This window comes from Chenopodium album, chromosome 6 (genome assembly GCF_948465745.1).
Source record: "Chenopodium album chromosome 6, dcCheAlbu1.1, whole genome shotgun sequence".
NCBI classification, from domain to species: Eukaryota; Viridiplantae; Streptophyta; class Magnoliopsida; order Caryophyllales; family Amaranthaceae; genus Chenopodium; species Chenopodium album.
Window position 1 is genome coordinate 24,338,251 of NC_137839.1, and position 72,089 is coordinate 24,410,339.

The 72,089-nt window shown below is 35.9% G+C and overlaps 2 protein-coding genes and 2 pseudogenes across 4 annotated transcripts in view; 2 read left to right on the plus strand and 2 right to left on the minus strand.

Moving 5' to 3' along the window:
* Positions 1-1,205, minus strand: part of LOC145636821 (uncharacterized) — a 1,414-nt gene extending 209 nt beyond the window's left edge. The window contains exons 1-4 of the mRNA XM_081688364.1: positions 1,036-1,205; positions 741-855; positions 513-664; positions 1-428 (exon numbers count right to left, since the gene is read on the minus strand). The exon at positions 1-428 is cut by the window's left edge and continues 209 nt beyond it. Of these exons, the coding sequence (XP_081544490.1) occupies positions 1-428; positions 513-664; positions 741-855; positions 1,036-1,205 (865 nt within the window). The remainder of the gene's footprint in view (positions 429-512; positions 665-740; positions 856-1,035) is intronic.
* Positions 1,206-20,545: 19,340 nt separating this feature from the next.
* On the plus strand, positions 20,546-27,332 carry LOC145636822 (uncharacterized; annotated as a pseudogene). The gene is made up of 10 exons (XR_014114148.1): positions 20,546-20,647; positions 21,554-21,602; positions 22,789-22,902; positions 23,902-23,975; positions 24,420-24,522; positions 25,049-25,099; positions 25,213-25,354; positions 25,518-25,656; positions 26,756-26,861; positions 26,979-27,332. The product of XR_014114148.1 is annotated as an uncharacterized LOC145636822 (transcript).
* Positions 27,333-28,474: 1,142 nt separating this feature from the next.
* Positions 28,475-30,298, plus strand: LOC145635967 (uncharacterized). Its single transcript, XM_081687391.1, has 4 exons — positions 28,475-28,911; positions 29,141-29,593; positions 29,719-29,876; positions 30,047-30,298. Exons 2-3 carry the CDS (start codon positions 29,290-29,292, stop codon positions 29,724-29,726), a joined length of 312 nt encoding a protein of 103 aa, XP_081543517.1. The 5' UTR covers positions 28,475-28,911; positions 29,141-29,289; the 3' UTR covers positions 29,727-29,876; positions 30,047-30,298.
* A 2,546-nt stretch (positions 30,299-32,844) lies between these two features.
* Positions 32,845-34,310, minus strand: LOC145635968 (protein BUD31 homolog 2-like; annotated as a pseudogene). The gene is made up of 3 exons (XR_014113973.1): positions 34,213-34,310; positions 33,962-34,111; positions 32,845-32,988 (listed from the first exon to the last, which is right to left on the minus strand). The product of XR_014113973.1 is annotated as a protein BUD31 homolog 2-like (transcript).
* Positions 34,311-72,089: the final 37,779 nt, after the last annotated feature.

Below are 72,089 nucleotides of genomic sequence, written 5' to 3' on the forward strand. Positions count from 1 at the left end.
CTTTATAGAACCCCACAATCTCATTTTCAATAAGTACAGGATCTTTCAAAAGGACATCATCTTCAGTGAAGATAGAATCAATTCTATTTCTACCTTGCCTGTGCTTCATAACAGAAAAGAAGTAGTGGGAACTGGAATCCCCCAGCTTAATCCAATCAACCCTAGATTTCTGCTTATAAATGGACTCCTGGATATACATCCAATGCTTCACCATAGTTACCGCTTCAGCCTCTTTAACATGAAGGTCGGAATTAGAATAATCCACAGCAAGCTGGTCCTGAATGGCTTTCAAAGAGGTAAGAGCCACATCAACTTTCTCATGAACATTAGCAAAGTACTTAGTGTTCAGATCTTTCAGGTTCTTTTTGACAGATTTCAAATTCTTCCAAATAGTAACCATAGCATAAGAATCTGTAACACTATGCCAGCTGTTTTCCACAATAGAAAAAAAGTCAACATGATCAGCCAGGCAATTAAGAAACCTAAAAGGTCTCCCCTTAGCAGCAACAAACCTACTCACTTCAATCAAAAGAGGGTTGTGATCAGAGAGGAGAAGAGGAAGATAGATAGATTCAACATGAGAATACTTGTTCAACCAAGCCTGATTCACAAGCCCCCTATCAATCCTTGTAGCAATTCTAGTATCACCATGACCCTTATTAGACTAAGAGTAAAAAAAAACCTTTACTCTTGAGCTCACAAAAAACAAGATTGTCAACAAAACTTCTAAAATGGTTGACCTCATAATCAGTGACAGCATTACCATTAACTCTATCAACAGAATTAAAGTCACCAATAACAAGCCAAGGCCCAGAAACAGCTCCAAGAGTAGAAATACCATCCCAAAGAGGTAACCTATCATGAATAGAATGTAAGCCATACACAAAGGTACAGAAAATCTAATGTTGAAGATCCTTGGAGCTAATTTGGACATGAATGAACTGCTCATGAGAGGAGAGGACTAAAAGATTAACCTTGTCATGTGACCAGCCAACCTAGAGTCTACCCCTATGTGAAGATGAGTAGTTACAAAACCAAGACCAAGCAGATCCAAATTTCTTCTGAAGCTTAACACTCTTATCACATTTCACCTTAGTTTCCATAATACCAACAACATCCACACACTGTTCAGCTAGTAGTTTCTTAATAGAAACTACTTTGCAGGGATCATTAAGACCCCTGATATTCCATGATAGGATAATCATGACCCCAGAGGGGGATTACCATCACCCCCGATAGGAACAAGTTCTCCGGCACCATCCCCATCCTTAAGCAGAGCAGCATAGGTATTAGAATTAGGAACACTAGTAAAGACAGGAGGATTACTATGACTTCTATGCTTCCTTCCCACCACTCTCCAATCATCATCAGAATTAGCTTGCAAAGTAGTTAGAGCAGGAGTGAAAACACCAGCACTATGAACAGAGCCATTATCCCCAGATTCAGGCACACTAGGCCCAGGTGCAGGAACAGTAGCAGGTTGGGGCTTAGCAACCCACACCTTTTGCTTAGGTTGCTCCTTAGAAGCCACCTGCTTCTTTTGAGGCTGAACCTTCCTAGGAATAGCACAGTCATGGCCCACTTTGTTACATTTGCTACAAAAGGGGGGTGTCCATTCAAAAACAACTTTTTGTTCAATCAAAACACCATCTGGACTTTCAAACCAGATAGTCTTGGGTAAAGCCTTTGTTACATCAACTTCAATGAGCAATCTAGCAAAAGAGACCCTCAACTGCTTTGAAGTACATTCATCAGCACATAAAGGAACTCCTAAGACACTTCCCAGTCTGCTCAAGGTGTCCACACCCCAGCAATTCAAAGGTAAGTTAGGTAACTTAACCCATATAGGGACAGTTCTCAAAACCTCAGCATGAAAGTCAAATTTCTCAGACCAAGGCTTAACAATAGCCGCCTTATCAAAGAACATGTGTGGACTAGCACTAAGGAAAACATTCATATCATCAGAGTTTTGCATTTTAATCAGAAAGTAGCCATCATCATGCCAAAAAACATCAGGTTTAGCTATAACACTCCAATTTTCAGCAATATATCTATGAACAACAGCTATAGTAGGATAATAGCCTATGACATAGAAAATTACAGAATTTTTCCACTTAAGATTACCTTCAGTAATTTCGGCTTGTTGTAACATGGCAACAGACTTGCCATCTTTGACCATAAGAGCTACGAAGGAGAGGGCAGAACCCTTAGCAGTGAGCTTAGCAATGCCTGGCTTAGTATCAGAAATAGAATTAGGCTGAGGAGGTACGACATCACCCTCCAAAGAAACCGGGTCAGCAATTGGAGCAGAACCGACCCCAGAAATCAATGGAACAGTAACAGGAACCCTAGGAACTACTATCTCTGGAATTCGAGGAACTGACCCAAAATTGAGGACAGGATTACCTTCAGCCACCATAGCATCATCTGTCGAAGCACTACCTGCATTAAGATCAGACGAGGAAGCTCTGAGATCCAATGGAACAGTAGAACGGGGTACTGTTTTATTGGCTTTGATAAATCGCACATGAAAATCCTCAAAGGCTTTCAGCTCAGCTCTAGTAATCTTCTCAGTTGAGAATCGACTCAAATGAGAAGGAGGAGTGATAAGTTCATCAGGGTCCTCATCAACTTCTGGAATCGAAGCAAAACCAGAAATTTTAAACACATTCAGCCGATTAACACCATCATTCAATAGAGATAAAGAAGATTTGGAAGGATGATTCAAGTTGTTTGAGGGTTGAGAAGTAGATTGCTTCTTCTTTCGAGCCATTAAAACCGATTAAGCTAAAGAAAAACCAGCAAAATCAAATCACCATGGAAGGAGAGAGAAGAGAGAAAAGTCAACGCAAGTCAACGCCCCCTTGATTCAATTAGCTTCTTTCAATAACCTAATGATTGCATGTTAGTCAGAAAGCGCACATGAATACGAGAAGAATAAAGTAGAGGCCTATTATTAGGGCAGGTTCTTTCTCTTTTAGATTGGATTTGTACCTTCATCCCCGAACTTCCAGTCATGGTTCCAGACCTATTGGAGCTAACGAGGAGTTAACGATCTCTTGGATCGTTAAGGGGTGTAACCTTCACCCTGTGAACGGTTTACAAGTTCCTAAAACTTGTTGGCGACTCTTTTGCTCTAGTTTCCTTCCCTTTGGACGCCACCATGCTTGAGTGTATATTCAGTGGGGTTTAAGTTTGGGATAATGTTTGAAATATTCCCTACAGTTTTTGGCGACTCCACTGGGGAGGATTTCTATTTTAATCCCTGAAATTTATTTCAGCAATGATTTAGAATGAGTGGATGAGACTCGAAAAGTTCTAAGTATTTCATGTGCGTAATTTTGATTAACATTATTGTCATATGCATAAAAAAGGTTCTCATTGGAAAGACCATCCATAATGAGTCAAAAACATCGGATTTTTACACGTAGGAAATTTGAGGAATATCTTTCACAACTGGAATCGAAATAATGCTGCGAAAAACTTGAAAATTTTAAGAACACAGATAGTTGCTGAGGCATGTAGGAACTGGCGTCTAGAAAACAGAGCCTGTTGCCAAAGATATGGCTCTGTCGCGTCGCCGAGCGACAATTCTGTCGCCAGGCGACAGGGCTATATCCCGGCGACAGTCCCTGTTGGCTGGCGTTGCGTTCTTCCAATACCGAGTCAGAAATATGCGTTCTTGTTTCGACCAGTTCTAGCACTATTGACTCGATTCTACTTCCTGATTGAATTTTTCTCTTTATTCTGAAACCCATATGTGTTCTACATATGTACATAACCCTCTGGGAATTCATGCTCCATCTACCCGATTGAACGCTCTGAGCAACAAAGGGTACATCCGAGAATGTTGAATTCACCAAACCATGGAAGCGAGTTTAATTCGCGGGGTCCCATCCACTCGCGCCAACCCTTCCAAAGGTAAGGCTTCTGCGTGGTGCATCCAGACTCATAACCGTGGACCCTCTTTGACTAACCCATATCCCGAAATTTAGAGAACTAGAGCCATGGTTAGGTTTCAAACTCATTGCATCATGTTGTGACTTTTTGACTTCTTGTGCATTATTTGCTTGTGCATACTTACATGTGATTAAACTAACCGTTTGATTTGACTTGTAATTATGAATATGCTTAAATAAACTAACCAAGGACTAAAGGAATTTTCTTAATTAATTGATTAATTAATTTGAGCTAATAAATATGTCTAAATCGAGTCATAATTCCTTTGAGTCAACCCGGATTTTTATTCCCGTATACTGCACAAACGTCAACTTGTTTTGGTCATAACCGGAGTTATAGGAAGAGTTACGAGTCGTACAGCCTATGGATCTGTAGCCCCGAGTTTTATCTTTAATTTGGCGTTAGTTTCATCGCAATAAGAGTCACAAATCAAAAGTTATGACTAAAATACTACAACCTGTCCAGTTTAATGCACATACATGAGGTCTTAACTTAGTCTTTGTTCAAGTCTAGTCACATGGCCATGACACAAGTCTTAACATGTCACCTAAACTCACTATTCTTAGCACACACTTTGTACATAATCTTTTCACACCATGACCATGTCTTAGGTTCATGCATTAGTCGGTTTTTTCCGTCATTTGAGTTAAGGGTACATTCTATTCCTAATTTTTTCCATCTACATCATCTTTCCATTCTCTACATTCTTTCTCCATATCAAAACCTTCATTCTTCTTAACTTCTTCCATTCATGCATGTTGAATCGAGTTTGAGTAATGTGATTGACAAACAAAAAAAATGAGGGTAATGATGAAATAAATGTACAAGGCAAGCTTCTCACCAAGATTTCATGCTTTCTTCTTCTTTTTTTCAAACCCTTTTCCCAATAAGTCTAGCATAGGCACCCTTCATCCTCCTTGAATTTATTTCTTAGATTTTGATTTTTACCCTTCACTTTTTAAATAAAATGAGCATTTATTTCCTTACAGATGATCATTGCACTTAAAAAAAAAAAAAAAAAAAAAAATCCATGTCAAACTAAGCACAAGGTATACCAATTATTTGAGGCACCCCTTGTAGCCATATCATATCACCTTTCACCCTTCAAATATGCAATCCTTTTTTGATAAACCACTTTGAGCCTCGTCTAACGATAGACCTTTCATTTTTCAACCCATATCTACCTAACCTTGGGATGGGATGGTGTGCAACTTATGCAATTTTCAATTTCATAAAAAGCTTGAGTGACTTCAAAAGATCAACATAAATAAAAAAGCAATAAGAAAAATAAATGAAAGTGTAACAAAGGGCAAGTGTTCCTTTGTCTTTGATATGAAAATATCTTTGATAAGAACACATCTCAAATTGCGTCTCTTATCGAGTGTTCGGTACTGTGCTTGAGAAACATGAATGTCAAGTGAGTGATAGACCGCATGATCGGGATTGCCCACACTTATAAAAAAGTTCAAAATAAAAATTGCAAAAGCAAAAAAAAAAAGAGCAATAATAATAAAAAAAAGAAAGAGCTCAAAAGTGAGAAAACTCAAGCATAAAAATATAAAGATTTCAAAAGTAAGGTTGCACGCCTTGGGGGCTTATCTAGGGTCTTGAGCCTTTATCCCTTTCTTCTATAACCTTTAGCCTAACCACGTTACAACCCTCAAAAGACCTCTTTGAGGTATACACACACTTGTGCGAGGTTCGGCTAGAGCTACGTTCGGCCTGATTCCTGACGTATACGTAGACAACCTCACATTAGGGTGCGACCGTAATAAAATGTATTCATATATACTTTCATAATTAATCATATCAAGAGATCTCCAATGCTCATCCCTTTTCATTTAGAGCTAGACTTGGGGGCTTGATCCCTACATGGTTAGCCTACCTAGCCTAAGAGTCACCATCTTTTGGATCTCCTAAAAATAATATCTTTCCATACACTTAGCCTTTGCGGCCTAACCTTAGTGTCACTTTCACACACTGCACACATACATGACCAAATATACTTCCCTTAGGAACCTTTTGTCATTAAATCTTAACACAACGCTGAAGCATGCCTTGTCATATCAAGATCAATCATCATTACATCACAAAGTATGAAATACTTAGCCACAGCGCCTTAGTTACCTTAATACTTTCATTATCGAGTCAACTAGGATAGTCTAAGATGTTACAATACTTGTACTGTGAGAGACAACGTTAACGGATTAAGCTCACTCAACATGCACCTTCAAAAACTTCGTTTCTTTCTTTTTTCGCGTCTTTCTTTTTCGGGAGAAAGTCGGTACCCTCCACAAAAATGACGGAAATTTTTTGCTTTTTTGCATTTTCGAGTCGCACGATCACATTACAATGTACACACGAGTCATGTACACATTGAGTCATGTCGTGTTATCACATTGAGTCAACACTATGCACACATGAGTCACACGAAGTGAGTCATCATTAAGTCAAGTTTATACCTTGAGTCGTGTCAAGTTAATGAGTTAAGCAACACTAAGTCTTAGGTCAACCCTAATTACATGAGCAAAGTCCTATAGTCCAAAATATAAATGCAAGTACATTCCAGTGAGCAAGAACGTTCTCGGATTTTTTTTTGAAAAGTCGCGAATGAAAACCTGACTCCAGCGTCAGACGACAAGGCTGTCGCCTGGCGACAGAGTGAGAATGAGGCGACGATATGTTCTGGCGAGTGCCAGTGCAGCGACAAGACGTGTGGTCCCATATTAGATTATGCGGACCTCATACAGCAATTTCGGGTTCCTTGGTACGCCAGTTAGCCCCTATAAGCAAATTGACGTGATTAGTACTCTACTCGATCGATTACAATCGCAGTAAGTGATTGACCTGACGACGATCGTCTCACTTAGCTTAAGCGCCTAAGCATTGGCTCATTACAACCACCAAAGCATCGGTTCAAAAGCAAGCACTTATATGACAATTTTTCCAAGATTGGATTGTCATCCCCAACTGACAATATTTCCAAATGTGGATTGTCGTTCATCTTCTTTAACGATAATTTTTCCAAGATTGGATTGTCATCTCTGGCAAAGTTTCCAAGCGTGGATTATCGTGCTCCTTCTCTGTTTGGCAATTTTTTCCGAGTTCGGATTGTCATCTTTGGCAAGTTTTTTGAGATTGGATTGTCATACACATAGCTCCCTATGGTAAAATTTCCCAAACGATTGTCATAGGTCTCTACTCATCATAAATTTCGGCAAAGGTTCCTCAACGTGGATTGTCATTTATTTCAGTAAGTGGCAAATTTTCCCAAAGTGGATTGTCGATCGACTCTTTTTGCAAATGTTCCAAGACGCGGATTGTCAATTGTGGCAATATTTTCCTAAAAGGATTGTTGCATAGAATTGGAAAAATTCCAATGTGGATTGCTTTCAAGAGTTATATTCCAAGATGTGGATTGTCGATTGTAGCAAAGTTATTATGACAGATTGTGACGAAGCATTGGCAACTTTTCCCAAAATTGGATTTTGGCAAATTTTTCGGGATACGGATTGTCGCTTCATCGTGGAAACATTTCCAAGGATGGATTGTTACGTGACATTGACAAATTTCCATAAATCGGATTGTCATACATCATACAAGAGTTGTGTTGGCAACTATTCCCAAAGAAAAGAGGATTGTCATCACCCAAAGCATCAATAGAAAAATTCAAGAAGCATTAAGGATCAACAAGCGTTGATCTTTGGTAGTTTTCTTTGGAATATTATCGCAACAACTGAGGGTGGCTTCAAGCGGGGTAATCTTCCATCATATCCCCTGGCTTGCGGAAGATGGTCACAAGGCGGTAGAAGGTCGTTTCAAGCGAAGCAATCTTCGATAGTATTCTCTGGCTTGCAGAACACTATCACAGCGAAAATTGGAGGCAGTTACAAGCGTAGCAATCTTCAGGCGGTATCCCCTAGCTTGAGGAAGATCGTAAAAAGTCTCCATTGTTCGGAGATGAGTGAACATCAAAACAGCAAGATGGCGTTCCCTAGCTTGTGGATGGTTGTGACAACAGCAAATGCAACAAATCGGTTACCTTCAGAGACGTGTGCTCGACGGTGCAAGATACGCGTTTCTTAACTCTCTTATCTGTTTTAACTTACGCTAGTTTGCAGGTATCGGCGTTACAAGAATGATTAAGGATCGCGGAACGTACTGAATCATTCTCCGTCCCTATCACTACTTTGACTTTTGTTTTCGAAACTTGCGTTTCTCCAAACTCAGTCAAAGTCGCGGCTTTTGTAGACACCCATTTGTGTCTCCCTAAAACCAAACCCAGTGATGAATACCTTTCGCGTCAAATCATAATAGAATGAAGTGAAAGTGTGAAAAGTCTAGTGATGTGGTAGTTTTTATTAAAATTCTCTTCTTTCTGTTTTTGAAAATATTTCTTTTCTTACCCTATTTTTGAAGAACGTGCATTCCATTTTAGCTTGGTCCTTGATATGGGTCCAATAATAGTGTAGTTGGATAGGTCTTGAAAAGACCTTTCCAACGATATATTATAAGCCCAATTCCGATGAATAATGAGGAAGTTATTGCCAAAATACTAAACTGGGCCCAAACTGGATTTTACCTACGACCCAATGATCATGTGGAGGATCCAAAGGTTTAATCATATTCCTAAACTAATTAGGATTAATTAGAATCTTCTATAAGTTTCTAAAAGATCTTAATTATCCTTATTGAAAAGATAAGATTAAAGAATTTGAGTTAAATAAAAACTTTCCTTTTATAAAAACTAATTCTATTCGAGTTTAGTTTAGGATTCTTGCTTAGTATAAATACTTTTCCATTAAATACTTTTCCATTAAGCGAGTTTAGCATCTTCTTTTACTCTTTCTTAATTCTTTCTTAGATTTTCTCTCTCTACTCAGCCTTAGATTAGTTTCTCTCTCTCTTATACTTTGTTCTTAACTCTATTCTTAATTCCAGATTTCTTTGGTAACGATTTCTCTTCTCTTAATCTTAGTTATTTATTTTATTTCTTTGATCATGTCTTGTTTATTTCCTTTGCATAGTATAGTTTTAATTATGCTTGAGTAGTTTTCTTTCTAGGGTTTGTGGGGATCCATAAATAATGTGTAGGGGTAATTTATGATTGTTTATTGTCAATCCTAGATTAATTTCCTATTGATTGATTTAATGCCCTGTGACTAGATTAGGCATGATCTTTTATGCATGAGTTTGACAATATTGATTCAAGATTTGAGAGATGAGAATTGATGTTTAGGTCTAGTTTCAATAGGCAGGTTAATTTATAAATGGTTAAGTCGAGATTCGAGAGATGAGATTAAATATCGGTAGATTAAATATCGAGAGCGAAAGCCCTTTATGATCTGATTAATTTATGCATTGATGTTTGATTATTATATTTTACCCTGGAATATTGTTTATTGGTGAACCTATGCCCTAGGTATTTTATTCATTGATTTCCTCTTATTCTTAATCCCCGTATTTAGTCTTATATCCATATTATTAAATTGTTACTTAATAATTTAGATTGCTTTAATTAATAGGAATAAAAAGACTTGTTTTCCTGTGGATTTGACCCTACTTCCCTATCTATTTAAGTTAGTGGTTTTAGGAATTACTTTTGATTAGATGATACGACTTTAGCCTGTCAGTCACTTTATGCTGTTAAAAGGGTTACTTTATGCATTTAAATGGGCCACTTTATGTATTTCAAAGGGTCATTATGCATATATTCTGAATTTTTCCATTAGTACTTTCTGAATTTGTAATTTATGGTTATTTTCCTGTATTAATTAGCTATAGGTGGTTCAATAGGTGGATATCGTTATAAATTGTCTTCAAAGGGAAAAGCAATGCCTAAAGAGTCTGCTAAGGGCAAAGCAGTACCTAAAAAGACCAAGACAGTTGCTAAGAAGGCTAAACCAGAGTCTGAGAAGGCTAAAACAGTTCCTAAAAAGACTAAGACAGTTTCTGAGAAGGCCAAACCAGAGTCTGAGAAGGCTAAAGTAGCTCCTAAGAAGGACAAGACAGTTCCTAAGCAGGCTAAACCAATTCCTAAGAAGACCAAAATTGTACCTAAGAAGGCTAAAACAATGCCTGATTCTGATTCTGAATTCGAAATGGTTTCCGATTCTGATTCTGAGACTGTTGTGTGAGTATACATGTTATTTGATCTGCATTTTTTTTAATTATATGTTGTTTTTAGTTTATATTGTTTAAGTTATTTTTTTTTTATTATTTTTTAGGGAACAAAGACGCTTGATTGCAAGGTGTAAACCACATACATTGGAATTTATGATGCAGACCTTTTGTTCTAACCAAAATCAAGCTGTTGAAGAAATTGGTTTTGGTGGTTTATTACATTTGAAATTGAAAACACTTAATCGTCAAATGCTACCTTGGCTTGTTAAACACTTTAATGGTGGTAGCTGCATGTTTACCATTGCTACTGGTAAAGAATTCGTAGTTACTGGAAACGATATATGCGATTTGTTTTGATTTCCCATGAGTGATATTCCTGTTCCTGAACTAAAGAAAAATGTTGAAGATGGAAGTGTAGATAAATGTATCATTCAGGATGGAGATCTGATTATGGTCTTTCTGAAAAGAAAGCTCTTCATTTGTCAAAGTTGGAGTCTCGAATGGTTGATTTGGTTGATGGAGGGGAAGAGTTTAAGAGGTGTTTTGTTCTTCATGCTATGTCTAATTTTTTAGCTCCTAATACTAATAGGACTGTTTCATTGAAGTTGCTGAAGGCTATTGAAGAAGTTGATGAAATCAAAAATTTTGATTGGTGTTCATATGTTTTGAAAAAGTTAAAGAAGGTTGTTGAGAAGTATAAGAATGATGAAAAAGCTCAAAATGTTAGTGGTTGTTTGCTAGCTTTGCAAATTATGTATTTTCATCGTTTAAATTTTCAAGGAGAAAAGGAAAGTAGTATTGTTCCTTTGATTCAGCATTGGACGGATGCTAAGATTAAGAAGCAGATTAATTTAGAGATCAAAGCCGGAGGTTTTGGGCAGGGACCATTAGATACCCTTACATATCCTGTGTCACAGCCTGTGATTAAGCAAACTGTTGTTGAGCAACCTTTCACTTTGGGATATGATCATGGTGCTTCTACAAGTGGTAGAACTGGCCACATTCTTGCATTTGATCTTCCGGAAGGAATGATGACTGATGATTGTAGACACCCATTTGTGTCTCCCCAAAACCAAACCCAGTGATGAGTACCTTTCACGTCGAATCATAATCGAATGAAACGAAAGTGTGGAAAGGTCTAGTGTTGCGGAAAGTTTTTATTTCTTTTCTCTTCTCTCTGTTTTTGAAAACTTTATTTTAAGAAAACAGCCAATCCAGTTTGGTTGGTCCATGACATGGGTTCAATAGTAGTGTAGTTGGATGGGGTTTGCAAAGACCTTTCCAACGATATATTATAAGCCCAATTCCGATGAATATTGAGGAAATTATGGCCAATTTACTAAACTGGGCCCGGTTTGAGCTTTATGTACGGCCCAATGATCTAGGGGAGGGCCTAATGTGATTTATCATTCCTAATGCAATTAGGAATGGTTTTGGTCTTCTAGAATCTTCTAGAAGGTTCTTTTCATTCCTAATTCAATTAGCATTGATAAATTGACTTTGTTGACTTTTCAGAGTTTTAATCAAAATCAAATAGCATTTTCGAAGAAATTATATTATTTTATCCTCCAGTACGGGAAGTTTATCAGATTTTCGAAAACGCGTTGAAATCCAGTTTGGCGTCCAACCCCAGGCATTGACGCCTGGAACCAGGCTTGGCGCCAGGCGCTAGCCATTGGTGGTTGGCGCCAGCTAGCCAGGGTTGGCGCCAACCTTGTTTTCCGTACGTCAGACTCTGTTTTGTTAAATTATCTTTTTTAGCTAATTTTCTCTATAAATATCGTATCAAAAACTCCGTTTTCATTCACCAATTCATCATCTACATTCACCTACAACCAATTCTCTTCATTCTCAAGCTTTCATCAACAATCATTAATTCTTTAGCATTCTTTCGTTCATTCATTCTTTCTTACTTTTTCATACAAAATTCCGCATTCACAAGATCTAGAAACACCTAGCCATATTCGAAGTTGCCTTCGCCCAAGACGTGAAAGGTTTTAATTTCTGAGGGTTTGATCCCAAATCTCTATTTCAATTATTTGATTTAATTGCTTTGATTATTCCTTGAAGTTACTAACGTGTGTATTTTGTTATTAGAAAGAGGTACGAAGCATCAAAGTAAGTGATTTAATTGATTTATTGATATTATGATGTAGAAATCATGTTTAAATTGTTATTATGATTCCTAGTATCATGTTTAGGGAAAAGGTTATAATATCAAATATATTAAATATGATTGTTACGATGCTTACTATATTCTTCCTAGTATTTATGGTTGTTAGTATCATGTTAGGGCTAAAGATTTGATTTTTATTGCTTAGTGACATGCTAGGGTTTGTTATTAATCTTGTTAGTATCATGCCTAGGATCTTGCTATTATTATGCTTTAATATTAACATGATTATGATTATTATTGTTATAATTTATGATTATATATAATATTATTTTTATTATTATTATTATTTTGATAACGATTATAATTATTGATGATTATTATTGTGTTGCTTGATTATTTATTCTTTATTGCTTGATCACGCCTTTTATTGCATGCTTAAAGGGAATTTTATACTTGTAATCACGCTTAATAAGATAATTAATAATCTTGTTAGGTTAATTGTGATTATAATTCAAGTGATCGCCAATAATAGTTTGTTTGTGCATTAATATTCAACCAACATAGATTAAACAGGTTTAGGGTTAATCCTATTGATTGTATGTTAGTCAGAAAGCGCACATGAATACGAGCAGAATAAAGTAGAGGCCTATTATTAGGGCAGATTCAATCTCTTTTAGGTTGGATTTGTACCATCATCCCCAAACCCTTATTTGGTTCTAGACCTTATGGAGTTGACGATCTCTTGGATCGTTAAGGGGTGTAACCTTCATCCTATGAACGGTTTACAAGTTCCTTAAAAACTTGTTGGCGACTCTTTTGCTCTATCTTCTTCCCTTTTGGACGCCACCGTACTTTAGTGTATGATCACAGTGGGGTTCAAGCTAGGGGTTTAATGCTTGAAAATATTCCCTACAATGATGAAATTAAAGAAATTTCAACTGATGTAAGTGTTCTATTTTATTATTTTTTTTTTTTTTTATATTTAGTTATTATCTCTTTATGTGCACTACTAAAGTTACCGTTTATGTGCACTAAAGTTACCCTAAATATTCAGTTGCAAGGGTTACTTTGTGCATTTAAAAGGGTGACTATATGCATATAAAAGGGTGACTTTATGCATTTAAAAGGATCACTTTATGCATATATCCTGAATTTTCACTTTTTTTATTTTTTTTTATTTGTCTCATTTGTTTATTTTCTTCTTTGTTCATATGTTTGTAGGATGTAGGGTTTTGAAACCTTGAATGAGATGATTGCTTCTCGCAGTACTGTTTCATTATCTTCTGATAATGCTGTTGCAGTTTCTCAAACTCAACAACTACTCTATGATCCTCATTATCTGAAGCTTTTAGATGGTTTAATTGATGAGTGTAATAAGATGAAGTCTGTACATGAGATATCTCGTGGTTTTTATGAACTTGAACAAGGTCGTACAGTGGATGTTCCTGAAGATGAACCTGCAAAAGGTCATAAAAAAGATGTTCCCGAAGATGAACATGCACAAGGTTTAAATTATGACAAAGAAGTTGTTCCTACTAGGCCTGCTAAAGAAGTTGTTAATGAAGGTGGTAATAGTGGTACTGGTGTTGGACCTTCTACAGAAGTTGTTCCTGGACATATCATCAGATCCAATAAATCTCAATGCTCTCTGGATTGTGGGCCAGTAGGTGTGGATGTGTTTTTTGTGACTCTGTTTTTGAAGGCTAATGCTCGGATTTTCAAGAGTATGCCTCAGTTACATTTGGAAATTCTCGATTATTGTTTGTTGAAGGATGATTCATTGCAGAGGAAGTTAAGTGTCATTTGTTTGATAATATTTTTTATCTTTTTTTTCCTCTATTTTTTTTTAATGCTGATCTTATTTTTTATTGTTCCAGTGAGAACCTTGTTACTTTTGGTATGAATTTTTTAATTCCAAGAGAAGACATGGTGTCCCTTGCTGCTCCACTTAGGATTCGATGGTGCATTATTGATTGCTACTGCCTGTATCTGAATGAGAAAGCATGTTTTGAGGCTTCTGGTCCTCGAAAATTCTTCTTTGGTGTGAGGAAAAGTGTAAGTAGTTTGATTTATATATATATATATATATATATATATATATATATATATATATATATATATATATATATATATATATATATATATATATATATATATATATATATATATATATATAAACACATTTACTTTAGGAAAATTTTTAAATTACCACCCAAAAATGTAACCATTTTCAAAATAACCATCCGTTTAATTTTTTATTTTAAATTACCACCCCTTAAATTAAATAAATGCTTGGATTACCACCCAATTTAAAAAACTGGTGGATTTTGCGTCTATGGACCCCACCTAACGCTTATTTTGACTAATTTTTTTCCCCGATTTTTCTCTTTAAAAACGCTCTCCTAACTTCAATTCACATTTTTCTCTTTGAAATTTGGTAGAATTTGGTGAAGGGAATGTGAATTAAAGTATAGAGAGCGTTTTTAAAGAGGAAAATCGGGAGAAAAATCAGTCAAAAAGATCAAAATAAGTGTGAGGTGGGGCCTACAGACAGAAAATGCACCGGATTTTTGAAATGGGTGGTAATCTGAGTATTTATTTAATTTAAGGGGTGGTAATTTAAAATAAAAAATTAAACGGGTGGTTAGTTCGAAAATGGTTACATTTTTGGGTGGTTATTTAAAAATTACCCTTTACTTTATATATATATATATATATATATATATATATATATATATATATATATATATATATATATATATATATATATATATATATATATATATATATATATACATATTAATGAGTTCTTATACTTTAATAGTTTGCATTCTTGCATGTTTGTGATCACATTGGCCAAGGTGATATTTCTAGTGCTGTGAAGGATTTGCACGATCTAAGGGAAGGTTGGTTGTGCTATGAGAATCCTGAATGTGATATAATGGATGCTGAACTGGTATTTTTCATGTTAAATCACTATCATAACTTTAAAAGAGTTCTGTTTGTGATATGCTCTGTCTAAATCACTTTTAATTTTGTCGTTTCAGATCTATTATCATGTTCTTTATGATAATCACTACATTTTGTTTGTTATTGATCATACAAAAGAGGTTGTATATTATCTTGACAACATTATCTCGCGTAAATCTAGTGTGAATTATTTTAAAGATTTGTCTAAACAATTATAATGTTTATGTTGATTTATTGTTATATTTCTGTTGATTCATTGTTTCCATTTAAACTTTTTTTTTGTTTTTAATATATGCTAAACTTTTATATTTTAGCTCAGTGTGATCAAATGGGTGCTTTTATTGCCAAAAGAAATCATCCAAAGAGTTCTCAGCTACCTTCTTATGGGTTTCAAACTGTTGATTTCGAATGGAGAAAAGATAGAGTTGAAAATTTGGACTGTGGGGTCTTTGTCATGTATCACATGCTCCATTTTGTTGGCGAATCGTTCAAATTAAATGAACTCAAAAGAGTAATTATTCATATATTTTGTCTGTAGTTTTTTCCTTTCTAATGCTTCTATTAATTACATATTGATATTTTTTTTTCCTGTTGTGAGATTGTTGGAAGAAAATTTCTGCGAGGAGAGATCTGTACCACACTAGTGCTGTGTGATTTGAATGAATCTAGGAATGATGTGTTGTTAGAATTAGCCAAGTTCAACGAGAAGAAGAAAGAACCTGCTTATGTCCAGGAAATTGAAGCAAGAAGAAAGGCTGCAATTGCTGAGAAGAAGAAGAAAGAAAATGAAGATAGAAAAATGGCAGAAGCAGCAGCAAAGGAAGAGGCAGATGAAGAACAGCCCAAAGGAAAAAGGACCAAAAAGCAGACAAAAAAGTACACTCCTTCTAAACAGTGAAATGATTGTTTGCACAATGAAAAAACTTAGGTCTAGTATTATTTTTTTAACAATGAAAAAACTTCATGTATTTGCATATACATCAAGTTCAATGATGTAATTAAACTTATTGTATAGTTTTTGGTTGTTTGGAATACTGATGTATGTGCATACATTAAGTAATTTGAAAGGTTCTTTTGTATGTTTTTAATGGGTCACTTTTATGCATAAAATGGTGAACTTTGTAGCATAATAAGGGTTACTTTTTTGGGTAGAAAGAATTAGTTTATTCATGATAAGAAATAGTTTTGTGGGTAGATAGGGTAACTTTTATGCACGAAAAAGGTCACTTTTATTCATGAAAAGGGTAACTTTGTAGCATAAAAAAAGGTTAACTTTTATGCATGAAAATGGTCACTTTTACGCATGAAAAGGGTCACTTTTATTCAGGAAAAGGGTAACATAAGTTCATGTTTTTCCTGTCCTGTCAAAAAAAAGTTTATGTTTCTAGTAATTAAACATTTGCTAATAATAGTGTAAATGATATTTTCATCAAAATAGTTTAACAATAGAGTAAAAAAAGAAAAAATAGTCTTACGATACAATGTATATTAGTTTTGAAAAAAAAAATGTTCAAACAAAGTTCCTAAAAGAGTCGTAAGTTAGGTGTCTTTGATCCAAATTCTGAATGTGGAGGTGGCAGTGCTGTTTTTCTTTTTCTCTTGTTTTTTTCAAGTCCTCCTTTTGCTTACTTGCTTCTTCCTTTTGTTACAGCCCTTTTAGGATCAAGTATTGTTGGTACACTTGTGCTTGTACTCGATGCCGAAGAAACATCATTATTTCTTTGAGTGTTGTCTGCCACATCAAGAATGTTAGAAGCAGCTTCTGCACTTTCTCTCTGAGCAGCACTAGCAAGTAAGTCTTCCACCATTTTAAGACTGTTTTTGAAGTTTTCTTCCATAAATGCTCTTGTCTCTTCAGTTTCTTGACTTTTTAAGATTAAATTTTAGTATTTCCTCATCATTGTTTGCCTCCATGGAATATATGGCTGTGTAGGATCCTGATTCTTCAACCTATCCCATGCCTCTGTTTTTGCAAACTTAGTCCATCTTTTTGAAACATACTTGTCTAGTATTCTTGTTACTGAATGCAAATGTAGAATTATGATGCAATGATAACATAACCATTCAGATGCTTCAAAATTTTTGCAAGTACACAATACACTCTGGGTCTCATGTATATAGTTTATTTGATGTCCAGACCATGGCTTGTCTTCTAGGGTTACTTCATAAACTAGGCATTCTTCATTTCTCCCTAACATCTGAACAATTGTTGCCATAGAATATCCAAACTCATCTTCAAAATCTCTAAAGAGTGATAAAGTGAAAACCTGTTCACCAAAATCAGGTATCTACATTTAAATTTTTATATATTATGTGTAATTTAAGTACTTTTTAGTTAACTTTTTACCTGTGCAGCATGATTTAGCATTCCGGACAGTGGCAATGAAGTGAATGCTATTGACTTGCTACAGGTAAACTCATCATATTTCTCTGTGCTTCTCCAACGATTGGTTGTCTTCTTAAATATGGTATAAAATTCTATCAATGTAGTTGCTTTACTTGCTCTGAATCCTATAGCTTGATTAGTGATTTCACTCCTTTGTGATGATAGGATTCCTGCTGAAAAGAAATCTCTACTAAGGGCAGTACACCATTTTTCTTTCAACTCATACACTCATTGGTACCAAGAGTGTGCTGTCAAGTCATATTTTTGCATCATTGCTTGCCACTTTGCTTCAAATTCTTGTTCTGTCACACACATCTTTAAGCACTGGTTGAATGCATACTTGAATTCTTTGTCTTTTTTAAGAGCCCCAAATCTGGTTATGGCATTTTGTTCCAAATGCCAGATACAAAGTCTATGCCTTGTATTAGGAAACACCTACATTGAAAATAAAGGGTTCACTTTATGCTATTAAAAGGGTCACTTTATGCAGTTAAAAGGGTAACTTTATGCAGTTAATAGGGTAACTTTATGGGAAAAAGAAAAACATTATTGTCAGAGCTTAAAATCTGTAAAATGTCAATATAAATCTTTTACCTGCTCAATTGCATTTGTCATTGCTTGGTCCTGGTCAGTGAATATTGAAGTTGGTCTTCTATTCTCCATAGCTTTCAAGAAGGTTTCTAGTAGCCACACAAATAAATCTGTTTTTTCATCCCCAATAAAAGCACATGCAAACATACAGTTATGCCAGTGATTATTTATGCCAACAAATGGAGCACATATAAGATTGTATCTGTTGGTTTTGTATGTTGTATCAAAGACAAGAACATCTCCATATATTTTATAGTCTTCTAACATCATTGAATCTCTCCAAAAGATATTGGAAATTCTCCCTTCATTGTCAAACTTCACTCTAAAAAAGAAGTTTGGATCTTCTGATTGTTCCTGATTTAAAATGTTCACTAAAGTTTGAGCATCTCCAGCCTCAATTTGTTCCATTCTTAACCTTGAGAAGAAATTCAGATGATCTACAACACTATGACCTACATTCTGTTCTCCTCCAGCCTCTGTAGCCATGTAATTGTAAGTGTCCATTGTAGTTAGACCTGAAGATTTCATTGTTTTGATTGCTTCGGCTTTTTCCTCGGTCATTTTTCTTTCCAAACGATGCAAATAATGCCACTGTGACCTTGTTAGCTCGTGGTTATGCTCAATAACATGAGCCACTACCTCAAACTTTCCTTCTTTATTCACTTTTGCTCTTATGCATACCTTGCAATTCGATCTTGTAATGGCTACTTGTCTTGGCTTTCTTGTTTTAACATTTACATCCTCTTCATCAACCATTTCAACTAACTTTGTTTTCTTTTGACCTGAATTTCTCTTTCCTTCAGCAGAACACACATAATTTTTCTCAGTTACTATTTTTGTTTGTTGTTTGAATCTAGTTGTACGTTTTCTTATTGAAAACCCCAGTATAGCAGCATGTTTTTCATACAATTCCAAAATTTCTTCAAAAGTTTCTCTTACCACACCAAGAAATGATCCTCTAAGATCTAAACCAGAAGCATCAATTGGATTTGTATCTGTTATTTAATACAGACATATCAGATAATAACCAGAGGCAGCATATCATTAAAATTGGAGGCAAATAAAGGGTAACATTCGTGTGAAAATAGGGTCACTTTTATGCATGAAAAAGGTAACATTTAGGCATTCAAAGGGTTACTTTTTGCGTACAGTCTTAATTTTCTACATACAATCTGAGGGTAACTTTTGTGCATAAATAGGGTCACGTTTATGCATTAAAATGGTAACATTTAGGCATTCAAAGGGTTACTTTTGCATACAATTTGAATTTTTTGCATACAATATGAGGGCAACATTTGTGCATAAATAGGGTCACTTTTATGCATGAAAAGGGTAACATTTAGGCATTCGAAGAGTTACTTTTTGCATACAATCTAAAAAGTTTATAGAAATTACCTTCAATTGCATTTGATTTGGTTGTGTTGTTCTGAATTTGAATCAATTGATTTGCCAGGAATCACTTGAGTTTCTGCATTGTCAATTGCTTCTTCTGCATTGTTAATTGCTTCTTCTGCATCGTCTCCATTGTTTGGATTGTTGAATATTGGTACGAATTCATCTCCAAAACTCTTAGTTTCTTCTTTCTTCTTCTTCTTCTTCTTCTTCTTCTTCTTCTTCTTCTTCTTCTATAATCGATCGATTTAAATCGATTTCAAATTCAGTTTCAATTTGCCTCTGTTTTTGTAGCAATTCGTGGATGATATTGCTACAATTTGTGGTATCGAAAGTCGAATTCTCCATTAGTGATCGAATTCTCCAATTTGTTCGTTTTCTCACTTTCTCTCTCCTCAACTGATGATCGAATTCTGCAATTTGTAAGTTTTCTCACTTTCTCTATCCTTAATTGATGATCGAATTCTTAAATTTGTGCGTTCACCTTTTTCTCCTCAATTGATGATCGATTTCTGCAATTTTTGCGTTTTCTCACTTTCTCTCTCCTCAATTGATGATCAAGAGCTGTGTTTTCTCACTTTCTCTCTCCTCCATTGTTGTTCTGCGTTTTTTTGATTTTGAGATATGAAATTCCGCGATTTTTATTTTTTTTTTTAAAAAAAAAACCTAGTAAATGGTTGGCACGTGCAAACAGCCCGATTTACAGTAAAAATATTGTACACTGGGTGCATGCAAAAGGGATTGAAAAAATAAATGGGGTGAACATTTTGGGACTAAAATTTACCCATAAAAGACTATCAAAAGGGGACGGATGAAGTACTAATAATAATAATAATAATAACAACAACATTAATAATAATAATAACATTAATAATAGTATTAATAATAATGTTGCGGCTCGGCTCCGTTGAAATCTGATCTGAAATCTGATCTGCTATGATCTGCTGAAATTTAATCTGCTAAATTTCCATAAAATTGCCAGAGGCATAGACGGAGAGTGAGCAACAATGGAAGAACAACACAAAGACGAAAGTGCAAATATTTGTATGGCAGAAGATGAGGAGGTGATGAACGAAGTTCATCTGGGTTGCCCTGCTAAGTTCATCTGGGTAACCCCTAATTTTTATCTTCTTCATTTCATTCATCTCTTCTTACAGTTTCTATGGTATTATCGGCTTTAATTTGTATTTTATGTCCTTGAAGAGTGTTGGGAATCAATGTTTAAGTTTATTTTGATTGAATTTAGTTTGAATTTTATTATGTATGAGTTTTTGGATGATTTTATGTTGTTTATGGTGTTATTCGAATTGGGTATTCGTGTCATATATGGGTATGTGTCCAAAGTGTCAAACTTTGGGACTCGTTTATTTTCTGATGATTTTGGTCCAGAACCAAGTGTCGTAGGATCGTACCCATGTCAGAGTTTCGAAAAGCCAATACAGGAACATTAGATTAAATGACAAGTTTTGAATTATGCGTTATGTTGGTATGAGGGAGGGATAGAATTGCTAGCTAATTATGTTTCTGTAAAATCACTTAAATGAAGGGAACAAGCGTTTATTCGTTATGGTGGTACAATTAACTAGTTAGGGGCCTGGATTGCTGAGTTTATTTGAATTTAGCTTCGGACAATGAATTTTCTACTTGAGGCATTAGTTATTTTTCATCATCTGTGGAAAGATACAATGCACAAATAGTGGGTTTATTTTGATAGAAAAAAGGCATTGCGCAATTTAAGGGAGCAGTGGATTAGGCACCATTAACTTACAAGAAAACCTTGATGAGAGGGAAAGATGTAATTGTGGTTATCAGAAGAAAATTTGGGAGGGAATGTTATAGACTATTCAGTTGTTCAGCAAATTGGAAAATTAAGTCCGTAACTAAAAGTGTCGTGAATCTTGTGACAAACGCAAATTGGAAAATTAAGTCCGTAACTAAATGTGTCGTGAATCTTGTGACAAACTTACTACTTCCTATGTTACTTGGACTTGATCATTGATTCAATGGTGTTATAGACTGGTCTTGTGACAAACTTATCACTTCTTACCATTGGTGTAGAGACTAGTATGTATTTGATATAAATCTAAGAGTTATGAATCTTATGACAAACTTATTACTTCCTATGTTTCTTGGATTTGACCATTTGTGTTAGAGATTGTTATGTGTCCAAATTTCGGGCTCATCTTTTTGTATAAAAAGGTCCATGTTTTGGTTCAAAATAAAGTGTCAAGTATCCATGACCATACCCATGTCAGAGTGTTGACGATTTGGCAGGGGTGCTTGTGGGGAAAATAATAATCTGAGTATGATAGTTTATTTTCTACTTGTGTTGTAAGTGTTTTAAATTGTGACTCGTGAAAATGTGAAATCAAGCTCCTCCCAGCAAAGTAGTATTATACTTCCTCCGTTCTATTAATATTGCAACAAGGAGGAAATTACGCATCCCAATGCACCTTTTATATGCTAAATATCTATAATTGTGTAAGAGTAAAATTTATAAAAAGTTGATATTGTGAAAGTATTTTATGAGACGAATCCAACAAGATCTCACACGACTATATTTTGCTTAACGTATAAATCATAATATATGGTCAAACAAGAGTGTTGAATAGTGCAAAAAGTCCATTGTTGCAATATTAATAAAACGGAGGAAGTATATCATTTGATTAAGTATTTTTTTCTAATCTCACTTGACTCCTTTTTTTAATTTATACTTTTGCAGCCCAGTTGGTACCAAATTATTTGCCTATTTTATCCAAAATTTTCGCGCAGAGTCCATAGATTTCTTGTTTTTTTTGGGGACTATATTAAGGATCCAGAACTTAACCATTTTCACAGGTGTCTTATTGGTCATCTTTCACAACATCATTTACTAATTATTGTGCCACTGACAAGCCCTGGTTTTCCTTTAGACGCCTGAGGTTATTTGGGGCTCCGATGACATCCTCTATTCCTCTGTAGTCAGCAGGCCCTAGTGTTTATTTAATACTTGATTAGATTCAAGCCATTTTTTTTTGATGTGGAAAGGAAACTAGGTTAGGCTCTTTGTTAGGGCCAACCTACAGTGATTGAATCCAGGCCATGATATTCTTTTCTGCACCATTAATTTTATAGTTGGTTTTCAGCATTGGACTCTCTTCAGCCTGCATTTTGGTGGAGCCTCAGTGGTTGTTTGTTCATGCTCTTTTGTCTTAATTGTGAATTGGAAGAATTATACCCATTAAGTTTCTCTTGTTTTTGAGTGTTATAGGAGATGAGTTCACGAGGAGTAGACATGGTGACCATGTCAAAGATGAATCTAGTTCTCCAGAGCAAACTATTGATTTAGATGAAGATGGTGATCTCATTGTAGCTCGACGAACCAGTAAGTCAAAGCATGACCCACATTTATCATCCTTCTTTATCTTTGATTCTCCTCCTTTGTCCACTTTTACTACTTCTGACCTTTTTATAAGGTAGGGACCAGGCTTTTGAGCTTACCCCGGTGCTTAATGATCAATATTTAACTAAACCAGTCTTAAAAACTTAAATTTTTGAAAAGTCAATTTCATTTGTTATTTGTCGTGTTACATTGTCAACTAATTTCTTAAAGTTGTCTCTGTATACTTATACTTTGTGTCATTTTGTCAAGTGTCAAGTAAAGTATATGTTGCGATTATGCCTGAAATGCCATCTTGATATGTGCCTTGTTCTAATTTATCACGGAATGACTTGGCTTTAGGTCAGTGGTCAGAAATTAATTAGTGTTGGTTCAGTTTTTCTACTTTTATTATCAGAACTTTGTGAGTGGTTCTAACTGCTGTATTTTTCTTTAAATAATGTGCTTGGAAAAATTGGAGGGGGGGGGGGGGGGGGGGGGGGGGAGAGGGAATGGAAGAAGTATGCTAAATCTTTCTTTCCATGTCTTTCTAACAATGGAAAGAAATAACAATGAAGAAAGGAGAAGAAAATTTCCCTTCCCTTTTCCTATTTTATATTTAAATCAGATTAAGGGTTTTCCTTCACTCCAACCAATCAATCAAAGCGTTAATCCCATAAGTGGGGTCGGCTACATGAACCAAATTTGATTATTCTGTGTAGTAATAGACAAAAAACTTCCTCCTCCATCCCTTATGATCCATTGCCTCATCCTCATGCAAATCCACATACTTCATATTCTTCTTAACTCCTTCCAACCAAGTCATTTTCAGTCTCCCCCTCTCTTGTTTAACCCCTCCATGGTCTCACTCTTCCACTCTTTAAATGGGTGCACCCTCAAGTAGTCGGGTCTCCGTCTTAGTTCTTACATAGTTACATGCCCAAATTCACTGCAAGTTACCAACCTATGATTTTTGCTTTTCTGAAGAAAAATATTTTTGTGCAGAACAAGCTTACTACACTGGTGTTGTCAGCATTCAGCACAATATTACATCAACCATACCAAGTGTGGGTCTGTAGGTGATTGTCCAATATGCTAAAAGTCTAACACTATAACTTAAGTAAGATACTAAGGATAAGATGAAATGAGAATCTATTTATGTGCTCAAGCAATCAAGCCATATGCAGCTATAAATACATATGCTGAAAGCAGTACACAATATATGTGTGTTACTATTTTGTATCATTATGCTCCAATAGTTGCATGCTTGCATGTAGTTTACGGCAATGATGTAGTTAAATTTGGAACACGATTCAGTAGTACACTTACACAGCTTATGAGAGTTTTTTATAACACTATCAGTAAAAGAATTTATAGCTTTGCATACACCATTTATCGACTTTACTCTTTTTGGGTTTCATGCATTTTACAGTTATTTTTATCATCAAATTGTAGGAAATTAATGAAATTATAATTCAGTGCTTTCTAGACTGTTAGCTTTTTCTATAAGTTTTCCTTTTCAGGTTTGGAGGGCTGAATTGGTATTAGCAGATTATGTATTGCACAAGATGTCTTCTTCATCTGTATTCAATGGTGTTGTTGCTGTTGAACTTGGTGCTGGCACAGGTAATGTTCTCTTCTATAATTTGTTCATCATGATGAAATAGATGTTTGGACTTAGGACTTGGATGTGCAAGTCAAGCTGTTAGTTGTAAGAAGGATCTTGAATACTCCATCTTTTTCATAATGTTTGTCTTATTTTTCACAAACACTAAGAAGGTGAAGGAGACTTATCAGAAGTGATGCATTAGAAAAAAGAGTGAAAGTTCCGAAAGTAGGACATCATCTTGAAACACTGTATAACGAATAGAAGGGACATCATAAAACCGAGGAAACTGTATAATTAAAGTTCATTACCTAGATGAAGTTTATCACCAAAACCTTATAGGTATAAAAAAAAAAATTAGGGCACTTTCGTTTAGTAGGCTTTTAATGAAGTTATGGCCCTTGGGAAAACTATTACTCTACACATTTTAACATGCTTAAAAATTATGTGAATATGGTATTCTAAATGTGTTATGTGAAGCTGATGCTGGTAACCTAAAGAACCCTTATTCATTGTTTCACAGGATCCTGATTCTGTCTTTCTCAGGATTGGTTGGTATATTAATTGCACATGTTGCGAAGACTGTATTCATAACAGGTAATTTCATGGCCTGAAACTTTGGATTGAGATTATGCAATTTAGTATTGTTATGCAAATTCTTGTATACTGTATATGCTACTAATGATGCACTGTATGATAACCATTCCTAGACCATGGCGTTGAAATTCTCGACAACTGTGCTAGGAATGCTCATATCAACTCTGGATTGTTCGGAAGTGAATCTCCAGTCAAAGTACGAGAGCTTGATTGGCAGAAACCATGGCCACCTTTGGATTTGGATTCTGGAATAAGGTAGAGAAACCATATTGTTTATCCCTATCTGGAGTGTCTGGACTTTTTCATTATAGTTTTAATTCCTGTTTACAGAGAGGGTCATCAGAATCCTCCACATTTTTGTGTTGATATTTCATTGGGAAGGGCATGCTTATTTACAGTGGTAAATTATTCCATTCAGGTATTCCTGAACATCTTCTGAGGTTGAAGAAGTTAATAGAGCATCTGTGCTGTTAGCTGCAGATGTGATATATAGTGATGAGTTAAATGATGCCTTTTTCAGTGTTCTGCAGAAGATGATGTGCCAACATTCTAAAAAGGTATTGAAAATAAATTGCTATGCAGTAGGCTAAATTCTAAAAACTTTATACTTCCTCCGTTTCTTTTTAGTTGACACGTTTCTTTAGTCATGTTTTCCCATGCACAAATTCAATCATTAATATCTTTAATTACCAATAAGCAAAAGTTATAAAAAGTTGATATTTTGAAACTATACATTGTGACGAATCTAACAAGATCCCACTTGACTATATTTTTCTTCATATGTAAATCACTAAACATGGTCAAAGAGAGGTGTGTGAATAATGTTAAAGTCAAAGCGTGTCAACTAATAAAAAACAGAGGTAGTAATTATTAGTTTATTTTGAATCAAGGAGGATTTTTAGTAAACCACCTTTTTTTTAAGTCTAAAAGGAGGTGTAAAGACCTTTAACCTTCGTTGCAAGATGACACTCATGACACTCCTAACCTTTTGATTTTCTTCTACTCTTAGTACTTATTTAGTTGACATGAATGAAACATAGTAAGTGGAAAAGTGTGGAATTGTTTGGTTGGCAAAAACATATTTAATCATTTCATTGGAACCCCCTGTTCCCCTAGGTAATCGAACTTCCAGTGACCAGTCAAACAATATATTTGCATTTTCAAGGAAATGGAACTACACAGGATTGGGCAACAAAATTCCTTAAGATATTACCTCCTAGATCTCCGATTTGGGACTCCTAGACCTCTTATTTGGGACTCAACTGTTTGGCCCTTGGGATGTGCAACAAATTTTTCATTACAGTGCAGAAATCCTGCTTTTAAAACAATTTATGTGCCTCCTTACCTTTCAATATCTCTTGCAATTGAATCTAAGGCTGGGATTTCTTACTAGTGATGTTGACGGGCTTTGTATCAACCTGCTTAGTAAACAACATGTTGTTCTGGCACTTCTATTTTGCTCAACCTGTGATCGGATCCAAACTATGTCGTGGGTTATTGTTGTTCTTATTGTTGTTTTGGCAGTATTAAACTATAGTAAAGCTTAGCAGGAAATAAAATACCTTTCATAATTTTCTTCAGTATTTTTAAAACAACTTCCCTAGCCTCATTGAAAGTGAGCTTCATCAATAATGAAGTAGATTTTTTGCTCTTTAGGTTTTGTATCTTGCGTTGGAGAAGCGCTACAATTTCAGCTTGTATGATCTTGATGTTGTTGCCAATGGGTACTCACATTTCCTTAGCTTTTTGAGGAACAAAAAGGGTTAGTTATAAATCACATTTCAATCGTGTTATAATTTTGTTCTTATCTGGTATGGTTTGGCAAACATTAGTTTTGTAATTGGATAACATGAAAGCCTCACAAATGTATCTTTTCCAGGTTTTACTGGCATGCGTATTGATCTTTCAGAAATTCCTCAATATGTACAAGAGTATGAAAGAGGAAAAGATGTCGAGCTCTGGGAGATAAGTTATGTTGAACATAAATGTTAAAAAACTGAAGCTCCGACCGAAAGATGTAGCTGGACACGAAAGAGATACGTAATGACTGTATGAGTGTTGAATATTTACTGGTTTATTCTTTAGTTACTTTCCTTTTAGGCTTTTCATTTTCCTAGTGTGGTGACTATGGTCTTTATTGAATTATTATTTGGAGTTTATACGTCTGTTTCCTTGGTCCAAAAATAGTGAAATAAGATGTATGTGTGGATTCATAATTACATTTTTGGCTATATGATTCAACCTCTTTTTTTTTTTTTTTTTTAATACATATGATTCAACCGTTATATAGTGTATATGTTATTTATAACAGCAGTAATTAGTGTGTATTAATGCTAGAAAATATAGAAGTGTTGGTGCCAATACTTTTCAAGCATATTTAGCAGGCCTTAATATATTACTATGTATAATCGTATAAAGGTTTTTGTTATATGTAAACCTACGAGCTACATATAATCATCAATGTACACTTAGTAATCGTTAACAATCAGTAACATTAATAATGATTAATATTTGTACTTTTGATTTCTAATATACTTATCTCTTGAAGTCATCAAGGAAAAAAAGGGATCAAATCTACCATTAATCCATTACCTTAAAAAGTAGTGACATGTTGTAATCAAGTTTAATCCAACCTAATGTTTCATAAGAAACGTCATTTTAAACATTGCCAAAAATCACTCCATGACAACTCACTCTGTCAGTTATATTATAGCTCTCATTATCCCTTGATTAGCAAAAACAACTACGCCCATCTCCTTTATTAACCATCCTTCACATTGCTTTTTCGCTCTCCACCATTCCAAAAGTACCTGAGCTAGAAAACTTTTCGTGGTATTTGACATAAGTGAAGTTTTTCGATTTTGTGCCGGTTAAGCCTACAACTCCTGTAATTTGACAGTTTCTGCTGCTGAGTTTTTTTGTCTTTCGTTTATGTTAATCTCTTACCAAAAACAAAAAAGTGTTGCATATTCACTTACAATCGTAGGTGCCTAACATAGGAAATTGTCAAATTGCATAATACCCAAGGAAACTAATAAGCCCCTAATTTTTTTTTCTTCATAAATAATATGAGAAGAAATACTCCGTAAACCATTACTGTGAAAATTAGTTTAATGTCATTCTCAAGTTTAAAATAAATAGACCCTCCATTTATCATTATTAAACTTTCCCAAAAATCCCTCTACACTTCTGTGATTCTTTCCTTATCTGATATCATTGACTTGAGCAGTTGAGCTTTACAAAACTGGCAAAATCATTAGCTATGCCAATTAATCATCCTTGTCATTTTTTAATCTTCTCCATTATTCTCATCAAAATATTTGTTGCTACAACTTCTGTGAAACAATAGCTACAAAAATTTGAGCGGGAGCCAGCTATTGTGCTTTCTATATACTTTTCTGAGTTACCAAACTTCTAAGTTTTTTTTTTCCTTTTTTCTTTATTTGTTGTTAGAATAAAAATCTCCATGGTTTTGTCAAACTCTTTTATTTTCAGAATGAATATATGGAGTTAAGTCATGATCTCTCCTTTTGTCATAAAAATTTAGATCAATGTTTTCGTACAAACACATTAGAGGAATCCGCTCTGTCATCCTATGATTTCAAGAAGTATTTTATTGATCTAAATGCTTTTTTTTTGTTGGGTGTCTCAGGTGGTTGATACATTGAAGAGTATTTTAAGTTAAAAGCAAAATGACATATGTTTGTGAAACTTGTAAGGCTTTAGAGTTTAGAGAAGGACAAGTATTGGCATGTTCCACCTAGGAAGCACAGGTTTTTCAAGTTGATGATTGGTATTTTGAGCAATAGCTGGTAAGTTAACACACCTAAGAGGCCTTAAAGAATTCCTATTATTAATACTTAAGTCATATATTAGATCTAACACAGTTGATTTTTGATTAAAATTTCTGTAGCGAATTCCTAGAAAATTTGTTGAATGCTCTAGAGCAGACCTTTCAATCTCTTGCACTCTAAGAGGTCAAAGCGGGGAATATATGGAAAGTTCAAATACAAAAAACTGAGAAAGATTTCCTGTTTGCAGATGGTTGGGGTAACTTCGTGACTGATCATGGTATTAAGTATGGTTGTTTCTTGGTCTTTTGCTATGTTGGGGACTCTTCTTTTGAGGTATCGGTTTTTGATGTTACTGGATGTGAGGTAGAATGTCCGCACTTCACAAGGAATACAAACATGTCCTTGAACACTTCTTGTAGAAGCCTTTTACACGTGGAGAACGATGAATCTAAATGTGCAAGAACATTGGAAGCTGATATTGATGGCTCTGTAGAAGTAATTGCAGTGGATGAGGAATATGATTCAGATGCTTCATCTCAAGAAAACAATTTCAGAGGCAGTCAGAGTGCAATATGTAATGCTGCAGATAAAGGGAAAGCAAAAGGGAAGATACATGAAGAGGAAGATCTGGAATTATCATCTGATCACGAGAAGAGGTTTCATAAACTTCGTCTAAATGTGAAAAGTGGAACACCTCAAGGTATAGAGTCTATCAAACATTTTTCAACAAGAATTTATAACTGCAATCAATGCTAGTGTGATTGGTTCATTTGTTTGATATCTATACCTCTAAGTGTATGCAATTGCGATTTAATTAATTTGCAGTGAGATAACCTCAAAAGTATTACAAATCAAGGAGGCGGAAGGTTACAGAACAAGAGAAGCAAGGTGCACTTAACAAGGCCATTATTCATATGAGTTGGAGATGTCATATGATAGAAATTGTGATGAAGCACACACATGTTTATCGCGGCTTTCATCTGGTATGGCATCCTTGTACACCTTGTTTTTCATAGTAATTTACTTTCTCACCGTAAGGACCTAATCTAATAAGAGTGACATAATCATCATAACCATTTTACTACTCTCAATGTAAAAGTAGAACATCTTTTAATAATCAAATCTAAGCTAGTTTGGTTTACTGTGGCTGCAGACCATCCCTAAAGAATGGGCTGTAAAACACTTTGCTTCAGAAGTCTGATCATGATGTCATACTCCGGGTTCCAGGAGTAGAGGAGAGTTGGACAGTGGGATGCAGATGGACACCTTTGCAATGTCAGTTCAGACCAGGGTGGTCGACTTTTGTTTTAGAGAACAATCTCGAGGAGCATGACTTTTGTGTATTTGAGCTGCTTCAGAAAGGAAATTTGGGTCACAAGAATAATTCTGTCTTTGATGTTCACATTTTCCGGCTTGTTAAAGAAGTAGTTCCCTTGACTGTGTTAAGGGACATTAAATCTAGAGTCTAATGTAATCGTAAGCTCAGACGATCTAGCATGAGCTTATTTTCTAAGCTAACTACTGCAATCTAGAGCATGTCATGTATTATCGCAAAACTTCGATGGGCTTATTCCAGAATTGAATGGTATTGTATGTTTGCCTTATTATGATCATAAAGGGAAGTACATAATTTTTATTTTAGCTTAGCTTTTACTTGGTGAATGACTATTTTTAATGTTTATTGTACTTTATAAATTGTTTCTAATCCTTAGTAGTTTGGCAGCCTTTTGGAATTAAAAAAGATGTTCATTTTGCTTCATAAATCTGCAGGAAGTGCAAAGTGCAACTGTCATAAGGTTTCTTCTAACCAGGTCTGATAAAACTGCAAGCTTTATTAGTAGTATCTTATAAGAAAGAACATAAAAAAAAAACTGTGTTTTTTTATTCCCTTCTGCAAATGAGATTATGTTAATTAATGAACTGATTAAAACCTTAGAATTAGCCTTATAGGTTACAATTCAAGTTTAATCCAGTAGCAAACTTTCTTCATTTATCTTGCTCATAATTTACTTTGAATATATACTTTATAATCAACAACATTCCTCACAACCAAAAACCATTTTAAAATCATTCACGCTGACACGCCGATATCTAATATCAATAACAAATTAACAACCTGATATCCTTAAAGAAAAATAAATCTAGGCGGCATTTTTCCTTCCATCATATGATTGTTGCTTCCTTTCACCATTTGATTTTTGTATCGTTTCAAGCATTGGGACAGCAGTCCTTAGCTTTTGATTGGAGCTATTTCCGGTCCTCGCAATACCCTTACACCTACTATATGCATCCAGGTGTTTCTGTGTTATCAATATAATAAGCTAATTTAAGTTGCCACAGTTGTATCAGTAATCTGTTTCAAGGCCTTTCGAAAATGAATCGAGGCTGTTTCAAATTATTATTATTGTTCTTAAAGTTGCTTGCAGGGTGCAATAAAAAAACTGAAACAGATTAAAATTATTATCAGCTCTGATAATATGCAGACATCTGTAGTTCTGTTACCTTCTGCATTACTATGTATGCACTATTGCATTCTTTTCTGTACTAAATTTATATGATACGTATGACTTGTACAAGTTTTCTTATAGGGTATCGATCCGAACTTGTTCTAGTAGCAAATATTCTCTTTGCTCTCGACTGGACAAAAAATTGAATCTTTACAACCAAAAGCAATGTAATTTGTTTTAATTAATCTGATAAATGAGATCTGGAAGTTAACTTAGTTGTGTTTTTCTCACAATTAGTGGGTTGTGGGAGTGACCAGAACCATCTAGGCAAAGGCTTGAAACCCTCCCTTTAAAGCCACTTTTAAAAGTACAAAACAAAAAAGAAAAAATAAGATAGGATGAAAGCTTTAAAATGGGAGAACAAAAAGGAGTTTTTTGCTTATGTGATGAATTAATGATCAGATCTTCTCTGACAACATTGAGTTTTGGATCTCAAGTTTATTATTTGGGATACCACTTGCACATAAAATTTTATTTTCCTTAGATTTGCTATTAATGCAATAGAAAAAATTTGTCATAATTTTGAAATCTAGTTGTTGAAAGATTAGGGAGGTGGTTGTATTTCGAGGTTTTAAGTTTTTAACTAGCTGAACTAGTTCGTGAAATATTTGAGCTCTCTTCAAATCATTCACGAGCTTAGCTCAACATATTTTTACTTGTCAATCTCGTGAACAGGTCAAAATGTCTGTGTATGTGTTTTTCTTAACTATTGTATTTTTTATTCCGTATACTTTAACATGCATTAACAAGGAGTAGTAAAAATGCAAACAACTATGAGAAACTAGTAAAATAAAATAAATCAGTTAAAAAATTTTAACTCAAAATTTGAGTTATATGGAAAATTGAACTTGCATCTAAGCTCAAAAAAGCTCGAGATTCGGCTCGAGTTTGAATGCCAGGGTAATAAGCAAGCAACCCAAGAGCTTAGTCTCGGCTCACTCAATTATAGCCCCTAGTTGTATTCATTTTATTTGGTTACATATATTTTGAGGGCATTTGGTTAGGTTCATTATTAGTTTGATCCAGGCTCAAATGATAGAATTGAAACGAAACCGGTAGATTTGATAAAAGGGATTTAAATGAAACATTATCTCACCTTAACATCATCTTTTTTTCCGTCTCTTCAAATGTTTGCTGTTGTCAAAACATTATGCAACTATTCATTATTATTGCACAAAAGTGTAATTATGGACATCTGCATTACCAAATCCAGCGTGCAAATCACTATCTCATATTCCCATTTGTTTTGATGAGTTTTGGTAGGTCATGACATACCTTACAAATCACTTTCACAGATAAATTTTTCTAAGATGTACTTGACATAACCTAAATAATCAAAGCATGATGCTATATCAAGATAGCAAAATTAGTCATTGGTTGTGCAACACAGTTACAACATAGTACTAAACATCCCACAGCCAAGGATTGCAACTTAATCCCCACTAGCACAACCCCTACATCCGCAGTGAACGCATTCTACGACTTTCTCCTCTCTCAGATGCTTGGGCACTCGGCAAACACAAGTTGTGCCAAAGTTATGGTCTCGTGGTTGTATGCAACGCAGGCAACACAGACGCTCATATCCTGGCTGCAAATCAGAGGCAAAACAAAAACATCTATCAGTAATATTGAAACAGTGTCTTCCCCTAATATGAATATCACACTAGCAGCATTACTTACATCAATACGAGAACAAGATAGTTTAGATTCAATGGATATCAGTAATGATCAAGCAAAGACTATGTTCATAGTTTGCACAGTTCCTAATATTATTTTAGCTTAAGCTCAATAATGGCTTGTTGATTCAGTCTGACAAAGAAAATGCTAAACTCAGAAATTATATTTCATATGTCTGAAAATATAAGCAACAAATACATGTACTATATTAAGATGTCCAGAAGAAACTGTCACACTTCTAAAAAATTAAAAAGTCTTCCAAGAGATCTTGCTGATATAACCTCCTTTAAATCGAGTAATTGGGAGGGTATGAACATAGTCCACCAATACAAATGTCAAAAGTATGTCATACAGGAATACAAGTATTTAATAACAATCAACAACAATGTGAATAATATAAGCAGGAAAACTGGAAAAGTGGACAACAGAGTAACACTTTGGTAACAATGAAGTGTTGATTTCAGCAAATTCTACAAGTTTTGAGCTAGGATACATACATGTAGACCTTAATAACATTGGTTTAACAAAGTCCAAGAAACTTACTAGTAAATTGGAATGGTGGAATTCCACTCATCGAGCAAGTATTCACGACGCAATATCACAATGCCGTGCCTACAAATTAGTCAATAAAATAGGCTAATAACTAGCATAATTGGAAATTCCCATGTTTTGAGGGAATAGGAAATTCCTATGGATTTGAAATTCCCACAATTTTATGTTTTGTGGTCAACCAAACAAAACCCCAATATCTAAATTCCAATGATTTTCTATTTCCCCCGTTTCTTTTGTGCAACCAAACGACACCGGCAAGGATACATAAATTTAGAGCTTGATGCATTTCGCAGTAAATAAAGCAACCAAACGGGTTGAGATGAAAGTTATACCTTGGTCCAAACAAAACTCATAGAGCTCTTTGGAAATCTCACTTCTTCTATAATAAAGATCATAAATGTAACGACTCTTCTGGTGAGCAATTTTGAAAATTGGCCACAATGTTTCACACTTTCTCTTTCCATCATGAGAATCCATTTGAGCTGCCAATTCAACCATAATCGATCAAACATCGTTAATCGACGTTTCGACCAAATTCGAGTATTTTACAAGAACAAATTGAAATCAAATTAGCCAAACCTACCTTCTCTCATCTTAGATTCTAGCTCCTGAAGTTGTTGGTTCAATTAATTCCCAACCTTCTGGGTATTTCACACGATTTGTCTTCACTTTCGGCATCTTTCAACTGCAAAGTTAATCATTTTAGGGATAATTGATTCAAATTACGCTCATAATTTTCTTTTCTTTATCTAAGAATTTACGAACCCTAAACTTAAGCACTGATAATTAAATTAAGGGAATATAAACCCTAGATTGTGAAATTGATATGATGATGACAACAACAAACAACTTACCTTAGAAGCTGCTTCAATGGGGATACAAGAATTAGATTCAAGCTTCAATGGAGAACGCAACGTTGAGTGCGCTTCAACGAATAACTGAGAGTCTGAGGCCTTTAAAAGCCATGACCCGCCATAATTATAATATGGGTTAGATCCGTCTGATAAATAAATGGGCGGGTCTTTATATCATCAATAATTTTTTTTTTCTTTTTTTGGGTGCAAAAGAAGGGAAACCTTCGCAAAACAAAAGTAAGAACGAACAAAATAAACAAACTAAAGCAAATAAAACACCTAACAAACTACTATCCTACCATAGTAGGAACCATCCTAGCTCGAGACACACCACTAAGATCCTCCAACAAAACGGCAAGAAGATCCTTAGGGATCGCCTCTATCAAAATCATCCGTTGCTCCAAATGGACCCCATAGTTAGCAAGCCAATCTGCCGCCATATTAGCTTCCCTATAGCAATGACTCAACCTAACCTCCCAACCATGACGACCAACAAGAGCTTTGCATTTACGAATTAAATGAATAAAAGAGGAGTTGGGAGGTGTAGGCTCAGTCAACATACGAAGAACCACTTCAGAGTCTGCTTCAAGTAATACACGCCTATGTCCGCCATTCTAAGCAATAGCTAGCCCACGCATAATGCCCAAAATTTATGCCTTTGTGCTCGAACAGATCCCACAATTGATGGCAAAAATTTCATGAATATCTCCACTATGGCCCCTGATAATGCCCCCAGCTCCCGCCTTGCCTGGGTTGCCTTTCGCCGTGTCATCTGTATTGAGCTTGACCCAATTTTCTTCGGGGCATCTCCATCTAATCAATCGCTCTACTCTTTGCTTTTTCCTCATACCACCTCGCAACACATTCTTTTCCCAAGTTGTCTTTATATCACCTACACGAGCTAGGACAAAGCTGCCTTGGTCAAAAGGAATTTTAGCGGCTGGAACAAAACACGCTCGCATCTCCACTTCCAAATCCACCAGCACGCAACAGAGAATATTAGAGGCCAGTCCTCACTGATGAGATCTTTCTTTCCTTCAAGATTATCCAACAACCAATCTCTGAATTGGCCCCCAAGAAGATCCATATCATTAGTCCAGCCTAAAGAACGCCACACTAATCTCGCTAATGGGCACCTTCGAAGGATATGGTCAGCTGTTTCTTCACTCCCCCTACACGCTAAGCAACAAGTATCGTTAGCAATTTTTCGAATAAATCTATTGCTATTAGACATTAGACAATCTTGGATAGCCAACCATAGAAAAATTTTAATTCTTTGAGGAACCTTCAACTTCCAAATTAGCTTCCAACCTCGAAATTGTTCTATAGACGAAGCATTGACGTTCCTGACTATTTGCAAGGCCGAGCTCAGAGTAAAAGCCCCTGACTTAAAACCATTCCAATAAATTCCATCTTTCGCATCATCATCTTCAATCAACTCCAAGGCTACTATCTCCGCAAGAGTATCAGCAGGTAAGTAAGGAGCAAAAAACTCGAACTTCCACCCAATATTACCATCCCACATATCCTTCACCAAATAATTTTGGATGTCAATTGGGGGAATCAGATCAGCTAGATTAAGGAGGGTATCTTTAGTCGCCCATCTTTGCATCCAAAAAGCAATGTTCTTTCCATTGCCGACAGCCATGTGTAGACACCCATTTGTGTCTCCCCAAAACAAAACCCGATGATGAGTACCTTTTCACGTCGAATCGTAATCAGATGAAGTGAAAGTGTGGAAAGTCTAGTGTTGCGGATAGTTTTAATTTCTTTTCTTTTCTCTCTGTTTTTGAAAACCTATTTTAAGAAAACAGTCAATCCAGTTTGGTAGGTCCATGATATGGGGCCAATAGTAGTGTAGTTGGATAGGGCTTGACAAGAGCTTTCCAACGATATATTATAAGCCCAATTCCGATGAATATTGAGAAAGTTATGGCCAAATTACTAATTTGAGCTTGGTTTGAGCCTTATATGCGGCCCAATGATCTAGAGGAGGGCCTAATATGGATTTATCATTCCTAATGCAATTAGGAATGGTTTTAGCTTTCTAGATTCTTCTAGAAGGTTCTTTTCATTCCTAATTCAATTAACATTGATAAATTGACTTTTGTTGACTTTTTAGAGTTTTAATCAGAATAAAAGAATGTTTTTGAGGAAAATACGATTTTATCCTCCTGTATGGTTAATTTCTATCTGATTTTAGAAAACGCGTCAATAATTTAATTAGCGCCGAACGCCAACATTTGCGCCTGACGCTAAGCTTGGCACCTGGCGCTAGCGTTAGCGCTTGTCGCTAATGTCAGCGTTTGACGCTAACCTCGTTTTTGCGCGTCAGAACTCTGTTTCGATTTTTTTATCTTTTTGGCTGATTTTCTCTATAAATAGTCTTCTATAAACTCCGTTTTCATTCATCAACTCTCATCAAGAATTTCTTGATTCTCTCCCTCTTTCTAAACCAACCCTTTTATAAACAAAATTCCTCATACATTAGCACTAGACACACCTAGCATAATTCGAAGTTGCCTTTGCCCTAGACGTGAAAGGTTTAATATTTTTGAGGGTTTGGTCCCAAATCTCTATTTTAATTATTTAATTTAATTGTTTATTTTATTATTTTCCTTGAAGTTACTAATGTGTGTATTTTGTTATTAGAAAGAGGTACGAGGCATCCAAGTAAGTTCTTTAATTGATTTATTGATATTATGATATAGAAATCATGCTAGGTTGTTATTATGATTCTTAGTATCATGTTAGGATTTTCTTCTTAATTTGATGTTTTGAATGACAACAGTAAGTTCCTAGTATCATGTTTAGGGAAAAGGTTATAATATCAAATACGCTTATTATGATTCCTGTGATGCTTCCTATTTTCTTTCCTAATATTCATGTTAGTATCATGTTAGGGTTAAAGCTTTGATTTTTTATGCTTAGTTACATGCTAGGGTTTGTTATTAATCTTGTTAGTGTCATGCCTAGGATCTTGCTATTATTATGCTTTAACATGCTTATTTTAATTATTATGATTGTTAACAGGATTATGATTTTTATTATGATTATTATAATTATTATTATGATGATTTATTATGTTGCTTGATATTTATTGTTATTGCTTGATCACATCTTTTATGCATGTTTAAAGGGAATTGGTACTTGTAATCACGCTTAATAAGATAATTAATAATCTTGTTTAGGGTTAATATGATTATAATTCAAGTGATCGCCAATAATAGATTTATTTATGCATTAATATTCAACCAACATAGATAAACATGTTTAGGATTAAACCTACCGATTGTATGTTAGTCAGAAAGCGCATATGAATACGATCAGAATAAAGTAGAGGCCTATTATTAGTGCAGGTTCAATCTCTTTTAGGTTGGATTTGTACTTTCATCCCCGAAGTACCAGTCATGGTTCCAGACCTATTGGAGTTGACGATCTCCTGGGTCGTTAAGGGGTGTAACCTTCACCTTGTGAACGGTTTACAAGTTCTTAAAAAACTTGTTGGCGACTCTTTTGCTCTATCTTCTTTCCCTTTGAACGCCACCGTACTTTATTGTATGATCACAGTGGGGTTCAAGTTTGGGATAATGCTTGAAATATTCCCTACAGTTTTTGGCGACTCTACTGGGGGGGATTTCTATTTTAATTCCTGAAATTTATTTCGGCAATGATTTAGAATGAGTGGATGAGACTCGAAAAGTTCTAAGTATTTCATGTGCGTAATTTTGATTAACATTATTGTCATATGCATAAAAAAAAGATCTCATTGGAAAGACCATCCGTAATGAGTTAAAACATAGGATTTTTACACGTAGGAAATTTAAGGAATATCTTTCACAACTAGGATCGAAATAACACTGCGCGAAATTGGAAAATTTTATCGAGCACAGAAAGGTGCTGAGGCATGAAGGAATTAGCGTTAGCGAACAAAGTTTAGCGCCAGTATTTTGACTTTAGCGCCAGACGACAGCCTTTGTCGCCAGGCGCTAAAGCCAAAAAGTAGCGCTACCCTCTGTTTGCTGGCGCCAAGTTCTTCCAATACCGAGCCAGAAATATGCATTCTAATTTCGACCAGTTTTTAGCATTGTTTGCTCGATCCTACTTCCTGATTGAGTTTTTCTCACTTTTCGTAAACCCATATGTGTTCTACATATGGACATAACCCTCTGGGAATTCATGCTCCATCTACCTGATTGAACGCTCTGAGCAACAAAGGGTACATTCGAGAATGTTGAATTCACCAAACCATGGAAGCGAGATTTTCTAAATTCGCGGTGTCCCATCCACTCGCGCCAATCCTTCACGGTTAGGCTTCCGCGCGGTGCATCCGGACAATTAATCATGGACCCTCTATTGACTAACCCATATCCCGAACTTTAGAGAATTAGAGCCATTGTTAGGTTGCAAACTCATTGCATCATATTGTGCCTACTTGACTAATTGTGCATTATTGTTTGTGCATTCTCTATGTGTTTTTCCTAACCGTTTGTTTGACTTGTGTTAAGACAAAATAAACTGCTTAATGGCTAAAAAGACTTTGCGTAATTAATTAATTAATTAATTAATTAATTTTGGTAATTAGAGTCTAATAATTTAATCAGAGTTGACTTAGTACGACTTTAGGCATACCCTGTAGAGTAATAACACCGAAGGTAGTTCAGATCAACGTTCCAGCACTGGAGCCGAGATTTGGACTGCAATGCCACTCTGTGGAGTGTAGCGTCTGGCGACAGCTCTGTCGTCTGGCGCTACACTACACAGTGCGGCGCCAGTTCTGTCGTTTTGGTGACAGTTCGGTATGTTGCTCGAGTCATCACTTTGTGTCTAATTGAACAGTTTGCTAATCAATTCGGTTAGTTTTTACTGCTAATAATACCATGTCAAGTCATTAATTGAGTCTAGTCACATAGTCTAGCCACATGGTCATGACACAAGTCTTAACATGTCACCTACACTCACTAGTCTTAACACACACTTTGTACATACTTTTTTCACACCATGACCCTGTCTTAGGTTCATGCATGAGTCGGTTTTTTTTCGTCATTTGAGTTGGGGGGGTATATTCTATTCCTAATTCTTCATATTCCTCCATCTACATCATCTTTCTTCACTTCCTCCATCCATTGCATGTTGAATAGAGTTTGAGTCAAATAATTAACAATGAATATCCCCAAATTCCTTTTCCACAGTACTTGGTCAAGGAGAGAAGGGCGATTAATCAAAGACAACACCTTTGTTCAAGTCTTACTTTTTGATAAACTGATTCGCCAAAAGAGGAAAGCTAAAAAGATAATGTCAACTTAAGAAGAAGTCAACGAACTTAAGGATCAATTGACTACCGTGACTGAGGCATTGAAGGTTTTAACCCTTAAAATTAATGACCCTATGAAGCAACAACAAATGGATCTCATGCAAGAGAGATTGAGCAAGCTATCTAGTGACTACAAATTTCAAGGAATTAGCTCACAGGGGGTCTTGGTGGACAAGGAGCTTCTTTCGCAGAAGTTCAATGCCAACGACATCTTGAAATTCAAGGCAACTGACAACTCTTATTTTCATCTAAGAGCTTTTGAAACTATGATGAACATTAAGGGGATTGATAAGAAAGTCTTTCATTCCTTGTTCTCCTTATCTCTTGAAACCGTTTGTCAACAATGGTTCTTCTCCCTGGACAAAGAGAAAACCTCTACCTGGGAATCGATGGTAAATGCTTTCACTGATAGGTATAAATGCAATATCCAAGTCAAAACTGATTATAGACAACTTGAAATGCTAAGACAAAAATAGAATGAAGGCTTTACTTCTTTCTTCAATAAGTGGAGAGAAACTTCCGCTAAGATGATTGAGGTCCCCACCGAAAAAGAGTCTGTGAGGATGTTTATCAAGAATCTCCAAGAAAAGTATTCAAAGCACTTAAAATATCAACACAACTTGAATACTTTTAGAGCCGTCTATGACATAGGTATCGAGATTGAAGACGACCTCGCAAAGCAAAAAGCTACTAACAATAGTAACCACGGTGGCTGGAAAGGAAAGAAGAACGACAATCCTTCTTCTTCCGAAAACACCCACTCTAGTAACAATGTTAGTACCTTTGATCTCAGTGAAGTTTTAGCCATAGATAACCAAGGATCTAAGAAGCAACTAAGGAAAGACTTCACCCCCATTGGGATGAGCTACGATACTGCCTTCGATCGACTCCATGCCAAGGGACTCATTACTCCCATTGAACCTATTCAAGATCCCGCACCTGAAAAGAGATTGCCTAGCTGGAATCCAGATGAACACTGCAAGTACCATCAAGGTAGGGGTCATGCTACTAAGAGCTGTTGGAAGCTAAAGGAGGCTATCCAACATTTGATTGATAATAACAAGCTTCCCATGCCTCTAGCTAACAAGAAGAGCAAGTGATGATAAAGCAATAACAACACAAGACAAGAAGCGAGCTTCAACGACAAGATTTCGTGACCTCTTTTTCTATTTTTTTTTTTTACCCTTTCCCCAATAAGTCTAGCATAGGCACCTTTTTATTCCCCTAAGATTAATTTTGTAGATTCTCTTTTTTTTTTTTACTTTTAATAAAATGAGCATTTATTTTTTTTGCATATGATCATTTCATTACATTGCAAAAAATAAAAAAATAAATAAATAAATAAATTCCATGCCTAATTAAGTACAAGGTATACCGATGATTTGAGGCACCTCTTGTATCCATATCATACCTTTCGCCCTTTCAAATATGCAATCCTTTCTTGATACACAACTTTGAGCCTCGTCTAACGATAGACCATTCATTTTTCAACCCATGTCTACCTAATCTTGGGATGGGATAGTGTGCAACTTATGCAGTTTTCAATATCATAAAAAGCTTGAGTGATTTCAAAAAATCAAAATAAATAAAAAAGAAATAGAAAATAATAAAAGTGTACAAAGGGCAAGTGTTCCAATGTCTTTGATATGAAAATGTCTTTGATAAGAACAAGTCTCAGATTGCGTCTCTTATCGAGTGCTCGGTACCGTGCCTGAGAAACATGAATGCCAAGTGAGTGATAGACCGCATGATCGGGATTTCCCACACTTATAAAAATAAAATAGATGCTAAAGCAAAAAATAAAAGAGAGCTAAAAGAGTTAAAACCCTCAAGCATGAAAATACAAATATTCCAAAAGCAAAGTTGCACACCTTGGGGGCTTATCTAGGGTCTTGAGCCTTTTATCCCCTTCTTCTTCAACCTTTAGCCTAACCACGTTACAACCCTTAAAAAGACCTTTTTGAGGTATACACACACTTGTGCGAGGTTCGGCTAGAGCTACGTTCGGCCTGATTCCTAACGGATACGTAGGCAACCTCACATCGAGGTGCGGTCGTAATAAACATGCATTTATATTTACATTCACAAATGATCATATCAAGGGATCCCCTATGCTAATACTTATTCATTTAGAGCTAGAATTGGGGGCTTGATCCTTACATCATTAGCTTCCCTAGCCTAAGAGTCACCACCATTTGACTCTTTTAAAAAATAATATCTTTCCACACACTTAGCCCTTGCGGCCTAACTTTAGTATCACTTTCACACACCGCACAGATACATGACCAAATATACTTTCCCTTAGGAACCCTTTTTCATGAGATCTTAACACGACACTGAAGCATGCCTTGTCATGTCAAAATGCCCAACATCACTCATAATCATCATTGCATATCGAAGTATGAAGTGCTTAGCCTCCGTGCCTAAGTTACCTAATTACTTTCATTATCGAGTCAACTAGGATAGTCTAAGATGTTACAATCCTTGTACTGTGAGAGATAACGCTAACGGATTAAGCTCATTCAACATGCACCTTCAAAAACTTTGATTTCTTTCGCGTCTTTCTTTTTCGGGAGAAAGTCGGTACCCTCCACAAAAATGATGGAAAATTTTTGTTTTTTTGCATTTTCAAGTCCCACGATCACAATACAATGCACACACGAGCCATGCACATTGAGTCATGTCATGATATCACCTTGATTTGAGTCTAACACATGTATCAAACACTTTGAGTCGAGTCAACCTCGAGTCAATCACAGCAAGTCAAGTTTATACCTTGAGTCATGTCAAGTCAATGAGTCAAGCAACACTAAGTCTTAGGTCAACCCTAAAGAAAGATAAGCAAAGTCCTATAGTCAAAGATGTAAATGCAGGTGCATCCCAGCAAGCGATGACATTCCCAGCAAGCGAGGACCGCGAATATGACACAAGAGATTCCTCCGAGATAAGAGGAATTACATTGATCGGTAAATTGGAGATGAAGAGATTTAATTTACAAAAGATTTGAGCGGATTTGGTTGAAAGGAAACGACCAAGTTCAAAGTTCGGAGCGAAATCAAGCAACATCGGCAGTAAGAGCAGAATAAGGAAGACCCGACTCTAGCGCTAGACAACGACATCCAGCGTCTGGCAGCAGATTACAGCGCCTGGCGCTAGATCCCAGCGTTTGGCGACAAAGCCAATTCTTGGCGCCAGCAGAATTTCCGTGGCGACAGAGATCGAAGCCTCATACATCAATTTTTGGTTCCTTGGTACGCCAGTTAGCCCCTGTAAGCAATTTGACATGATTAAGTAGTCGATTTGATTACAACCGCAAATAAGTGATCGACCTGACGAAAAGATCGTCTCACTTAGCTTAAAGCGCCTAAACATTGGCTCATCACAAAGGCACCAACATACTGGTTCATAAGCACCGACCTACAGCTTCACAGTACTGACATACTGGTTTACAAGCAGCAGAAGCGCCGACGCACTGGCTAAAGCAAGTTTAAGCGAGCTTTAAGGATCGACAAGCGTTGGTCTTCGGTAGTTTTCTTTGGAATATTATCGCAACAACTGAGGATGACTTCAAGAGAGGTTATTTTTAGAAATCATTCTCTAAGATTGTGGAGGTTGTCACCAATATTTGAGAAGATAACACGAGATGGGCGGTCTTCGATGACATTCGCTAAGATTGTGGAGGTTGTCACTGAGATTTGAGAAGATAGCACGAGATGGGCGGTCTTCGACGACATTCGATAAGATTGTTGAGGTTGTCACTGAGATTTGAGAAGATAGCACGAGATGGGCGGTCTTCGACGACATTCGCTGAGATTGTGGAGGTTGTCACCAAGATTTGACAAGATAGCACGAGATGGGCGGTCTTCGACGACATTCGCTGAGATTGTGGAGGTTGTCACCAAGATTTGACAAGATAGCACGAGATGGGCGGTCTTCGACAGCATTCGCTAAGATTGTGGAGGTTGTCACCAAGATTTGAGAAGATAGCACGAGATGGGCGGTCTTCGACGGCATTCGCTAAGATTGTGGAGGTTGTCACCGAGATTTGAGAAGGGCGGATCGTGATGAGGCGGTCTTCGACGACTTTTGTAAAGGTTGTCACTATGATTCAAGAAAAGGCTCGAGATGTAGCAACATTGATCGACGGCGTTCCCTAGATTGCGGAAGATCGTTAAAACAAGCAGCAAGATGGCGTTCCATAGATTGTGGAAGGTTGTCACAACAACAGTGCAGCAACAAATCAGTTACCCCCAGAGACGTGTGCTCGACGGTGCAAGATACGCGTTTCTTAACTCTTTTATCTGTTTAACTAACGCTAGTTTGTAGGTATCGGCGTTACAAGAATGATTTAGGATCGCAGAACGTTCTGAGTCATTCTCCGTCTCTATCGATACTTTGACTTTTGTTTTCGAAACGTGCGTTTCTCCAAACTCAGTCAAAGTGGGGGCTTCTGTAGACAACCATTTGTATCTCCCTAAACCAAACCCGGTGATGAGTACCTTTCACGTCGAATCGTAATCGGATGAAGTGAAAGTGTGGAAAGTCTAGTGTTGCAGATAGTTTTAATTTCTTTTCTTTTCTCTCTGTTTTTGAAAACCTATTTTAAGAAAATAGCCAATCCAGTTTGGTTGGTCCATGATATGGTTCCAATAGTAGTGTAGTTGGATAGGGCTTGACAAGATCTTTCCAACGATATATTATAAGCCCAATTCCGATGAATATTGAGGAAGTTATGGCCAAATTACTAAACTGGGCTTGGTTTGAGCCTTATATGCGGCCCAATGATCTAGAGGAGGGCCTAATATGGATTTATCATTCCTAATGCAATAAGGAATGGTTTTATACTTCTAGATTTTTCTAGAAGGTTCTTTTCATTCCTAATTCAATTAGCATTGATAAATTAACTTTTGTTGACTTTTAGAGTTTTAATCAGAATAAAAGAATGTTTTTGAGGAAAATACGATTTTATCCTCCTGTACGGTCAGTTTCTATCTAATTTTAGAAAACACTTCAATAATTTAAATAGCGCCAAACGCCAGCATTAGCGCCTGACGCTAAGCTTGGCGCCTGGCGCTAGCGTTAGCGCCTGTCGCTAATGTCAGCGTCTGACGCTAACCTCGTTTTTGCGCGTCAGAACTCTGTTTCGATTTTTTATCTTTTTGGCTGATTTTCTCTATAAATAGTCTTCTATAAACTCCGTTTTCATTCATCAACTCTCATAAAGAATTTCTTGATTCTCTCCCTCTTTCTAAACCAACCCTTTTATAAACAAAATTCCTCATACATTAGCACTAGACACACCTAGCATAATTCGAAGTTGCCTTCGCCCTAGACATGAAAGGTTTAATATTTCTGAGGGTTTGATCCCAAATCTCTATTTTAATTATTTAATTTAATTGTTTATTTTATTATTTTCCTTGAAGTTGCTAATGTGTGTACTTTGTTATTAGAAAAAGGTACGAGGCATCCAAGTAAGTTCTTTAATTGATTTATTGATATTATGATATAGAAATCATGCTAGGTTGTTATTATGATTCTTAGTATCATGTTAGGATGTTCTTCTTAATTTGATGTTTTGAATGACAACAATAAGTTCCTAGTATCATGTTTAGGGAAAAGGTTATAATATCAAATACGCTTATTATGATTCTTGTGATGCTTCCTATTTTCTTTCCTAATATTCATGTTAGTGTCATGTTAAGGTTAAATCTTTGATTTTTGATGCTTAGTTACATGCTAGGGTTTTTTATTAATCTTGTTAGTATCATGCCTAGGATCTTGTTATTATTATGATGATTTATTATGTTGCTTGATATTTATTGTTATTGCCTGATCACATCTTTTATGCATGTTTAAAGGGAATTGTACTTGTAATCACGCTTAATAAGATAATTAATAATCTTGTTTAGGGTTAATATGATTATAATTCAAGTGATCGCCAATAATAGATTTATTTGTGCACTAATATTCAACCAACATAGATAAACAGGTTTAGGGTTAAACCTACCGATTGTATGTTAGTCAGAAAGCGCACATGAATACGATCAGAATAAAGTAGAGGCCTATTATTAGGGCAGGTTCAATCTCTTTTAGGTTGGATTTGTACCTTTATCCCCGAAGTTCCAGTCATGGTTCCAGACCTATTGGAGTTGACGATCTCCTAGGTCGTTAAGGGGTGTAACCTTCACCTTGTGAATGGTTTACAAGTTCCTAAAACTTGTTGGCAACTCTTTTGCTCTATCTTCTTTCCCTTTGGACGCCACCGTACTTTATTGTATGATCATAGTGGGGTTCAAGTTTGGGATAATGCTTGAAATATTCCCTACACCATGTTTATCCCTTTCTTCAAGATGTCAACACTGCTAACAATACCACGCCACGCATTCGAAGCTCCACTACGTTCTTTAATCATTCTTACATCACATCTACCTTCACAGTACTTACTTCTTAGCACTCTCGACCAAAGAGCTTGCGGTTCGGTTAGCATACCCCATCTAAGTTTTTCCATAAACATAGCATTAGCCTGTCTCATAGACCTATCCCCAAACCTCCTTCATCCTTTGGCTTAGCAATATTTTCCCATACAATCAAATGCACTTTTCCTTCCTCATCCATTTCTCCCCATAAAAACTTACGCATTAGACGATCAACGTCATCACAAACTGCTATAGGCAGCCTCGTAGTTTGCATCGAATAGAACGGTATTGGCTGTAGCGAAGCTTGAATCAACGTGGCTCTACCTGCTAAGGATAGTCCTAGATTTCTACCCTGCAAGCTTTTTATTAATACGATTAATGAGGTACTGGTAGTCCTGCTTCAATGTTTTGCCATTAATATTTGGGACCCCCAGATACTTTCCAAGGTCCTCATTCTCTTCCATACCCAAGCTTTGACAGATACCATCACTAATATCATCAACAACGTTGTGCGAGAAAAACACCCTTGACTTCTCAACTCTAACCTTACTCCTAGAAGCAGCTTCAAATTTTTGTAGGCATTCTTTCATAATATCAGCTTGATCCACCAAAGCCTCACAAAATAATATTAGGTCATCGGCAAAAGCTAAATTCGAAATTGTAGGCCCACCCCTACTAGCACGAACCAGCTTCTAATTTTCCAACCGAACTTCAAAATCAATCAATTGAGCCAACCGTTCCATACAAATCACATATAAATAAGGCGACAACAAGTCTCCTTGCCGTATCCCTTAACTTAGGCAAAAGGCTTCCGTAGGTTCCCCATTCCACAAAATCTTCAACTTAGCAGAGTTAATACATCTCATAATAATCTCCACCATAATCTGGGGAATTCTCAATTCCATGAGAGACTCACGAATAAACTCCCACCTCTAATGATCGTACGCCTTCTCAAAATCGATTTTAACCGCCATATAATTAGCTTTACCACTTTGCTTTCTTCTCATGGTATGGATCATTTCTTGCACAATCACAATATTATCAGTAATTTGTCTCTTGGGTACAAAGCTACACCGAGTCGGAGAAATAAGCGTGGGAAGATCAGGCTTGAGACGATTCACAATCACCTTCGTTACAATCTTATAGATGATGTTACACAACCCAATAGGTCTGAATTGATTAGCTTTCTGTGGAGCATCAATCTTAGGGATGAGAACCAAAAACGCATCGTTCAAGTCTTTTGGGAATTCTTTTCCCTCGAGGATTTCACGAATCAACTTTGTCACACTAGGCTTTACCACCTCCCAATATTTTTGATAGAATAATGGTTGAAAACCATCCGGGCCTAGGCCTTAAAGGCTTTCATAGACATTAAAGCACGTTTGATTTTGCAATCATCATATGGACGAGTAAGAATGCTCCAATCACTAATTCACTAGCAGTAATGCTTGGAAAGCAATCCCTTAATAGGTGATGTCCAGTGAACGCATAATTTTATTCCTGGAACAAAGATTTCCAGTACTCCATCACCATCGATTTCACCTGACTCGGCTCATTCACCCACACCCCATCCGAATTTTGCGACATATCTATTCGATTCCTTCGCCTCCTAATCACAGTGGATAGATGAAAAAATTTGGTGTTGCGATCACCATCACAAATTTTGTCCATCCTTGATTTCTGAAACCACAACATCTCTTCTTGGTCAAGAATGGTCTCCAACTCTTTTCGAATATTATTATCCATCTTAATAAGATATGGATAGCTCCCCTTTGCTAGCTCACGCTGCACACCTGCTAATCTAGCCATAAGCTCGTCTTTCTTCCGAAAAATGTTATGGAAAATCTCACGGTTCCACTTATTCAATTGCACCAGAAACTCTTTCAAAAATTGGACAATGGGAATATCATTCCTCTAATTTGCAACAACAAATTCTTTGAATTTATCATGGTGTAACCATGCCGCTTGAAAACGAAACGGTTTTGTGGCCCTTGGAATGGGAGGAAAGCCAGTGGTGTTCACTAAAATCGGACAATGATCCGACACTGTTCGAGGGAGGTTTCTCAAGGCTCCTTCAATTCAGTAAACCGCAGCCTCCACTCCTCATTGATCAGTCCCCTATCGAGCCTAGCAGATTTGAAAGTATCGGAAGAGTTTCCCCGATACCAAGTGTGATCTGGACCAGAGAACCCCATATCAATAAAATGATTGTTGTCCACCCAATTAAAAAATTCCTTACATCTACGAAACATCTCTGACCCACCATTGCCATTCCTCTCCAACAAACTCATTGTATCATTAAAATCTCCCGCCATCATCCAAGGGCCATTAAAGGAGTTCTTAATTTTTTCCAATTCGCTCCAAAGCTCTTTTCGAAGGGCACTATTTGGGCTAGCATGAATAGCCGAAAAAAACCATGGTGTATCACCATTTTTTGCAATCAAGACAGTCAAATGTTGAGTGTGGCTGCCATATGGAGTTACCAAAACCTCTTATTTTCTCCAAAACAACCATATTCCTCTTACAAAACCTCTCACCTCAGCACGAAGTTGACCAGAAAATTTATTTTCTCACATATTCTATCAGCTTCAGATCCACTCATATGAGTCTCTACAAGAGCCATAACTGAAGGTCTATTAATCCTCACAATTTCCTTGATAGCAATGAGTTTATTACCCACCCCTTGAACAATTGGGTATGAGTCATACACATCCAGGGGAATGTTAGACAGGAGTCTCACGAACTCCTCTCTCAGGGCACGCATCGACCCCACTGTCTCCAAAGGAAGCTGGAACGTAGCCATCAAATCCGGAGGGTTGGATACCGAAGGAAGGTACGCCGTTAGTTGGAGTTCCATCTTGTCCGCCAAAGGATGCATTGTTTCCATCACTAGGCCCTCCATCGGGCTGTCCTCAAATGTCTCGAACATCGGTGGGATTCAAATTTCCATAGTAATTGGAACATTGAGCGCCATGACTGGAAACAAAGGAGCTATTACCACTACTCGAAGAATTATTGCACTGATTGCGCAACTCTGCAGGGGTGGATGTATCAACTTCTATAAAATTCTCCTTCTCTAAAATAGGAGCTCAAGAATTTAAGGAAGCTCGAGGGATTTGGGAATCTTTTTTCTTGAAATTATTATTCCCAATAGGCCCTAATTTCCTATTATACGGAGATAGAGGTATTCTAGGAATACTTTTATCATTTTTATTAGATAGAGAAATCTTTTCCTTGTTAAGATTATCTTTTCCAATCTTGTTTCCAAGATTTTTATCTCCAAATCTATCTTTCCTGACTTGCAAGGAGTGTCCAAGGTCAATTGTTGACTCGACCATTTCTCGATCATCCATGTCATTTGACATTGGCTCTAGAACATTGGCATCCTGCTCCATGAAATCATCATCTAGCCCAAGATTAGCCACTGGACCTGAGTTAGTAAGTACCTCAATTTCCCTCTCAACAGTTTGATTCCTACTTAATACTTCATCCAAGCTCTGAATTTCTGGCACATTCTCCTGATCAAGCACAGCAAAACGAGATCCTCCAACTTTGTATTGATTGTCCACACCTTTGCCATTCTGCACATTCTTTCCTAATTGGGGTTTTGGAGTAGGCTTGGAGCTCTGATTATTCTTAGCTGATTTTGGAGCTTTCTCATTGCGATGTCCTGTTTAGTTTCTTCGATTATTGGAGCGTTGCACCATCATCTAGGCCCCATACTTACTAACTTCCTCTGGTTTTTCCTCAATCAATTTTAGTCCAGCCTGTTGGATCCCAGTATTACTACAACTACTCTCAGCTTCTTTTTTATCTTTGCTATTGTGAAATGTTTCACAATCCTCATTTTTATGTCCCAATTTGCCACATTTAAAGCAACTCATTCTAAAACCCTAATATTGGATTTTCCACACCCTTCCATTCATCCGGAATTTCAATAACAAGGGCTTGGTCAAATCCACTTCATTGCTCAATCGAACAAATTGCCCTCTATCTTTTGATTCAGTGTTTTTGTCAATTCGAATAACTTTTCAAACTTTCGATCCAATTTTGAACAAGAACTGCTTGTCAAAATATTCAACTGACAATTGAGGAATTCACACCCAAGTCGTTAGTTTCTTGATTGGTTCACCATCTAGAACAAAATTAGGGATCCATTTATGAATAGTTAAGTAGTTGTCACCAATTATCCACGGCCCTTGAGTAAACACAAAATCATAATCCGCCATATTGTTGAAACGAACAATATAGTATGCATACCTAACGTCAGTGAGAGCAAAATCTCCTTTCAAATTCCACTTCATTTGAAGTTTTTTCACCAGGAGGTCGTAACTCAATCTCTTGTGAAAGAGCTTGACAATCAACGCATTCCTCCATGGTTCCCGAAGCCTTTGCTTCTCCTCCTTTGTTAAGAGAATCGTAGGGAAACTTTCATCCTCCAAATCACAGTCAAGGGGCATATCATCATCTGAGCAAGCCTCATCCTCCTTGTCATCCTCAAACAAAGGATTAGCCCTCAAACCTGCACCACCAATAGCTTTGACAAACGAAATGGGGATAGGACCCCTAGCAACCTGTTGGACCTTTTCAGTATCTCCAACACCTTCCTGAAGCACTTCCATCTCCACATCCTGCTGAGATTTCTCAGAATGAGAAGCAGATCGCTTGAATTTTTTATTCGATCTCTGAAGGAGATCGTTTTCCTCACTGGGAAGCCCTAGCTCGCAGCGCTCATTTTCGCTCTCCATTTCTCTTAGTCTCCTAGCTTTTCTTATATCATCAATAATCAATCAATCAATAATTAATATTTTTTTTTAAGCCAATCAATAATCAATAATCATCAATCAGTAAATATAAAAAGTTGACTTAAATAATTTTTACCCTAGTGTGTCCTTCAATAATTTTTATTTCCTTTTAGAAAATCTTTTATAAGTAAAGTTAAATATAAATAACAACATGAATTGTAATAAATTAATTATTGTCTAATTCTTTAACCATAGAATGAATAAAAAATAATCACGATATTTTGGAAAATAGCATATAGATTATCAACATATGGAGCATTGTACTGTAATTAATCCCTTCTTATGAAGTAAGTATATATTTTATTTATACACATTCCAAAAATGTATTACTCTTTTATTTAATACAAGTACTATATATCATACTATAGGGAATATTTCAAGCATTATCCCTAGCTTGAACCCCATTGTATTCATACACTTAAGTACGGTGGCGTCCAAAAGGAAAGAAGATAAAGCAAAAGAGTCGCCAACAAGTTTTAGGAACTTGTAAACCGTTCGTGAGGTGAAGGTTACACCCCTTAACGATCCATGAGATCGTCAACTCTAGTGTCTGGAACCATGACTGGTAGTTCGGGGATGAAGGTACAAATCCAACCTAAAAGAGATTGAACCTGCCCTAATAATAGGCCTCTACTTTATTCTAATCGTATTCATGTGTGCTTTCTGACTAACATGCAATCAATAGGATTAACCCTAACCTGTTTATCTATGTTGGTTGAATATTAATGCACAAATAAACTATTATTAGCGATCACTTGAATTATAATCAAATTAGCCCTAAACAAGATTATTAATTATCTTATATAAACGTGATTACAAGTACCAATTCCCTTTAAACATGCATAAAAGGCGTGATCAAGCAATAAATAATAAATATCAAGCAACATAATAATAATCATAACAATAATGATCAATATTAATAATCATGTTAAAACATAATAATAGCAAGATCCTAGGCATGATACTAACAAGATTAATAACAAACCCCAGCATGTCACTAAACATTAAAGATCAAATATATATCCCTAATATGATACTAACAATCATAAATATTAGGTTTTTATTGATACTAACAAGATTATTTATGATTATTATTATTATTATTATAATTATTATTCATGATATTGTTTATTATTTATTATGTTGCTTGATTATTTATATTTATTGCTTGATCACGCTTTTATTGCATGTTTAAAGGGAATTTGGTACTTGTAATCACGCTTAATAAGATAATTAATAATCTTGTTTAGGGTTAATTGTGATTATAATTCAAGTGATCACCAATAATAGTTTATTTGTGCATTTATATTCAACCAACATAGATTAAACAGGTTTAGGGTTAATCCTATTGATTGCATGTTAATCAGAAAGCGCACATGAATACGATCAGAATAAAGTAGAGGTCTATTATTAGGGCAGGTTCAATCTCTTTTAGGTTGGATTTGTACCTTCATCCCCGAACCCTTATTTGGTTCTAGACCTTATAGAGTTGACGATCTCTTGGATCGTTAAGGGGTGTAACCTTCACCTCGTGAACGGTTTACAAGTTCCTTAAAAACTTGTTGGCGACTCTTTTGCTCTATCTTCTTCCCTTTTGGACGCCACCGTACTTTAGTGTATGATCACAGTGGGGTTCAAGCTAGTGGGATTTTAAAGGCTTGAAATTATTCCCTACAGTTATGCATCATTACTGACTTTACTTCCTTGACAGTTCTCGCGCGAGGTGGTCACGGCGATGACACGGTGCATAGATGCCTTCCGGAGCCAGCTCGTTCGGATGAGGAATGTGGCTACATGTCGTTACGACGACGCCGTTTAGGAGGTAGTTTCCCTTCTTATTTTTGCAGTACTGCTTCTATTTTGCTTGTTTCTAATTTAGTTTCTTTTGCAGGGTCAGCCCATTCCTTCTCGTACCCGTACAAGACCTAAGGTGCGGAGGGATCCGGTGAGGTCTAGCTCGAGACGTCGCCGTACTGGTTCTGGCGGTCGGGGTGGTCGTTTTGAGGCTGCCCGCACTGTGGCGGTGGAGGGCTCAAGCTCTTCATCTGAGGGTGCACACGATGCGCCGGTAGGCTAGGGAGAGGCTACCTCGGCTCTTAGAGGTGGTGGGATGTACGAGGTCGGCTCGTTATCGCAGCAGCCTCCGCAGACTCAGCCTCAGGTTTATCTTGGGTGGACGGGTCCTGTGCTGAGTTTTTCGCCTCCCGAGGAGACTGGAGCTGGAGCTGGAGCTAGTGGAGAGGTCACTCCTCGTACGGTGCAGTTCTATGAGATGATGGGTGTACGTCCTCCGACGCCGTAGTTTATTCCTGTGCTTTTTATTTTGACTTTGTATAGAACTTTACCTTTATTTAGACTTATTATTTAGACATATTTGTATATACATATTACTATCAGTTTATTCAATATTTACTTTTTATTATTTATCATTTATTTATTTATTATTTTTATGTGCATGTTTGTGTGTGCAAAGAATTGTGGTAATTAATTTTGCGCAAAAATTCCGTCATTTTTATTATTGATAGAGGGTACCCGACTTTCTCCCCCAAAAAGAAAAAATGAAAAAAATAAAAGTAAAAAATATTGGATTTATAAAAACTTAAAAGTTAAGTCTAAATAGAATCCAAAAAATAATATAATTAATATAATGGTTATATTAATTAAGAAGAAGGAAAAAATAATTTTACAAAAAAGATATAAAAAAGAATAAAAAATCGCAAAGTCATTGGTCAGACTCGAATCAGGCAAAAAAATGCGGTGTTGAAAAGCTCGTATGATAAGACACGTCAGCGCCATCTGGCGCCACGCGTTTTGGGTTAGCGCCAGGCGCTACTCTTAGTGCTTGGCGCCAGGCTCTGGCTTCAAGCGCCAATGTCTAGCGTCTAGCGTTGATGAGCGCTGACTCCAAATCCTTTCCGGATTAAAACTGCGTCGATTTTGTGCATAAATAGCCCCCTGCCAGCCGATTTTCTTCATAATTTAATTTCAGCTGATTAAAAAATAACCTTAGCTCTTGAAAAAATAATAATCATGTCTCTAGTCTCTAAAAGTTTTACCAACTTCACTCATGAATGGTGTCGGCCTCTAACTGCCAAGGAGAGAAAAGAGTTAGATGTTTTTCATATGGGGGGTATTTATGGTGTCAAGGGGGTAGATCTTGATGTAAACTTTATTCATACCGCCTTAGAATATTGGGATGTGGACACTCATTGTTTTAGATTAGGGTATGATGAAATTAGCCCTTTGCCGGAAGAATTCGGTGCTATCTTAGGCTTCCCTGCATTAGATCTTGTAGTAATCCCTAGAATAAATGAATATTATTATAAGGATTTTGAGCGCTTCTTCAATTTAAAAGACAAGGAACTAACAAATATAGTAGATGGTAGCATTGTTAATTTGAAAGAATTTGCTCGCCATTATTTTGATAGACCTTATTCTGAGTCTTTTCATGTTTATAGAAGAAGGGCTTTTCTTTTTTGCATGCTTAATCAATATCTTCTCACTAGTGGTAGAGCTAATGAGGGTTAAGCAATCATATCAACTGTTTTGGAGCAGATTGAATCTGGGAGAAATCCAATGCCATTAATTGTCGGAGAGACTATGCTTAGTCTTGATGAATTAAAGAAAAATCCAAAAGCACCTTTTCGGGGCTCTCCAATTTTATTACAGGTAGAAAAATAATATTTTTAATTACAGAAATCAAAAACATATTTTTGTATAGTAATATTAATTTATTTGCATTGAATTTTTACAGATGTGGCTAATGGAAATACTAGAATTAATTAGTCCTCCAGACAATATTGAAAAGTACACTCCAAACTGCTTTGTGAGAAGGAAGAAACGCTTTTCTAAGATGGGGCACCATGAATGGAAGAAGGTCTTCGGGTCTTGCAATTTTGCCATCAAGTGGGTCATCCCTTGGTGGAAAATAGAAAAGATGGTTGGTGTCAACAAGTAACCTTTCTTTCGTCTTCCAAGCTTGTCCCGAATGACTTTTTATTATCTCTGCAGGGTAAAAAGACAGTACTGCCTACTTCAAACAATTCCTTCCGGGGATCTTTGTCGTCCCTATGAATTTCCTGTCTCTCAAGAAGTAGACAAATTTGATACTTATTGGAGCGCTAGACATTTATGGGAAGTGATTACCCAAAAGGTTCATCCTTCCTTGCCCGATGATGTGAAGAAGTGGCTTCTTAAGAAAACTTCAAAGGACATGAAGAAAATTCAGAGTAAAACTGATGTGAAGAGTCGTCTAGGTGACAAAGTGATTCCCGTTAAGGAACGCTTGGGTGAAAGAGTTGAGTTCAAAACACCTACAATGCCTAAGAAGAAAAGCTCTACGAAGGATAAAGGAAAGAGAAAAGCTGACACTACCGAGAAGAAGGCTTGGGTAGAGAAGAAGCATGGAGTCCTAGCTAAGGGAGAAACTATTTACTCCAAAATTGGATGTAGGTCCTCTAAAGGATGCCTACTGATAAGTGCAAAATATACCATATTTTTAGTCCCTAATATTAGTCTTATAATCGTTTTCTATTAGTTATTTTATGAAATTAGTCACTTAAATATTTTTAGTTCTTATTTTATGTTAGTATAGTATTTTATACCTATTTTATAATAAGTGACAATTAATATTATGTTGTGTATTTTTGGTAGGAAGTCAAAGGGAAATAATAAGGTGGACTTGAATTGGAGAATGCAAAATAGCTTCAAGAAGCCCACTTGTGTCACCACTGAAGATCACGTGCAACCAAATGAAAAGAAAGCAAGAAAAAGAAAAAAAAAAAAGAAAAAAAAAGATAAGAAGGAAGGAAGGAAGTGGCATGAAAAACAATGAACTAATCCAAACCCACAAATATTCAAGATTCATCTTCATCAATACTGATAATTTCTATCCGAAATTCAAGGCAATATAAAGGAAGATGAATCTCTATCTTTTTTCACAAATTTATCTCTTCAATCCCAGAAAATTTAGATCGTTCTTGATCTATAAAAATCCCCAATTATTTCTGCAAAAGACACAACTTAGCCAACAATTATACAAAGAGCGAGATCGTTCAAGTGAGTTCGTAATTGGGCAATTGGTGAAGAGAAGATAGCCATTGGAGTGCAGCTTAGTCTCGCATCAAAGGTAGTACGAGAACGAAGGTGAATCGCGGGGTCGAAGCCAAGTTTATTCGGGTGTTCTTGGGAGTATATTTCATAAGTCTTCTTCTTAACTTAATTGTTCCATGTTACTGATTTATTTGATGTTCCTTGCTAGTTTGATGAGATACTTTTATTGGTTTATTGGTATTATAATTGAATCTTGATAGTACTATGTTTTTTCGATTTAATGGGTATTTGAAATTTGCTTGTTCTTGAGTGATAAATTTGCAATTCGATATTGATTGTTGTCTTTCAAGTTGTTAGTTGTGAATTATTGCTATCTATATGGTTTGGCTTAGTTTGAATCGTATAAGAGAGTAGTCCCTAATTTTAAATCGAGTCTGCGATTACGGTTTGGTTTAAATTAGAAAGAAATTTCAATCTAATTAATCTGACATTTAAGTGATTAGATTAGTTAGGACTAATGAGGTCTCCTAGATATTAATGATGCCAAGACTAATTCATGCAAGTTGCAACATATTTGTGTTAATTAGATTGGTTTAGAGTCGATTTTGGCTTAGTTTGCAATTGGTTTCAAATAAGGGAGATAGGGAGTCTTTGTTACTAAAGTCTCTACAGTTAGTCTAGTAATTAAGTTGATTAATCGTGCAAGGCCGGTTAGTTATAATTTCCAATAGTTTAATTCTAGTAAAGTTATGAATAGGGTTGGTTAAGTCTGTCGTCAATTGTATATAGTAGTTTAGATCCTATTTTTCATAGTAGTATTAGTTGACTATTATCATTTAAACCCCCCCAATCTCATGTATATAGTGTGAATAATACTCTTTTATGTATATAGTTTACGTTTCGAGTTTATTTTGAGTTTATAGAGTTAGTTAATATCCTCGTGGGTTTGACCCTTACTTACCCTTTTTACTAGTTGTTAATATTTTTGAGGTTTAAGTTAAGGTAAATTATTAATTAATTTTATACGGGAAACGACACGTATCATATTTTGGCGCCGTTGCCGGGGAGATTGTTTTTAATATTCTATAAATTCATGGTTTAACTAATGTTCTGTATTTATGTATTTGTGGAGAGTAAGTAGTGGCCAACTGTAACTTTTTGACATTTCTGATTTTTGCTTTTATAGTTTAGGATATATCTCAGTTCACTTTTGCCAATGGATTATGAAATATTGTAATGAGCTTGGTAGTTCTAATTAGTGTTTGAGGTAGGAGTGAAAGTCCTTATCAAGGAGTATGTATATGGTAAATTGATGTAAATTACAAATCACATGCATGCCACTAGCTTAACTATTGCTTGATTTTAATTGTTTTATTATGCATCTGATAGCTAAAGGTGTCTGATCAATATGGTTCTAATGGATTGAGGTATGCTAGGGTATAATAGGGCTAGTATACTAATTAGTATGTTTATCATCAGAGAATATGAATTATCAAGCTATTTGATTGTAACAATATAAAGTGGTTGGTACACTTATCATTAGAATAAGTTTATTTTCAAATCTGGCTTAACTTGTGGTAATTAGTGTCATCTGTCAATGAGTTAGTTTTACGGAATATTGCTTGTTTATTGGACAAGTTTTTGCAAGCGTAATCTAAACTAACTCACATAATAGTGTTCATATTGACAAGTTCATGTCATGTTTACTAACATCTTTTTGCATGATTTGTGCTTGTTATCAGTGAGGAAAATGAACTCTACAAGGACTTATATTGCCATCTAGTTTCCCACTTAGGTGGAAGAGTTAATTTATACAAAGTTATTGGTTATGCTAGTATCCTTATTCTTGCTGCATCGTGTTTGGTCAGATTATTATTGTGCACCTTGAAAAATTATATGGCCTCATAAAATAAAAACTATATGTGAATTAAAATTCAAGTGAAATTGCAAGAATTCCCTTATTTTATGATAGTAATATCCTGAGTTGCACATCATATATTGTTGTACCTATTGCGTGACTTACCTGATTTTTTCTGCCTCTAGAAATAATGCAGTCATAGTAGTGGAAAATATTTTATGTAGGTAGTATTATCTACATTATAGAATAGAGACCTTATTTCTTACACATTCTATTTTAAGGTAGACTTTTTCTGTTAGCAATATTGTGCATCAAATGCATATGATGTATTTCAAATTATATGGCTGTGATGCATGTTTTGTTTATGTTCTGATTAGACTGCTCATAAGGATTCTTGTACTTGTTACTTTCTCATCTCTATGTTTTTGCAAGTATTGACAGCCTTGGATGAGAAATCTGATAAAAGAACAATTAATAAAACTAAATTATGCATGTTATAAAAGTGTCCTAATAAGACCTGGCAGAAGTAATCTGACAGAATAAGATTGGTAATAGCTAGCTTTACGTGTTGAATTTTGACAGATGCATTAATGATTGTATGCTTAATCCTAATTTCAGGACGACCACTTTGCTAAAATTTTGTTAAAATGCTAAACTGATTTATATCTACTTGAGTAAAATTTGAGCAAAATTAGTTGTGAGAATTTGCACATGACAACCGATGATTTCATGAGATTGCTTGGTCAGGTTCATATAATTTCTTAGTTTGTCTGATGCTTCTTAATTTCAGCATACTTACTGTCAGAACTACCTGTAATCAAACATGTCTTGTTTGATCTGAATAACTGATATCAACTCTTTATTTTGCCTATATTTTGGTTCTGACCAGAAATTTATTTTCACACAAGTTCATCTCTCATTAATTTATGTTTTCTTTATAGGTGCATGTACGCGTACGATAAAGAAGCAAGACTTCAGCGCATAAGAGCGTACATAGACTTGATAAACGGAGCAAAACCAGAGGAGCTTCTTCATATTTTCAGTGCTGAACCAGCACTTGAATTAGAAGATCCATTCCCGATTAAATATAACAACATGGCAGAACAGACATTGAAAGAACTGGGAGCCCCTAAAACAGGAGAAGATCCTCTGTGCATTGCCTTTCCGGAGCTAGAGAATCCCCTCAAACTGAACTCAGGTTTCCTTAATCTTCTCCCTAAATTCTATGGGAACGCAGGTGAGAATTAGAGACATTTAAAAGAGTTTAGAGTTGTATGTTCTTCTATGAATCCAGAAGGAATAGAACAGGAACATATTAGATTGCATGCTTTTCCTTTTTTCTTTGCAAGATCCTGCTAAAGAGTGGTTATATGAGCAACTTCCGTCTAGTTCCATTAATTCTTGGGCAGAATTGGAAAAAGTTTTTCTTGAAAGATTCTTTCATGCGAGTCGTATAGGTTCTATTTGGAAGGAAATTTGTGGAATTAGACAGAGTAATAATGAGTCTTTATATGAGTACTAGCAACGTTTTAATAGGCTTTGTTCATCTTGTCCACAACACAAAATAAGTGATCAATTATTAATTCAATACTTTTATGAGGGTTTGTTACCTAATGATAGAGGTATGATAGATGCATCTAGTGGGGGTGCATTAGTTGATAAAACACCTACCGAAGCTAGAAAATTAATCTCTAATATGGCTCAGAATACACAGCAGTTTAGCACTAGAAATGATGTTAAAAGAGTAAATGAAATTGATATAAGTGGTATTCATAATCAATTGCAAGAAAATTCTCAACAAATTGCTACTACTTTGACTACTCTTGTTTCTAAAATTGCTAGTAATGAGTCTAAATCCAGAGTTTGTGGTGTTTGTTCTGATTTTTTCTCATGCTACTGATGAATGTCCTACTTTATAGAATGAAGATGCTAATGCCTTAGGGGGTTTTCCTAGTCAACAAAATAGGAATTATGATCCTTTCTCACAAACTTATAATGAAGGTTGGAAAGACCACACCCTAATCTAAGGTATGGAAACAGACCACAATTTCAACAGTTTAATCAATTTAAGCAACATGGTCAACAAAACCCATCACATAAACCTGCTAGCCCTTCATTAGAAGACTTGGTGAAACAGTTTGCAAACCAAATAGGACAGGTTCATGATCAAGGTGTTGAATATCAAAAGAAAACTAACATTCACCTACATCACATAGACACTCAAATAGGTAAAATAAGCACTACTCTGAGTAATTTGGAATCTCAACTCTCGAATAGACTTCCTTCTCAAACACTTGCCAATCCAAATGAACATGCTAAAGCTGTAACACTTAGGAGTGGTAAAGAGTTAGCAGAACCTAAAATGAAGAATAGAGCAGTAGAGAAAGAAGTAGAAGTCAGACCTAAGGATATAGTTGGAGAGAGTAAGAAAAAACATGATAAGGAGAGCGAGAAAGAACCTGTAGGGAAGGGTAATTCTGGTGTGAATTTTGATGTTTCTCGTTTTAAAGATGTTCCCCCTTTCCCCTCTTGATTTTCTAAGTCTGGGAAAGAAGCCATGGATAATGAAATTCTAGAGACTTTTAGGAAAGTTGAAGTTAATATTCCTCTTCTTGATGCTATTAAGCAGGTACCACGCTATGCAAAGTTTCTTAAGGAACTTTGTACTAATTAAAGACAATTTCGCCCTTCTGAAAAGGTAAGTATGGGGGAAAATATTTCAGCTGTAATTCAAAAGAAACTTCCCCCTAAATGTAAGGATCCTGACATGTTTTCAATTCCATGTAAGATTGGAAATTCTATTTTTGAAAGATGCATGTTAGACTTACGTGCTTCAATCAATGTCATGCCTAAATCTGTATATGATACCTTGAATGTGGGTCCTTTGTCTAAGACTAATGTTGTTATCCAACTAGCTGATAGATCTAATGCATTTCCCATGGGAGTTTTAGAAGATGTGCTTGTTCAAGTGAATGAATAAGTTTTTCCTGCTGATTTTTATGTGCTTGATATGGGTGATAGATCTGATAGTGTTCCTTTGTTGTTGGGACGACCTTTTCTAAAGACTTCCAAGACTAAAATTGATGTTCATGAAGGTAATTTGACAATGGAATTTGATGGAGAATTGATAAAATTCAACATATTTGATGCTATGAAATACCCTAATGATGTCAATAATGTTAGTTCTATAGATTCTTTTGATGCATGTGATTGGATGGCTCAGGATGTCTTTGATGAGTGGTGTGAAAATTTGTTTGAAAATGGTGTTTTTGGTGATGTTGAAAAAAACAGAATTATTTGATTCTTTTGTAGCATCGTCTGATGTGATTGAATCTGATGTTTCTAATGGATGTGAAAAATCTTTTCCCTCTGTTCTGCCTAAATTGATTCCTTCTATTGTTAAGCCACCTGAATTAGAATTGAAGCCCCTTCCCTCTAATCTGAAGTATGCTTATATTGGGTGATAATGAGACTCTACCTGTGATTATTTCAAGTTCTTTAAATGAATCTCAAGAGACTAGGTTATTGAATTTGCTTAAAAATCATAAGGAAGCCTTAGGATGGACTTTAGCCAACATAAAAGGCATTAGCCCCGCTATGTGCATGCATAAAATTTTTCTTGAAAAGATGCTAAACCAACTAGAGAGGCTCAACGTAGATTAAATCCTTCAATGATGGAAGTAGTTAAAAAAGGAAATTCTAAAGTGGTTAGATGCAGGAGTGATTTACCCTATTTCTGATTCCCAATGGGTAAGTCTAATTCATGTGGTACCTAAAAAGAGTGGAATAACTGTTGTAGAAAATAATGAAGGAGAACTTATCCCTACTCGAGTTTCTAATGGATGGAGAAGTTGTATTGACTATAGAAAGCTTAATCAAGCTACTAGAAAAGATCATTTTCCCCTTCCATTGCTGGACAATCTTTTTTCTGTTTTCTTGATGGTTATTCTGGTTACACACAAGTACCCATTGCTCCTGAAGATCAAGATAAAACCACTTTTACTTGTCCTTTTGGTACATTTGCTTTTAGAAGAATGCCTTTTGGTTTATGCAATGCTCCTGGAACATTTCAAAGATGCATGATGAGTATATTTTCTGATTTGATTCAACAAGGTGATTCATTTGATAGATGTCTTCATGATTTATCTCAAGTTTTGAAAAGATGTGTTGAAACTAACCTTGTTTTGAATTTTGAAAAATGTCATTTTATGGTTGAACAAGGAGTAGTTCTTGGTCATATTTTTAGTGCAAAAGGTTTAGGGGTAGATAATGCGAAAATTGATGTCATTAGTTCTTTGCCATATCCTACATGTGTTCGTGAAGTTAGATCATTTTTAGGACATGCTGGATTTTATAGACGCTTTATTAAAAATTTCTCTAAGATTGCTTCACCTTTATGTGCTTTGCTTGCTAAAGATGTTGTTTTTAACTTTAATGATGAATGCAAAAAGGCTTTTGATGATTTAAAAGACAAATTGACAAGTGCTCCTATGATTAGACCCCCGGATTGGTCTTTGCCTTTTGAAATTATGTGTGATGCTAGTAATAAGGCAGTAGGAGCAGTTTTAGGTTAAAAGAAGGATAAAGAGTCTTTTGTGATCCATTATGCTTCTAAATCACTTGATTATGCCCATTGCAATTACACTGTAACTGAAAAAGAGATGTGAGATGTATGCTGTTGTTTTTGCTTTAGAGAAGTTTAGGCCCTACTTACTTGGCTCTCGTGTGATTGTTTATTCTGATCATGCAACTCTTAAGTATTTGTTAAAGAAGAGTCACTCAACACCTAAGTTGCTTAGGTGGATGCTTCTATTACAGGAAGAGTCACTCAACTGAGTTTTTTTCCAGAAGAGCAGCTTGCATCTTTATATACTGTTAACACTCCTTGGTATGCTGATATTGTTAACTATCTAGTGACTGGAACATTTCCCCCTACACTCACTAAAGCTCAAAAGAATAAGATTATATCTGATTCTTAATATTATATGTGGGATAATCCATATTTATGGAAATCATGTTCTGACCAAATGATTAGGAGATGTGTTGACAAACCTGAATATGCCTCTATTCTTACTTTTTGTCATAATTTTGAAGGTGGAGGACATTTTAGTCCTTAGAGGACTGCTCATAAGGTACTTGAATGTGGTTTATATTGGCCTACTATTTACAAAGATGCATATTTGTTTTGTAAATCTTGTGAACGCTGCCAAAAGACTGGAAATTTGTCTAAAAGAAATGAAATGCCTCAATCTGGTATCCTTATTTGCGAAATATTTGATGTGTGGGGTATAGATTTTATGGGCCCCTTTCCTTCTTCTTTTGGTAAAGTTTATATCATTCTTGCTGTCGATTATGTATCTAAATGGGTAGAAGCAAAAGTTGTGATAACTGATGATGCTAAAACAGTTGTTAAATTTGTTAGGAGTCATATTTTTAATAGATTTGGCATGCCTAAGACCATCATAAGTGATAGAGGGACTCATTTTTGCAACAAAACCTTTGGTGCACTTTTGGAGAAATATCATGTAACCCACAAAGTTGCTACTGCATACCACCCACAAACTAGTGGGCAAGCTGAAGTTGTTTCTAACAGAGAAATAAAATCGATTCTTGAGAAAATGGTTAATCCTAATAGGAAAGATTGGAGTCTTCGATTAGGTGATGCATTATGGGCATATAAAACTGCATATAAAACTCCTTTAGAGATGTCTCCATTTAGACTTGTTTTTGGTAAAGCATGTCACTTGCCTGTGGAAATTGAGCATAAGTCTTTTTGGGCAGTAAAGCAATGTAATTTAGACTATGACCTTGCTGGAAATAAGAGGAAATTACAGTTGCTTGAATTAGAAGAATTAAGGTTAGAGGCATATGAAAATGCCAAAATCTATAAAGACAAAACCAAAGCCTTCCACGATAAGAACATAGCTAGGAAATCATTTCAGGTTGGACAAAAAGTTCTTCTTTTTAATGCTCGTTTGAAATTATTTCCAGGAAAATTGCAAACTAGATGGCTTGGCCCTTTTGTTGTTACTAATGTTTTTCATCATGGTGCAGTAGAAGTCAAAGATTTTGATACCAACAAAACTTTCAAGGTTAATGGTCACAGGTTAAAACCATTCTATGACCAAGCTTATGTGACCATGATTGAAGACATGTTCTTCGAACAAGCATGAAAAGAAGAACGTCGAGCCAACGACATAAACTAAAGGCGCTACTTGGGAGGCAACCCAAGGCTATCTTTGTTCTTTCCCTAGTTTATTTTCTACTATTTTTAGTTTTGATATTTTGTTTTACTTTTCAATTCTGCCATGTCAGTTTTATTTTATTTTATTTTATTTTTTTCTAGTTTGTGTCTATGAGTCATTAAATTTAGAGCCATTAATATTTCAGGAACAGATTACTTAAGAGTCTCTGAGTTATGCTAACGATTCTGTCTCATTTTCTCTTTGTGCATTGCTGCAGCCATTCAGTTAAGCTAATAAGCGGACAGATAGCAGCATCATCACAAACATTCTGTAAGCTCAAAGTCTACTACTTACATGACCAGCTAAGTTTCCCTTTCCTTTCTTAACTTTGTTTTCATCGAGGACAATGAAAAGTTTAAGTGCGAGGGGGGGGGGGGATTGAATATTTGAAATTGGTTTGGTTTTTGTGGAGAGAATGCTATTTGAATGGATATTTGGCTGTAAATGCATTGATTAAAATAGCTCATTTTTTAGTGGAATGCTACTAATTTAGAGGAGGTGTTGCCGAATTTTAGATTAAAAAGCTTGTTATTTTAGATTGCTAGTTTCGTAAATAAATGAAGGAACTTTGGGTTGATCAGCAAATAAATAAATAAAAAAAATCTTTTATTTATTGCATGATGTGGATTACAGACATGAAAGATAGCTTAAACCCTTCTTTGGTATGATTAGTAAAAGTGTTTGTTTCTCACTAATAATTTTATCATGTCTCAAAGCCTACCATTAACATCATCCAATATTGAGCCAATTTGAGCTTAAGTTTGTTTTCTTATCATATAAAACTCACAAATGTGCCCTGTCCAGAAAACGATTGAAACACCTTTTGGGATTAGTAGAGCATATTGTTAAATTGTGATGTAAAATGGAATGGTGGTTGTCATTATTTGGTGGTTTTCTAATGAAAAGTTTCAGATTTGAAGGCTCTGCGTACCAATGTCTGGGTTTAGAAAGTGATTCACATATATATACATTAAAAAAAAAAACCAGTTATGTACGTGTGATGTTTTTATCTCGTGCTTAAGTAGTTCGAGTAAGTAGATCCGTAGAGGTATCTTAAAACCTAGTGCCTTGGGCCAATTGGACCGGGAGTCACTGGTCGAACACTCGCTACAAGAACTATTTGACAGAAATAAAGCATTAAGAGTCCCGAGACCAGAAAAAAATAATGTCAAGTTCAATGTTGGAGATGTGTGATATAAATGTACTAGTAATGTGCTCTACTAATTTCCACCTTACCACTACAAACCTAAACATATCTCCCACCTTTATTTTACCTTGTTGATTTTACATTCCATAAAAGTTCTGATGTCCATCTAATCAAATACATAAAAATAAAGGTGAGAAACGGAAATGATACGATGTCGGACATTAAGGGTGTTAAAATCTTTATAAATGTCAAATATATAGTCCATGCATGCTGGTGAGTGCTTATATGCCTATGTTAGTTATATTTGCTGATTGGTTCAAAGATTCCAAATGAAGAGATTGTGTGGGTATGTCTTCATGTTTAAAGGGCTTGTTGCACATGCTAAGTGTAACCATGATTGCTACGACAGTGAGTCAGGTTTATTGCTTTTATAGGTTAGTTCTATTTAGTTTATTCGAGGGCGATCAAAGACAAAGTGTGGGGGAATTTGATAAGTGCAAAATATACCATATTTTTAGTCCCTAATATTAGTCTTATAATCGTTTTCTATTAGTTATTTTATGAAATTAGTCACTTTAATATTTTTAGTTCTTATTTTATGTTAGTATAGTATTTTATACCTATTTTATAATAAGTGACACTTAATATTATGTTGTGTATTTTTGGTAGAAAGTCAAAGGGAAATAATAAGGTGGACTTGAATTGGAGAATGCAAAATAGCTTCAAGAAGCCCACTTGTGTCACCACTGAAGATCACATGCAACCAAATGAAAAGAAAGCAAGAAAAAGAAAAAAAAAAAAGAAAAAAAAAAGATAAGAAGGAAGGAAGGAAGTGGCGTGAAAAACAATGAACTAATCCAAACCCACAAATATTCAAGATTCATCTTCATCAATACTGATAATTTCTATCCGAAATTCAAGGCTAGATAAAGAAAGATGAATCTCTATCTTTGTTCACAAATTTATCTCTTCAATCCCAGAAAATTTAGGTCGTTCTTATCTATAAAAATCCCCAATTATTTTTGCAAAAGACACAACTTAGCCAACAATTATACAAAGAGCGAGATCGTTCGAGTGAGTTCGTAATTGGGCAATTGGTGAAGTGAAGATAGCCATTGGAGGGCAGCTTAGTCTCGCATCCAAGGTAGTACGCAAAACAAAGGTGAATCGCGGGGTCGAAGCCGAGTTTATTCGGGTGTTCTTGGGAGTATATTTCATAAGTCTTATTCTTAACTTAATTATTCCATGTTACTGATTTATTTGATGTTCCTTGTTGGTTTGATGAGATACTTTTATTGGTTTATTGGTATTATAATTGAATCTTGATAGTACTATTTTTTCGATTTAATGGGTATTTGAAATTTGCTTGTTCTTGAGTGATAAATTTGCAATTCGATATTGATTATAGTCTTTCCAAGTTGTTAGTTGTGAATTATTGCTATCTATATGGCTTGTCTTAGTTTGAATCGTATAAGAGAGTAGTCCCTAATTTTAAATCGAGTCTGCGATTACGGTTTGGTTTAAATTAGAAAGCAATTTCAATCTAATTAATTTGACATTTAAGTGATTAGATTAGTTAGGACTAATGAGGTCTCCTAGATATTAATGCTGCCAAGACATTCATGCAAGTTGCAACATATTTGTGTTAATTAGATTGGTTTAGAGTCGATTTTGGCTTAGTTCGCAATTGGTTTCAAATAAGGGAGATAGGGAGTCTTTGTTACTAAAGTCTATACAGTTAGTCTAGTAATTAAGTTGATTAATCGTGCAAGGCCGGTTAGTTATAATTTCCAGTAGTTTAATTCGAGTAAAGTTATGAATAGGGTTGGTTAAGTCTGTCGTCAATTGTATATAGTAGTTTAGATCCTATTTTTCATAGTAGTATTAGTTGACTATTATCATTTAAACCCCCCCCCCCCTCAAATCTCATGTATATAGTGTGAATAATACTCTTTTATGTATATAGTTTACGTTTCGAGTTTATTTTGAGTTTATAGAGTTAATTAATTTCCTTGTGGGTTCGACCCTTACTTACCCTTTTTACTAGTTGTTAATATTTTTGAGGTTTAAGTTAAGATAAATTATTAATTAATTTTATACGGGAAACGACATGTATCACCTACTAGATAAAGTTATGGATGAAGAAGAAGATGTAGATAAAAATTGGAAGAGAGCAAAGAAAGAGAAAGAAGATTAAAGCATTGATTAACTTTCAATTATTAGGCTTAGTTTTAAATTCAAAGTTAATTTTTTTTAAGCTTTATTTAAATTCCATCAATAATGTAATTGTTAGTTTATTTTATTAATGTAATTGCAGCTTTTTTTAATTAAATTATCTCCTTTAAATTTAATTTATTAAAGCAATGAAAACTGAAAATTTAATTTTCCAGAAGTTTTTTCGAGTACGGAAGTCGAAAAAACACCGAAATATTCCCAGGTACTTTGCAGAAAATTGGCGTCGCGTTTTTACGACTGGCGCTAGCTGCGGCAGTCTGGCGTCTGGCATCAGGCGATAGGCATTGTCGTCTGGCGCCAGGATTTTTTAGTGACGCCGATGTTTCGTCGATTTCTGCCAGATTTTTTATTAAGTCTGGGATGCGTGGTTTGAAAAAAATAAAGTGGCCGCACCCGTAAAGGGTTGCCTACGTATCCTTTCTTTAGGAATCAGGCCAAACGTAGCTCTCTTGAGTGTCCTACTCAAGTGATTATGGGTAGTACTTTTTAAGTTGGTCAAGATTTGTCATGTTCGAGAACTCATTGCGATCCATATCAGTTAATTTTGCTGGACCTCCTGACAGGATTGTTTTGACAATATAGGGTCCAGACCAATTAGGTCTAAATTTTCCCCTTGAATCTAAAACATTTTTCCTTAATGCTTTTAACACCAAGTCTCCTACTTTTATGTTTCTTGTCTTGACCTTCTTATTAAAATGCCTAGCCATGCAAGTTTGATAGCATTGAATATGATGTATAGCTTCTAGTCGTTTTTCATCAAGTAGAATTAGCTCCTCATATCTCGCTCTAGTCCATTCAACTTCATCGAGTTTGCTTTCTAATGCAATGCGCAGAGATGGTATCTCTAGCTCTACAGGTTGTACGACATCCATTCCATAAACCAAGGAAAGTGGCGTATTTCCTGTTGATGTGCGAATTGACGTGCGATAACCCCACAATGCGAAGTGAAGTTTGTCAGGCCAATCCTTGTAATTTTATGTCATTTTCTCGATGATAGTCTTTAAATTTTTATTAGCTGCTTCGACTGCTCCGTTTGCTTGTGGTCTATAAGGGGAAGAATGATGACGTTGAATACCATATTTTTGTAACAATTCTTCACACTTAGCTTGAAAGTGAGTTCCATTGTCACTTATCATTTCTTGTGGGACTCCATATCGACAAATAATATTTCTTTCGATAAAGAGTGCTACATGTTTTGCAGTGAGTTTAGCGTATGATTGTGCTTCGACCCACTTTGTGAAGTAATCAATTGCCACTAAAATGTATTCGCGACCTCCTGTTCCTAGGGGAGTGATTTTGCCAATTATGTCAATTCCCCTTGTAGAGAATGGCCATGGCGAAGTGTAGGTGTAGGGTAGAGATGGAGGAATATGTTGTAGATTGGCGTAAATTTGGCACTTAGGGCATCTTTTTACGTATTGATGACAATCCCTATTCATGGTAGTCCAATAGTATCCTTCTCGCTTTATCTTTTGGACTAGCATTTTGCCATTTACGTGAGTTCCACAAATTCCTTTGTGGACTATCCTCATTGCTCTTTGAGCATCCTTTTTTCCTACACATAAGAGAGCTCGACCCTTAGATACCCTTTTGTGTAACTCATTGTCTATGAGTACGTATTGGGAAGTCAAGAGTCTTAATGCTCGTTTTGCTCTTTTGTCAGCATGGGGAGGGTATTCTCCTTTGGTGACATAGTTGAGTATATTCGTATACCACAGTTCTTCTTCTTCTTCATCTTGGATCACTTCATCATCTTCTATAGCTTGAATGTAGGCCAGTTTATGCCTTTTTTCTATAGTTAGAGGCATTTGCTCGATTTCCGTAGGAATCCTAACCATTGAGGCTAGTCTTGCCAAGGCATCAGTAAATTGATTTTCTTCTCTAGGTAGATATGTGTATTCCACCTTCTCTAACTGATTAGTGAGAGTTTCCAGATAAGTTTGGTAAGGGGCTAGGATTTCGCTCCTTACTTTCCATCTCTTAGAGATTTGATTGATGATCAAAGAAGAGTCTCTGAATATTCTTAATTTTTTCACTCCCAATGCCAAAGATGTTTCGAGGCCTACCACACATTCTTCGTATTCAGCAGCGTTGTTGGTAACGTCGAAATCAAGCTTTATGGAGATTGGAACATGCTCTTCTTTAGGTGATACTAGTAATACTCCAACGCCACATCCCTTTTGGTTTGAGGCTCCATCGAAGTATAAGGTCCAAGTATCGTCCTCGGTGACCATCAAGTCTTCATCTGGAAATTCATTGTCGTGTATTGGCGTCGAATCTTCTATTGGAAAGTCTGCTAGAAAATCCGAAACCGTAGATCCTTTGATAGCTTTTTGGGGCATGAATCTTACGTCAAATTGGGCTAAGTTAATTATCCATCTTGATATGCGCCAATTGAGTGTAGATTTCTCGAATAAATACTTGAGTGGATCCAATCGAGAAACTACAAAGACTGTATGCACGAGCATGTAATGTCTTAATTTGGTTGTGGCCCACACCAATGCGAGGCACAATTTCTCAAGTGGTGTATAGCGTACTTCATACTCGAGCATATTTTTTCTTAGATAGTAGATCGCATTTTCTTTGCCTTCTATTTCTTGCTCTAGCATGGCTCCTATTGTCTCTTTGGTGACTGTTAAGTACAACCTAAGAGGTATTCCCGGAAGTGCTGGTGCTAATACGGGAGGATTTGCGAGAAAGGCTTTGATCTTTTCAAAGGCTTTTTGGCACTCGTCATCCCATATTATTGGTACATTCTTTTTAAGCTTTTTGAAAATTGGTTCACATATTGTTGTCAATTTTGATATGAACCTGCTTATGTATTGCAACCGGCCAATAAATCCTCAAATTTGCTTCTCGATTTTGGGCGGCGGCATTGACCTGATTGCCTTGATCTTGGTTGGGTCTATCTCTATTCCTCTAGAGCTTATGACATAACCCAAAATCTTACCTGAGGTGACTTTAAAAGCACACTTAGATGGATTCAACCTCATGTTGTATTTTCTTAGCCTTTCGAAGAATTTTCTCAATTTGATGGCCTGGGCGATCTTTTGATTTCACAATCATATCGTCCACATATACTTCAACTTCTTTATGCATCATGTCATGGAGCAAGGCAGTCGCTGCTCGTTGGTAAGTAGCACCCGCGTTTTTCAACCCGAATGGCATTACCGTGTAGTAGTAAGTACCCCATGGTGTTATGAAGGTTGTTTTCTCCATGTCTTCTTCCGCCATGAGAATTTGATTGTATCCCGCGTATCCATCCATCAACGAGAGAAGTACATGATTCGCTGTGTTATCCACCAGAATATCGATGTGTGGTAAAGGGAAGTCGTCCTTTGGACTTGCCTTATTTAGATCTCGATAGTCGACACACATTCTTACCCTTCCATCCTTTTTCGGAACTGGGACGACGTTGGCGACCCATTTAGGGTATTTGGATACCTTGATAAAACCTGCAGTTATTTGTTTTTGAACCTTTTCTTTTATTTTAAGAGCTACGTCGGGTTTCATTCGACGCAACTTTTGTTTTACAGGTTTCATTCCTGTAATTAGCGGTATGGTGTGTTGAGCTATTTCTCTATTATTGCCTTGCATATCTTCATATGACCAAGCGAAAACATCGATGAATTATTTAAGCAAGTTAATTAAATCGGTTCTTTCTTGTTTGTTAAGTGTTAATCCGATTTTAACTTCTCTTTTATTGGTTGAATCATTTAAGATATCAACCGTCTCAGTTTCCTCAATTATTGGTGTTTTCTTTTCAAGTGTTTCCATTGCTTTAATAAGTTCTTTGTCATTTTCATTGTTAGTTAAGCAATGCTCGTCATCTTGGGTTAAAGAAGAACACAAGGAGTAAGAAAAAGAAGACATGTTATTAAATTCTGAGATCATTACATCAAAGAGAGATATGTCCTCAGGGACTTGATCGCTAACTATCCTAGGGGAAGAGATAGAAGAAGGGGGTGCTACAACTAAAGACTTAGATGACTCTATAGGAAGAGACTCTAACTCTGACTCTGACTCAAACGACTCTTCAAACATCGGTCCTTGCCCCGTTGTGATGGAGATTTTCCTTCCGGTTGGAGTAGCCACCTTGACGGTCTTGCGCCACCCTTGTAGTGATCCTTCCACTGGAGTGATGAGCTTTGAGGGATCACAGCTTTCGCTTCGTAGGACTGTTTGGATGAGCGAGGAGTTATCCTCTTTGTATGTTGGCTCATCTTTTTCTCGCCCAAATAGTAATCCCATGACATTAAAGTCAAAGCATGGGGGTGCTTTCTCCTTGTGGACAGGAGTTGGGATTTCATCTATGAAGTAGAAATCTAGGAAAATCTCGAATCCCGGTTGCCTTATGCCATTTACAACAAACGGTTCGGGAAATTCGTAGCATGGATAGTCCTCTCCTTCTTTTATGAATTGTCCATTGAGGGTAAGAGGATACTGATCTATTGGGATTGCTTTCTTTTGAATGCGAGCGTCCTTACGTGCTTTTGACTTTTCATGGGTTTGCTTGAGATCTTCCCGAGTCGAT

What these genes read in the sequence shown, in the direction of transcription:
- LOC145635967 (XM_081687391.1), top strand. Translation starts at nt 29,290, where the DNA reads ATGTCCTTGAACACTTCTTGTAGAAGCCTTTTACACGTGGAGAACGAT.